We start from the raw sequence: 66,963 nt of genomic DNA, 5'->3' as shown, positions 1-66,963 counted from the left end.
CACCAGTGTCCACCAACAACTGAACAAGGCGACCCTCCACATGGCAGGTGACCAATGGTTCTTTTTCAAAAGCTTTCACACCTGCTGTTGGATACCCTGGGCCCCATCAGTATGAGTCACTATAGACCCCATCCTGTCCTAGCAGGACTGGGGCCTGGTATGCTACGCCAGGTGCTAAACCAGAATTTGGGACATGACCAGGAGCAATAGGCTGTGTTACGGCATATCTTGGGGCACCCTGCAACTGAGCAGGAGGAAACCCCGCAGCTTGCTGACGTCCCATAGGTGGCTGAGGAACTGCCATCATTCCAGGTTGTGGTGGGATATGTTGGTTTGGGCAACTTCTGGAGATATGTCCTGGTTGACCGCAGGCATAACAATAATTCTCCCTTCTTAGCTGTCTGCCATTGAATCTCCCTCGCCCACGGTTGGGTTGGGCCCTATACCCATAGTTTTGATCACTTGGGTAAGTGGGCTGGTACGCACCTGTCAGATATGCTGTTGGATAAGCTGCTGCAGGCGGAGGTAGGGGCTGTACTGGAACGATTGCCTGTAGCTGTGTTTGAGGGGCATACTGATGAAGTGAATTTTGGGATTCCAGGGCCACCAACTGTTTTTTATCTCGTTTATCCTGGGTGGCAAGTTTATCTTTTTCAGCGACTTCAAGTTTAAGCAGACGTCTTGCGAGGACGTCCAGCTCATCCTTCTGTTGCTGTTGGGCTTCCCTATAGCGACGCACATAATGGGCCAGAGTAGCTGTCCATTTTCCATCCTCCATGTCAGCCAAATCAATGACATCCTCTAATTTGGACTGTAATTCTTTAGGTAACCCCCTTAATACTTGTGCCCTGTATAACAACATGGTAGCGTCAGTCCTGTCATGTCTTTCACCTGTGTTCTCTAACCACTGCTCTGCACTCCTTTTCAGGTACACATGTATGTCTTCAGAGTCCTCTAGTTTCAGGGATGATAAATTTGTCAGATTTCGAGTGGTTGGAAACAAGGAACGTATGGAATCCCACAGGGAGTTCCTAATGCCATTAAGGGACTGGTCAGATGTCAGTTTATTGGTATCGGACAAATGTTCAACTTGAGCCAGCTTATGTTTTCCTTCAATACGTACCAAAAGAGCTCTGATGTCACCCAAGCACAGAGCATCGCCAGCTGTAAACTTTTCAAGTTGTGTAATCCAATTTTGCCCACCCTTATGTAATGGGGGCAATTTGTTCACTAGCCCCTCCATATCCCTGTGACTCCAGGGGACATATTCGACCCCGGAGTGAGTGGTAACCAGCGGGAACTGCCCAATTTTTGACTGAGCCTTAGACCGAGTGTTCGCAGCTGGAGGGTCAAATTCCAGCTCAATCAGTGGTCCAGTGGCACGGTCAGAATTAGAAACTGGTCCTTTAACTACAAGGTCCATTCCTGTTATTGTTACACTTTGAGAGTGCTCATGAATACCGGGATGGGAGGCCAGAGCTTCTGGTCTGTTAGATACTTTACTACAACCACTTAGCACACTACTTTCGTCATCAGTGTCACTGGCGCAACTTTTAAGCTGTTCTCTATCCTTATTTTGGTGTTCGGGCACACCTGTAAGGCTGTGACGCATGTCTTGGGGAAAAGGCCTAGTGCCATGGATGGCAGATATTGGGGTAGATTTTGCATTTGGTGATTGGTAATTGCATTCAGGGTAGCCTGGTCTCCCGGACCTGTCTATTTCAGTCAAAACTATGTGTTTTAGACGGTCTATGTTTGCAACTTGTTCTGTAACTAACAAGGTCAGTCCATCAATTTGGCGTTGTTGATCAGTCTCTCCCTGAAATGTTACATCCAATTCGCCCATTTCTATGCCCAATACACCACTATTTACTTGCAAAACTGGGGCTTGTACGCTTAGCTCAGGAGCAGTTACAATAGGAGAGATCGGGGCAGGTAAGCCTGGTACTAGTTGATCAATACAGTGAACTGCTTCGTTATAAGCGGGAGGTCTTGCTTGTTCAGCCAATATTGGATAGATTTTATGAATTATTGGGAGTAAGGAATCAAAAACGTGATTTCCAGGGCAATTTTCTTCCTTTGTTTTTTCAAGAGTAGGAATATCCTCTGCCCTGACAGTGGGTGTGATCGATGGGACTTTTGAAGATTTAATGTCTACGTTTTTCTCTAGAGGGTCATTCATGTTTACAGTGACGGCCTTCATGTGTAGGAGTAAATCAGTGGCATTAGCCAAACGATCATTGGCTTTGTCCAAAGCAATTTTTAATGGACCAAATCTATGTTCTCCTCCCCTTTGCCACTGAGCTAAAGCGAGGCTTTGATTCCCTTTTTCTACAGAAAGTATACGCTTTCTGTCCTCCCCAGTAGGGGCAAGATTTGAATCTGCCGGATACAAATTCTTATCCTGCCACTCGAGGAGCAATTTTTCAGCCTTTTTGATTTTAGATTTTCTCATTTTTGCAATACTAGTAGTTTCAATTCTACTGAGAATACGCGCCTTCAGTTTTCCAGCTGTGTCTACTTCCTCTTTACTTGATTCAGCCATTATTATAATTTTTAATAAATCTGATTATTACAAAACAAAATACAATACAATAGAATACAACCCCGTCCACAAAAAGAGAACCCAAGTTCCTCCTTGTTAGACCTTAATTTGTTTTCCAAACGATCAAGCTTCTACCACTAGGTGGCGGACAGTCATTGGACTCCAAATGGTCAGAACAAGAAGATCCTTCTGTTAGGTTCACAATACTATACCACCCTTATATTCCTAATTTTCTGGCCAGTTATATTAACCCTTCTGTATCATTAGACACAGAGACACCAGAAAATACACATATATTCTAAATACATTCACAACAAATTCCCACTTGAAAAACAATCAATGCAATAATAGTAATTACAATAATCCACATTTTAACTAGTAAATCAATATACCAGAAAAACTAAAACAAACTTTTTTTTTCTTTCCCTGGCAGGAGTCAATACTCTACTGCCACCTGGAGGAGTCAATCCTCAACTCCTTTACATAAAAAATAACAAATACATACAAATGACAAACCAGGAGTCAATCCTCTACCGGCACTTGGGAAGAGTCAATCCTCGATTCCCTTACTTACAAACAACACGAAATAATAAGGCACGAGTCAATCCTCTAGTGCCACTTGGGAAGAGTCAATCCTCAATTCCCTTACACAAATAACAAGGCAAGAGTCAATCCTCTATTGCCACTTGGGAAGAGTCAATCCTCAATTCCCTTATAATACTTTTACCAATTTCTATAGGACAATTTTGTACTTAAAATGATACGCAATAATTTAAAGACACTTACTGAATCAGAAGAATTCACACACTCACAACTACTTTATCCTATATAATCCTATGCAGAAATTCAATTTTAATAGGTTTTCTGCTTACCTTTTGACCGGCCTTGTAAGTGTGCAATTTCCTCCAACTCAAGGTCTGAGAACTCTTCTTGGTTCCTTTCTTCCCAGATCACGTCGAGGGTCACCAAAATTGCTGTGTTCTATTCTTTTATCCAGGAAAGAAGGACAAATACTGATTAGTTAAGAGAAAAGATTTATTAAGCATCAAATATACAGATTGGTAAAAGTAATTCTGGGCCCAGGGCACTTCACACACATGACAGCTGTATGTAGAAGTCCCGTCCTCTGTGGGTTTGTGGTTCCTTCTTAAAGGGCTGACTCCTCCCTCTCTAACACTAGTCAACCAAAGCTTTCCCACGATTTCGCTGAGCAAGGGTATTTTCTTTGCACACGCAGCAGAAGTACAAGACTTGTGGTGTTTTCCTGTTCAGTCAGCTCTCACACTGTCTGTGTAGCTAGGACAGGAAACATCTGTACACATTGTTCCATTGTGAACCTTATTTTGCAGCTTACTTCTCAAAAGATAAGATCACTTTAAGTTTGTCTTTCCTTGGTATAGAACGTACAGAACAATAGACTATTGTATTTCGGTTTCCTCTTTGAAAAACACATACATTCACATTTTAAATGTAAACTCAGCATTTACAAGGCCTCTTACAAAACAGATGAAACATTTGTAATCTGATACAATTAATACAGAACATTAATACTCAATTATACCCAACAGGTGCTACACGAGAACGTGCCATAACAAATGAAACATGGATCATCCCCTGACTTTCCATGCTTAAGTAAGCCACAGAACCATGTGCACATTCTGATGCATCACAAAAGACATGCAGTTCTCTAGTAGCTGTATGAGACATAGCAGGTGGAGAATAACTAGTCTAGACTAGTTCCTAGACTAGTTCCTAGACTAATCTAGGAAACTGAATCAAGGACCGGTTTAGAAGCTAATTTCCCCATGTATTCCATGCTGCTTTGATTGTCAGGAATAGGAGGGCCATCCCAGCCACGATTTTTCATCCAAAGTTGTTGTAGAATGATCTTTGCTCGTGTGGTAAATGGAATTATGAAACCAAGTGGATCGTATTGACTAGCCAGCACTTTGTATATGTTTCTCAAAGTGGGCTCCTCATATTTCACAGCTCTATGTTTATAACCCAAAGTATCAGATGGACAGTGCCAACTTAATCCCAAAGCACCTTCCTTAGAATCAATGCAGTCTTGATGCAGCCAAAGCTTAGTGCTCTCAGATTTTGCCTCCACTAGTAAGTGATCAACAACAGCAGGCACTGTTGCCCATTGACAGATGTTAAAACCTCCTTCTGCCAGTAGGGAACGCATTTTGTCCAAGAGCTGTTTAGCTCCCTCCTTTGTAGGAAAGCTCTCCAAACAATTATCTACATAAAAAGACTTAAGAATGGAAGTCAAGACATCAGCACCCTCCTTATGTTCTTGGACATGTTTCTGTAAGGCATACGTAGCACAACACGGACTACAAGTTGCCCCAAAGGGCAGAACCTGCCACTCATAGATATCTGGGGGTTCAGTCTTTCTCTTGTCACACCAAAGAAAACGCAACAAAGGTTTATCTTCTGGAAGCAACCTAATTTGATGGAACATGGATTTTATATCGCCACTAATAGCAAAAGGATATTGGCGGAATCGAAGAAGGACACCTAGTAAAGATGATCCTAAAGGAGGACCTGGCAAAAGCTGACTATTTAGAGAGACACCCTGATACGGATGGGAACAATTAAAGACAACCCTATATTTTCCATTATGTTCTACTAAATGGTGTGGAATATACCAACATTCTGGAGAGGAGGACACTTGCTGAAAAGTGAGCTTAGATATGTAGCCTGAAGAAACCAATTTCTGTATTTCTCCATTATACACAGCAGCTAACTTTGGATTGTGTTGCAATTTTCGCTCTGTACTGCGAAGGATTGACATCACAGAATTCAAGTTTCAAGTTTATTTGTCATTTGTACAAATGTTAGCAGCAGTTGTACATTGAAATGTGTGTTGGGAGGCTCGGAAACTCTACAAGTGTGCTATAAATAAAGTACAAATAAGTCTTTAAAGTATATAAAAAGTAAACAAGTGTGCTATAATATAAAGTACAAATAAGTCTTTTAAAGTATATAAAAGTAAACAAGAAAGAAAAATATAGAAAAATATAAGTACAAACAATTGCAGTTAAGGTGCAGATTTGCATTGTAAACAAAGTGGAAAATTGAAGTAAATGTAAACATTGAACCATAGTAGACATTGCAGGCGTTATGGATATATTACAGACGAAATAATAATGACTGTTAATAATGCTAATAATCGTAATAATAGAAATACTGATGATAATAAGAAAATAGTAATAATACTGCAGGATAGATTGAAGTCCAGATTGCCACATCATGTTTTGAAGTGATGTGGTATTAATATTAATATTGCACATGCCCAAAATGTGAGTGTTATGAGATGTGAGTGTTGATGAGTAACTGAAAAAGGGGGTGAGTTATTATTATGCATTGTTTAGCATTCTGACGGCCTGTAGGAAAAAGCTGTTCTTTAGCCTGCTGGTCCTGGCTTTTATGCTGCGGTACCGTCTGCCTGATGGCAGTTTTGTGAACAGTCCGTGTGCAGGGTGGGTGTGGTCTGAGGTAATTTTTAAAGCCTTCTTTAGACAACTGGTTCGGTAGATGTCCTGTAAGGCTGGAAGCTTGTGACCAATGATGATCTCGGCTGCTCTCACAACTCTCTGAAGGGCCTTGCGGTCATGGAGAGAGCAGTTTCCATACCAGACAGATATGCAGCCTGTTAATAAACTTTCAATGGTGCATTTGTAAAAGTTTTTCAGAATCTTGGGTGGGAGACCAAACTTCCTGAGCCTGCGGAGAAAGTACAGTCTTTGACGAGCAGACTTAATCACTGACTTAGTGTGTAGGGACCAAGTCAGGTCATCAGCGAGGTGTACTCCAAGGAACTTGGTTGACCTGACTCGTTCCACAGCAGCTCCTCTGATGTACAAGGGTGCGTGTTCATCCTCTTGCCGCTTCCTGTAGTCTACAATCATCTCTTTTGTTTTGCTGATGTTGAGATGAAGGTTGCTGTGGCTGCACCATTCAGCCAGCTCTCTGACCTCTTCTCTGTAGGCCGACTCGTCACCCTTCGTGATGAGGCCCAGGACAGTGGTGTCGTCAGCAAACTTAAGTATGATGTTGGAGCTGTGTTTAGCAACACAGTCATGAGTGAAGAGAGAGTACAGGATTGGGCTGAGAACACATCCCTGTGGAACTCCTGTGTTAAGAGTCAGGGTGGATGAAATGTGGTCACCAATCCTTACCACTTGAGGTCTGTTTGATAAAAAGTCCAAGATCCAATTGCAAAGATTGGTGTTGAGTCCAAGGTCGTTCAGTTTATTGGCAAGTTTCATTGGGATTATGGTATTGAATGCTGAGCTGTAGTCAATGAATAGCATCCGCACGTAGGAGTTTTTGTTGTCAAGGTGAGTTAGTGCATTGTGTATAGCCAAAGCAATGGCATCCTCGGTGGACTTGTTCGGTCGGTACGCGAACTGAAGGGGATCAATTGATGATGGAAGAGATGAACAGATGTGGTTTTTGATAATCCGCTCAAAGCACTTCATGACAGAGGAGGTCAGAGCAACAGGTCTATAGTTGTTCATGGACACAACTGTCGACCTCTTAGGTACTGGGACAATGGTGGTCCTCTTTAAGCAGGTAGGGATGACAGACTGGCTGAGAGAGAGGTTAAGAATGTCTGTAAAAACTTCTGCTAGCTGGTAGGCGCATTCTTTGAGGACACGACCATGGATGCCGTCAGAACCAGGTGCTTTCCTTTAATGGTATAGCTTGTTTAATTTGAAGTAAAGGAGTAGCATATCGTTCAATACCATCAATATTAACTTTGGTTGTCTTGGAATCAAGGAGAGCAATGGCTTCATGATCTTGTTTCGATCTTGTAATAAGCTTCTCATTGCGGAAAGGAAGAACGTACACTTGCCAGAGCTTTTCAACATCTTGACGCAGATCATCCATGGAACTGCAAGTGGCAGTAAAAAGACACTGTTGATCTCTAAAGACTGGAAAAGGAGTGGGTCCCTGCAGTACCCAACCTAATCTAGTATGGATAGCAGCTGGAGCACCAGCTGTACCAAGGCGAACTGGCTCTATGGGATTAATCAAATGTGGGTTATCAGCCCCAATAAGGACTAAGGGCTGAACTTGAAAAAAGGTCTGAAATGGTAGACCCTGAAGATGACAGAAACGTTGCTTTAATCCTTCAACTTGATAGGTCTGATCTGATAACCTTAATTTACTTGCAGTAAAAGCACTATGTATGGTATATCTCTTCTTGGGTTCAGGAACAGAAGAAATCTGAAAGGTAACAGAGCAACCCTCCAGCACCACAGTATCTTGAACTGTTTAAAGAGATAAGGATTCGGCCACCCCATTAAGGCCAAGGTGTTGTGTAGCTTGTGCCAACAACATTGTGCGCTTTGAACCATCAGGTTCTAAGGACAAGGTTTCTAAGGACTTGCCCCATGACTGAGCAGAACTTTCACTACTTTAAGTAAGACTTTCCCAGAATGACTAGGACGGTTAAGATAATAGGCACCGCCATCATGATTTCTGTTGTTAACATCATGCAGCACACCTAAATGTTTACCTTTGCATTGAAGACAAGGCTTCTTCACAATTAATAGCATGGTGCTGTTTTGTCGGATCCATTTCTCCTTGCTGCTTTTATCAAGGCTCATAAAACTGGGACATAGGCCTATAAAGTGGTCATTACTGAAACAATACACACAAGAATGCTTTGACCTTTCTCCTTTATCCTGTCTCAGTAAAACCTGAGACATATTGCCTTTGGACACAGATGGATTGTTCACTTCATGCAGAATTGTAGCAGTACTAGAGTTGCTCTTTAACTGACGGCGGTCTATTGCTTGTTGCCTTGATGGATCACTGACTTGAATAGCTAATGCTTGGCATTCAGCTTCCTCCTGTAACCAGGATGAAAAGTCAATGAGATTGTAACTTTGGTTAGGATGGTTAGCACGGGCATAACGAGCATAACTAGTAACATGTTCTGAAGGAAGTTTGGAAAGCAATTGTTGTACATGTGATGCACAAGAAAGTTCAGCTTTGCCTTGATCTCGGCCTAAGAATTAAAGCATACCTACTAAAGCTCTCACACGTAAAGCAAAATTACTAAAAGCCTGAGAATCACCAGAACGAATTTGAGGTAAAGAAAGAATTGTTTTAATTTCTCTAAGAACAAGCTGACAAGGTTGTCCATATTTCTGCTGCAAGGCCAACAAGGCCCTAGAGTATGGACAAGGATCATTAGCATAAGCTAAGGCTAAAGATCGTGCTGGTGGAAACTGCAAATGATCTAAGAGAGAATATGATATTTATAATGCTCAGATTCAAACTGAGGCATCGGGTTATTCAAAGCCAGTTGCAAAATTGCAAATTCTTGCGGATCACCTTTACTAAAGGAGAAAAAAGAAGGACCTTCCACTCAAGCAGTGGCATGCACAGAACTGAAGGTGGGGACATATGGATTACAATAAAGTCTAGGCTGAGGATTAAAATAAAAACTAGGAGGTTGTACAGAATTAGGTAAAGCTGATGCTGTTGGTTGAAACTGGTTGCCATTCTGTTGGAATTGAGCATGAGCACCACTCTGCCCAAATTAGATTGGACCAAGAGGCTGTTGAACTTGAGGCTGAAAAGAATGCTGGGACTGATACTGAACAGGAGGTATTTGAGGCTGAATAGTAGACTGTTGAAACTGAGATTGAACAGGAGGTAGTTGGAACTGAAACTGATTATTAGACGACTGGAACTGAGGAGGTTGGGCCTGAGAAAAAGGTGGTTGTAACTGAGAATGAGCAGCTGGCTGAGACTGAACTTGGGAAGAAGTTTTTAAAAACTTAGAAGCAGGCAGCAGAGATTTAGACTGAAGCTGTTGGGAATCAGAGTGTCCAAACGGGACAACTGAGCAGCATTTGATACTGAGGAGTTATGGGTAGGAAGCAAAAGAATTGGAATCATTGAAGGTGGAGGTGGAGGTAAGGATTCAACTAGTTGGAGGTGGTAATGGAGATAAAATTCTTTCTCTGCATATCCCAGCTTGTTTGGAAGCAGGGGTCAGAGTGCCAGGTCAGCCATCGTACGTCCCTGGAGCACTGTCCCCACTGTCCCCAACAAAAATGTCAATTCAGATAAAACTCCGAGACATTTCAAAATTGGATAATAATAAGTTATTGTGTGTTTGCCAATTAAAAACAAATGAAAAATGTATTTAAACAAAACGACTTGAGTGAATATAGAGTGTAAATGTCATTGTAACACTTACAGACTGAACTAATTTTTGATGCTGCGTTTCACTGAGCAATGACGCATCGACTTTCGTATTACGTGTTGTCTGTGAATGATCATAATGCTTCTGCACTGGAGAATGCGGGCATCGATCCTGTTACCTCTTGCATTTTAAAGGTGCTGTTGTGAGTTTCAGCTGTTGATCTTTTACAAAGAAGGCACCAGATAAATAACCATCAAAAAAGTCATTTAAGATAAAACTCTGAGACATTTAAAAATTGGAGAATTATAAGTTATTGTGTGTTTGTGTAATCCAATTAAAATTTGGGCGTAACTAATGTTTTGTTTATGTTAATTCATAACTAGTAAATAAGTTGTTCTTATTTGTTTTGTATATAATGTTCTGGTGGTTTTATGCTGTTTAAAGTAAAGTGTATGTATAGCCCACACTTGATTTATGTTTAAGCCAATCAGCATGAAGGGTCACAGGTCAGGAAAAGACCGAGAGAAAGTGGGTGGAAAAAGAAGAAAATAGCGTGATGTGAAACAAGTGTCATGTAAGCGGGTAAAACACCTGTTTAGGATTCATTTCTGTTGATGCGTAAAGACAAACGGACAGTGAGTCTTACATTAACATGTTGCAGTCGATTAGTGACATTGTTTATGCTGTATCAGCCGTGAAACTTCGTCTCTTGAGTTTTCACGCATGGACATTGAGGGCAGTGCGCTTCCTCAGCAACTGTGAAGATTACAGTGGATTTAAAGCATCGGATAAACTCTGGTTGTTTCATCCAAGATCAAAAGGGAGAAGACTGGTGGATTTGTTTCTGTTTCATCTGTGTGAACAAAGAACGTGGACAGCTCCACCACAACCGACCAAATATACACTATATTGCCAAAAGTATTCGCTCGTCTGCCTTCACATGCATATGAACTTGAGTGACTCCCATTCTTAATCCATAGGGTTTAATATGATGTCGGCCCCCCTTTGCAGCTATAACAGCTTCAACTCTTCTGGGAAGGCTTTCCACAAGGTTTAGGAGTGTGTTTATGGGAATTTTTGACCATTCTTCCAGAAGCGCATTTGTGAAGTCAGACACTGATGTTGGACGAGAAGGCCTGGCTCACAGTCTCCACTCTAATTCATCCCAAAGGTGTTCTATCGGATTGAGGTCAGGACTCTGTGCAGGTCAGTCAAGTTCTTCCACACCAAACTGGCTCATCCATGTCTTTATGGAGCTTGTGCTTTGTGCACTGGTGCGCAGTCATGTTGGAACAGGAAGGGGCCATCCCCAAACTGTTCCCACAAAGTTGGGAGCATGAAATTGTCCAAAATCTCTTGGTGTGCTGAAGCATTAAGAGTTCCTTTCACTGGAACTAAGGGGCCGAGCCCAACTCCTGAGAGACAACCCCACACCATAATCCCCCCTCCACCACACTTTACACTCGGCACAATGCAGTCAGACAGGCACCGTTCTCCTGGCAACCGCCAAACCCAGACTCGTCCATCGGATCGCCAGACGGAGAAGCGTGATTCGTCACTCACGTCTGTATTAAGGTTCAGGTGATGGAGCGCTGCAGTCACATCAGCTTATAAAACGTCTTGATTTAAAGTAGAAGAATTTAGATTCATTCTGATCTCAGTTTTTAGGTCCTAGAGAAAAATAGCAACTTAAAACATAATGATTCCTTCACTGCGCTTCACAGTTTTAAAGACATTTTATTGGTTTTGTTCAGCTCTTGTCTCACAAACCAGACGGAGAAGGTCGAAGTGTCTTTAGGACTGGACAGGACAGACAAGGTTGTTGACCTGTAAATAGCAGGAACACAAAATAATAAACTGACAGTTAAATAACAATTCAGCACAAGCAAGGTCCAATAAAAATGTGTTAAACGTGAGCAGAATTCATTTCCAGACACTCACTGTAGATCGTTGTGGCGACTCAGTGACGTTTTAGGGCTGTGTTCCGTTTCCTGCCAGGTATCAAGGTGCCCCAAATCTGGTTACTTCTGCCAGTAGGTTAGACTCGTTTCTATAAGACAATAACCCAAAACATACACCCAAATCCATCATTAGTGGTAAATCCATGTTTAAGGAAGAAGAGTTTAGTCTCCAGATTGGAAGCATGTTTGAAATGAGGTGATGTTTATCACTGTGAGATTAATTCTTTATTAAGCTACTTTCTCCAGCGCTCACCTTTCTCATCTGATGTGGTGGTACACTGATGGTACTGTGATGGTGCACTGATGGTACTCTGATCGTGCACTGATGGTTCTCTGATCATGCACTGATGGTGTTCTGATCGCGCACTGATGGTGTTCTGATGGTGCACTGATGGTACTGTGATGGTACACTGATGGTGCTGAGGAATTGAGGTGATCTGAACCTCAGCTGAAGTTCTCTGGATCATGTGAGATGAATTTCCATCATGTGTTAATGAGATATCAGGATAATAATCGGGATAATAATGATCTAACAGATGAAACGGATGAAACTCAGCATGAAAAACGTCTGGATTATTCAGTCGACTGACTCGTCAAGCCGATCCACAAAATATTGCTGATCTCCATCAGTCCAGAGTTTCTCCAACATTACATGGAAGCAAACATCAGTCACTGATATGCTCACCTATGATCCGTCTGCTAAAACTCTACAGGTGCCTGTAGAATAAAAACACAGATTAACGATTAATCACAACACACGTGATCTGAGCTACATGCTAACACAGTCTCTCAGCTAAATCCATTGAGGTCTGTTCCTATCTGTTTGGACTGACCTGGACTTAGTTCTTGAGGCTCTCTGGAAACCAGTGGTGCTCCAGGATCTTCTCGAGGCTGATTCTTGCTCAGGCAGCTCCTCATCAGATGACGGCAGGCTGTGGGTGCAGTAATCGGTTCAGATCAAAATCCTGATGGAAACTGTGTGTACACGGGTCTAAATGTGAACGTCCTGCATCTTCTTACCCTTAGACACACCAGGTTTGAGCTTCAGGTGTCCAGCAGTGATCTCCCTCTCGTTCCAGAACGGCATCTCTCCACACACTAAAACAAACAGTAAGATCCCCAGACTGTTGCAGGGCAGCCATGATACTTACCTCGCTTGAACCATTCAGGGGGGGGCGTATAACAAGGTGCCTGAGTAAAAGTGAGAGAGATCAGTGAGGGCCATACACGTTTTCATCTGTGTCTCATAACTACTGACCTCTGAGGTACAATTACCTGAAAATCCCCTGTAGGGGCTCGACTTAAGCAAGTCCCCACACCCAAAATCAATGAGCTTCACTTCTAAACTGTCCAAACACACCAGCAGGTTCCCCTCCTTGATGTCTCGGTGAAGAACCCCGTGATCCTGGCAGTGACGTGCAGCGAGAACCACCTGCCGCATGATGATCTGAGCCAGACGTTCAGGAAGGGCGTCGTCTCTGCGGTACTCGAAGAGGTTCATGCAGAGGACGGGTCGCTCCAGGATTAGAACATAACACTCTGGAGTGTCGAACCATTCCAGAAGCTCTAGGACGTGTTCACAGCGAGGTGGCTTGGACGCCATCAGCATTAACGCCACCTCTTTTGGGAGGCTGTTCTTCTCTCCAGGCTAAAATATAAGCAGACATGGTTAAAGTGGGATTGGAACCAATAGTCAACAGGCCTAGTGGCGTGATAGATAGACAGACAGACAGGTAGGTAGACAAACAGACAATGCCATGACCCGGATGCAAACCGATGTTGCTGAGGCCACAACGCAGAGTACTAACCACTATACGAACACTGCTTCCCAGCGGTCGGCTGCTCCCTGATAGACTGCAGGCATAGTTCCAACAGAACAAGCTGCTTGAGCTACAGCAACAAGGTGCCGAGGAACTAATACACATGAAGTGACCGAGCCACCCGGGAGTCGAACCTAGAATCTTCTGATTTGTAGTCAAAAGCGTTATCCATTGCGCCACTGGCCCCTATGAAAGCGCGGTCATGACTTTCCTGTAGCTCCGGCCCCGATTCTGTCTCTTGACCAAGGACAGAATATCAACCTTCGAAGCACGGCATACAAAAAGACAGTGCCGTGACCCGGATTCGAACCGGGGTTGCTGCGGCCACAACGCAGAGTACTAACCACTATATGATCACGGCTTCCCAGCAGTCAGCCACTGCTCCCTGATAGACTGCAGTCATAGTTCAAACAGAAGAAGCTGCTTGAGCTACAGCAACAAGGCACTAAGGAACTATCAGGCAAAGTTTTGCTCGAGTCCAATCATAAAGACCAATTCCCATACCGGGAGTCAAACCAAGGCCACCTGAGTGAAAAGCAGGAATCCTGACCACTAAACCACATGGGAAACCGCAAGGCTCAATACCAGCTGGCGCCAGCATCAGCAACTTTTTTCCGCTCTGACAAGCCTTTGTCACCTTCACAAGACCTGCATTGTTGGAACTGGGGTACAAAGAACCATACACAAGGAGTTAGAGAGACAAAACAAAAGGCATAAGGTAAAAGAACCAGCCAGGAGTCAAACCTAGAAACTTCTGATCCGTAGTCAGACACATTATCCATTGCGCCACTGGCCCCTGTTGGACTATGGTCCTGACTTTCCTGAAGCTCCAGCCTAATTTCGGTCTCTTGCCTGAGAAGAGAATAAAAACCTTCGAAGCACGGCATACAAGAGGACAATGCCGTGACTTGGATTTGAAACGGGGTTGCTGCGGCCACAAGGCCACAAGTACTAACCACTATATGAGCATGGCTTCCCAGCGGTCAGCCACTGCTCCCTGATAGACTGCAGTCATAGTTCCAACAGAACAAGCTGCTTGAGCTACAGCAACAAGGTAACGAGGAACTAATAGGCGAACAACAAGCAGAAACAGGGTTTGAGTTCTTAAAAAATAATAAATAATCTTAATAAATAATCCAGTCAGTTAAAAACCCAACAAGAAGGCTGTACCTAATACACTCATACCAGAGAAAACACACCCTAACATGCTAGTGCCATTACAGTGCTAACAATGGTCCACCCAAAAAACATTATTTGGTCAGTTGGAGTGCTCATATGGGGCTCCCTTTCTATTGATATATGATTTACAGCCTAGTGACAAAGTGTACAGTGCAGCAAATGGGTTACAGTCAGTACATTAACTATACATAATAATGTGAAAAGATCGTACAAATCTTAGACCGTGTGGGGTGAGGGTGGTGTCGATGGTACCCAAGCTAGTCAGGATGCAGTCTAACGCGCTGCGTTCAGGTCACAGTCTCTCATTGAGGCGTGGGTTTGAATCCCACTTCTGACTGCTAGTGCTTTATACAAATTTATGTCTTTAACCCTCTAACATACATAATAATGTGAAAAGATTCAGCAGTTCGTACAAATCTTTGGCCATGTGGGGGTGTTGAGGAAAATTGTCGTTCATAACGTGCATTCAGGTCAGGATGGCCGAGTGGTCTAAGGTGCTCCCCTGGAGGCGTGGGTTCAAATCCCACTTCTGACAGCTCATGCTTTATACAAATCTACGTTTGCATGTTCTCCCCGTGTCTGGGTGGGTTTTCTCCGGCTGCCCTGGTTTCCTCCCACAGTCCAAAGACATGCAAGTGAGGTGAATTGGAGATGCTTAATTGTCCATGACTGTGTTGGGTATAATCTTGTGAACTGATGAACCTTGTATAATGAGTGACTACCGATCCTTTCATGAATGTAACCAAAGTGTGTAAAACATGACATTAAAATCCTAATAAACAAAGAAAACTTAAAACTAAATCATTTGAGTGAAAATAGAGCGTGAATGTCATTGTAATATTGTACATTTTGATGCTGCGTTTCAGTGAGCAATGACTCAAGTAGTTTCATATTACGTGATGCCCTTAAATCAGGGGTGTCAAACTCAAGGCCAAATCCGGCCCGCCACGTCATTTTATGTGGCCCGCAAGAGGTTAAATGACGTACGATTGTTCTGATGGTTCTAATAGTCACTGAGACGTACTTATAATTTAATGCGGCAACTGCTGACATCGTAGTCATGGCAACTAACTTTGACCTTCGCTAGAAGCCTTGTCACTTTTACGGCAAAAAGAAAGCGGGGTAGCGTAGTCAGTAATGTAAACAATAATAATAAATACAAATAACGCTCTTATATAATCTCTCAATATAATACAGAAGCATCGTCTGTAAGTAGTGACATTTATATTCTCAGTTGTTTGTAAATGTTTAGCGAGTTTTGTGTTCTGGAGGGCGTTGTCTGTCTGTCTCTCTGTCTAGCTAAAAGGGGGGGGGACTCAGAGAGGGGAGAACAATCATCTTAAAATACACTGTAAAATCCTACATAAACTGCATCTCCCAAAATGCATGCTGATTTTTTTACCTGCAAAGTGTCCGCATCCCGCCAGTAGATGATGTTGAGAAATATTTACACATTATCCCAAAATGTACAAGAAGAGAAAATTAAGCAGAATGAGGAAATTTAATGAAAGTGAATACGTTTATATAATAAAATAGGTTTGTGCTTCAAGAGGAGAAACCGGTGCGTCTCTTGTGTTACCATAATGCTGATGTGGCCCTTGGTGAAAATGAGTTTGACACCCCTGCCCTAAATGATCATAATGTTTCTGCACTGGAGAATGCAGACATCGATCCCGCTACCTCTCGCATGCTAAGCGAGCTCTCTACCATTTGAGCTAATTCCCCTTACACAGAACTGTCCTTTAAACTTAGTGTTAATCCTGCATTATAAAGTGAGGGTGCAAGGTGTTTAAGCTCACGTACTCTTTTCTATATTATTTATATACTCAGTTTATTTAAAATGTTTATCACAGCCTTTAGGATGAACTGAACCAAATCGTAACTGTCTTTGTACCACTGACAGACTGACTTAAGGGTTGATGCTGCATTATGTAAGGGCCAAAATAGTGCAGGATATACCAACTGTTTAGTGCAGTGCAATAACAAAGTGGCTCTGTGAAGCAACAACTGAAATTATGATGAATGTAATTCAACATAAAATATGTGGGTATTAATATCTAAAACTCAGTGCATTATTAAATACGCAAATATGCATGATTTTGAATGGTCCTCTATTTACTACAGTCTGTTTGAAACAGCTGGGCGTACAACTAGTTGGTGTGGAGAACATGTTACACATACAGTGTGCTATTATTTCAAGCTAAACAAGTACATGCTATTTCTATTAGAAATATCTCACAAAGTACAAATTCTTCATCATTCCAAACAAACCATGTAGTACGGGACATTACCACTTACCCAATGCAGTAAGAAACGACTCGCCCAAACAGGGACTTAAAACCTGGACCCTCAGATTAAAAGTCTGATGCTCTACCGACTGAGCTACCCGGCCTCGGCAACCTACTTTAATCATCACAAGGATGTGACATGAATTACAAACTTTAACATACGTTGTCCTGTAAAACTTATTGCCAAAAGTATTTACCCCATTCTTAACCCATAGGGTTTAATATGATGTCGGCCCACCCTTTGCAGCTATAACAGCTTCAACTCTTCTAAGCAAGCGCTCTACCATTTGAACTAATTCCCCTTACGAAGGACCCTTTATAAATTGTAATGTACTAACAGAGCGTTGATGCTGCATTTATGTAAGGGACAAAATAGTGCAGGATATACCAACTGTTTAATGTAGTGCAATTACTACAGTCTGTTTGAAGCGGCTGGGCTTACAACTAGTTGGTGTGGAGAACATGTTACACATACAGTGTGCTATTATTTCAAGCTGATACACTACCTCTCACATGCTAAGCGAGCGCTCTACCATTTGAGCTAATTCCCCTTATGAAGGACCCTTTTTTACCCTTTGTAAATTGTAATGTACTAAAAGAGCGTTGATGCTGCATTATGTAGGGGCCAAAATAGTGCAGGATATACCAACTGTTTAGTGCAGTGCAATAACAAAGCGGCTCTGTGAAGCAAAAACTAAAATTATGATGCATGTAATTCAGCATAAAATATGTAGGTATTAATATCTAAAACTCAGTGCATTATTAGGCTGCACATAAATATAGATTTAAACGGTCCTCTATTTACTACAGTCTGTTTAAAACAGCTGGACGTACAAACAGTCGGTGTGGAGAACATGTTACACATACAGTGTACAATTATTTCAAGCTGATCAAGTACATGCTATTTCACTTAGAAATATCTCACAAAGTACAAATTCTTCAACTTTCTAAATAAACCATGTTGTACGGGACATTACGGCTTACCTAATGCAGTAAGAAGCAACTCGCCCGAACAGGGACTTGAACCCTGGACCCTCAGATTAAAAGTCTGATGCTCTACCGACTGAGCTATCCGGGCTCTGCAACTTGTTTTAATCCTCACAAGGATGTGACTTAAATTACAAACTTTAACATGAGTTGTCCTGTAAAACTTCAATTAATATAAAATGTTTTTTATTTCTGTTTCGGATCTCTTGAAGGCGATTATATAAAGTTTTAGGTGAAGTATGTTGCTGCTTAAACACACAAAGAAAAACATCTCTGGAGGAGAATTTTGCAGGTAGATTACAAACAGATTCCTTTCTTTCACCTTTATCCTTTTTTCCTGTATCAACTGCACGATTGAGTTAGCAAAGAACCTTGAATTATATTAAAGAGTTCTTTAAGTAGAAACAGTTCTAGCAAGAACACAAAAAACCCTAAAGAAACACTTCTTACAACTTCTTAGTCTTAGTTTTTTATTATTGCAAATGCCATTCATTATTTATAATCACTGATTTGTGAGATATCAGCAGTAGTAGATCATGTTTAACTGGTTTAATATTGTTTAAGCGCTGATTATCGGCTGTTTTTCGTGAGAATGTTGGGCGGTTTTCCATGCATTTTGGCGGACTTTGAAATGCGCAATCTGGCAACCCTGGCTGAAGCGTTCATTTATATTTTGGAGCGATGTATGTTTGTATGCTAGAATATAAATAACATCTTTTACAAACTGCTGTTTATTTACATTGACATTTTCTCTTCTGTCTAAACCTTAAAATTGGGTTTGTAAAAGTAAGCGATACTGTGGATAATATATTTAATGAGCTAAACTAACTGAGAGAAGCGCTAACGGTGGTGGAAGAGTCTAAAAGGGTTTGGAACATAGTCGTATCATCATAGCAGTACAACACAGTTTTGTCCGTAGCATCCGAAAATATCCAGAAGCTAATATACAAAAAACTTTTATTTTAATAAACTTACCTTGTTGAAAAAAGTATGACCACAATTTCTAAACAAACACAGTATCCGCTGCTGCAGTCTCTACACAAACTTTTCTGCACTGAAATCGCAAGGACACATTTTATGGATATTACGGTAATGCACTGAGAACTCGTCCTACAGTCATGCAAGCACATACAGCAGTGTGTGAGTTTACACTAATCAACCATAACATTAAAACCACCTCCTTGTTTCTACACTCACTGTCTATTTTATCAGCTCCACTTACCATATAGAAGCACTTTGTAGTTCTACAATTACTGACTCTAGACTGCTCACTCTGTTCTTCAATGGTCAGGACCCCCACAGAATCACCACAGAGCAGGTATTATTTAGATCAGGGGTCATCAAACTACGGCCTGCGGGCCGTATACGGCCCGATACTTTAATTTGACCGGCCCCTTTAACCACAGCAGCAGTACATGTTGTCTGGCCACTGTTCATCTTTGAACTCACAGTATTATAACGAGGGAAAAAATAACAGGAAACAAAAATTGGCCACCCGGAGTCTCAGTAGATTATACGGCAGCGATCCAACGGGTGGCACTCCAAGCATGAGGGGAGTGATTGGCGCATCAATAGAGAGATGAGTGACCGCAGCCACTGAACTGTGTTGCAAAGCAGTTAAGTGGGATTTCGTTATGAAAATCTTCGTGTTAATTTCATTAAAGCTAATGCTCTTAACTATTGTAAAAAGCGCTATATAAATAAAGTTGACTTGACTTGACTTAACTACAGGCAGTTTCAGGAATTCTTGTCTGAGCTGAAGATGGGCTTTACTGAGTTCTGCTGGCTGAGTCGGGACGAGTTTTGAAATGTTTTAACGACCTGCTCCCGGAGATCAACGCATTTATGCATCCAAAATCAAAACTCAAGCACATTGTTTAATTGTTATGCTTCTCTTTCCATTGCTCCCCGATCTCAATAAAACATGCACTCAAAGTAGCTACCGTTTTCGGGAGCATCTACATCTGTGAGCAGACTTTTTTGAAGTTGAAACACCTTAAATCTCCAACCAGATCCAGACTCACTGATCAACATTTATTAGCTATTATGACTGGCAGTAACAAATATAGAACCTGATGCTTACTCTCGTCAGGCAAAAGCAGGCTCACAGTTCACACTGATTTTTTAAGGAAACACTGTATGAGGCAGGATAATGAAAATTATTAAAATAAATAACATTTCTGCATTATCATTATGAACTACAATTATACAAAGCACAGACAATACATCCAGTATACATAGTAAATAGCTTTTTTGGGTGTGTTTACTATTTCACCTGCGGTCCGGCCCCCCGAAACACTGAAGAACAGTAATCTGGCCCTTTGGTTAAAAAGTTTGAGGACCCCTGATTTAGATAGTGGATGATTCTCAGCACTGAGAATCAAGGCAGTGGTTCATTATTCCTGGTTCCACAAAGTTGAATGAGTTCATCTGGACACAAGTTTGTTGTAGAGATGCATTTCACCACTCAATCCGAGTGACTTCTTCAGTCTGAGCTGGTGGTGAATACCCCAACCTAATATGCAGACGATTTGCATAACAACCGATCACCGCCCATTGCATAACAATGGAACCAGTGATCAGGTCCATATGCAAATCACAATGACCATTAATTACAATGGTCATGTGTGTCTTTCACTATGATTGGGGTATAGCTCCTATTACGGCGTTGTAAGATGGTGAGAGATGTACTCTCAGGCCCCCTTCCCCGGTTCAGAGATGGTTGTTCCCTCTTCACATAGATGGCCTCTTTGACTCCCCGTTCAAACCAGCGTTCCTCCTTGTCAAGGATCTGCACATCGTCATCATTAAATGAGTGGCCGCTGGTTTGCAGGTGGGTGTAAATCGCGGAGTCCTGGCCAGAAGAGGTTGATCTTCTATGTTGGGCCATCCATTTAGCCAGTGGCTGTTTAGTTTCCCCGATGTACAGTTCCCGGCAACAACAGTTCCTACCAGCATACATTACTTTACTCTGTTTGTATCAAGGAACCTGGTCCTTAGGGTGAACTAATTTCTGGCGTACCGTGTTCTGGGGTTTCAAAGCAACTGAAACACAGTGTTTGGAGAATATCCGTCTCAATTGTTCTGATACTCCCACCACATACGGAATCACCACTGGTTTGCGCTTAGACCCCGGTTGTCCTTCTCCTCCCTTCGATCCACTGGAGCTGTGTTTGGGCATTTTTCCCACTTTTACGAATGCCCAGTTGGGATAAACACATTCACCCAGGGCCTTCTTGACATGAGATTTCTCTCTGTCCTTGGCTGTAGTGTCTGTGGGGATGCTGTTCGCCCGGTGGTGCAGCGTCCTGATGACTCCTAGTTTGTGCTCCAATGGATGATGGGAGTCAAACCTTAAGTACTGGTCCGTGTGTTGGTTTGCGATACACATCTACTTTTCAGTCCCCCATCTTGAATAGCAATTTCACAGTCTAAGAAGGCTAAACTGTTGTTGCTTGCATCCTCCCTTGTGAACTTGATGTGTTTGTCCACCGAGTTGATGTGGTCCGTGAAATGTGGTACTTCCTCGGATTTTATTTTAACCCAGGTGTTGTCCACATATCTGAACCAATGACTCGGTGGTGTCCCTTAGTAGGACTTTAGTGCCTTCTTTTCCACTTCCTCCATGTACAGGTTTGCAACAATAGGTGAGACTGGGGTCCCTATAGCACACCCATGTTTCTGTTTGTAGAACTGTCCTCTGTACGAGAAGTAGGTGGACTGAAGACACAGTTCTAAAAGTGTGCACACCTGGTCCATGGTAAGGGTGGTCCTCTTGCTCAGGGTGGGGTCGCCTTGTAGTTTCCTACGGACCACCTCCACTGCCTCAGCAACCGGAATGCACGTGAAAAGGGATGTAACATCATACGAGACCATTGTTTCCTCCGTCTCCATGAAGGAGACAAAATCCATGGTGTTCTGAATGTGATGTTCCATGCTACCTACCAATGGGTTGAGAATCGATGCTAGAAACTTAGAAATGTTATGTCACAGAGTTAATCATACAAACAATGGGTCATAAAGGTACATCCTGTTTGTGTATCTTAGGTAACGCATACAGACTAGGTGTAGCCTCCCCCGGATATAATTTGTAGTACAAAGCCCTGTCAATAGCATTGTTCTGTTCTAAAACTTTCAGACAATCTATCACCTTTTTCTTGTAGCTACTACCTGGATCTCGTTTTAGCAGCTCATAAGTGTTAGTGTCACTAAGTAACAACATCACTTTCTCATGATAGTCTATCTGGTTTAACAGAACAGTACATCTACCCTTGTCAGCAGGAAGTATGATTATGTTATTGTCCTTACTATGTGTAGTAAGTGCATACCTCTCGCCTCTGCTGATGTTGGATGGAGGTGGCTTTGCATTACTAAGGCAAGCTGACACTTTCATCTGCAACTGTTCCGCTTCCAGATCAGAGATGTTGTTGTTGCGGATTGCTGATAATGTGGCTGTGATCAGTTCCACTAGTGGGACTTGCTTCGGTGTAACAGTGAAATTCAACCCCTTAGCCAAGATGTCTTTCTCCGCTTGTGTGAGTTGTCTATCTGACAAGTTCTTCACCCACTTGTCCACATCACCAGTGTGTGTTTGCCCTTCATTCCTCTTTCGGCCATCCATGGTCTGTTGGTGTTTCTGTCCTGCAGCAAGCAAGTCAAACTTTTTTCGCTGCCTGGTTTTTGACTTTTCATGTTGTTCTAGACGAGCCTTCTGCGTGAAGTTAATCACCTGTTGGAGAGTGGACTCATCTAGACCCGATCTGCTCCTCTCTAGTTTTCATGACATCGATTGTGAAGTTAGTTTGTCTCACCCGTTCAATCAGTAGCTGGTTCTGTGCCTTCTGAATGATCTTGCTAGCTCGGTGACCCTTGACAGAAGATCTGAGTTGCAGGCTCTTAGGTGTGATCCTGCTCTGTCTGCATCTGATGTTAAATCACCAGCTCAGACTGAAGAAGTCACTCGGATTGAGTGGCGAAACGTATCTCTACAACAAACTTGTGTCCAGATGAACTGATTAAACTTTGTGGATTTGTGTACCTGGATTACTGAGCATGCATCAACAGATTATTCCTGGTTCAGTCCATTAAGACTCCCATGAAGTCATTCAAATATCAAAGCATCCCCACACAATCACACTGCCACCACCTGGTGGTATGATGTTCTTATTGTTTCTTATTATGAAATACATTCATTCATTCACTGCCTGTTTTATCCTGGTAATGATCACTGTGAGCCTTTAAAAAAAAAAAAAAGTAAATAAAACTTCAAAAAGTAAATGAAAAAGATAACAATAATATAATTTCAGTTATATCAATAGCAGCCATCAAACTAGGAATCCTGACCGCTAGACCATATGGGAAACTGCAAGGCTCAGTACCGGCTGACGCCAGCATCAGCCACTTCATTCCACTCTGCCAAGTCTTTGTCACCTTGACAAGACCTGCATTGTTGGATCTGGGGTACAGAGAACCATACACAAGGAGTTAGAGAGACAAAAAAAGAGAGAGAATAGAAACCTTCGAAGCACGGCATACAAAAAGACAGTGCCGTGACCCGGATTCGAACCGGGGTTGCTGCGGCCACAACGCAGAGTACTAACCACTATACGATCACGGCTTCCCAGTGGTCTGCCACTGGTGGCTCACGTCAATTGCTTCCTGATAGACTGCAGTCATACTTCCAACAGGACAAGCTGCTTGAGCCACAGCAACAAGGCGCCAAGAAACTAACAGGCAAAGTTTTGCTCCAGTCCAATCATAAAGACCAATTCCCATAGCGGGAGTAAAACCCAGGCCGCCCGGGTGAAAACCAGGAATCCTGACCGCTAGACCATATGGGAACTACTGGCCCCTGTGAGTATGCGGTCGTGACTTTCCTGAAGCTCTAGCCCCATTTCTGTCTCTTGACTGAGGAGAGAATAGAAACCTTCGAAGCACGGCATACAAAAGGACAGTGCCATGATCCAGATCCGAACCAGGGTTGCTGCGGCCACAATGCGGAGTGCTAACCACTATACGATCACGGCTTACCAGCAGTCTGCCACTGGTGGCTCACGTCGGCTGCCCCCTGATAGACTGCAGTCATAGTTCCAACAGAACAATGCGCTTGAGCTACAGCAACAAGGCTGTAGTTTATGGAGGCCATAGCTATATCACCAACTCCCAACTCTCTCAAGTCCAATTCCCATACTGGGAGTCGAACCCAGGTCGCCTGGGTAAAAACCAGGAACACTGACCGATAGACCATATGGGAAACTGCAAGGCTCAGTGTCGGCTGGTGCCGGCATCAGCCACTTCTTTCTGCTCTGACAAGTCTTTGTCACCTTGACAAGACCTGCATTGTTGGATCTGGGGTTCAGAGAACCATACACAAGGAGTTAGAGAGACAAAAAAAAAGGCATAAGGTAACCGAACAGCTGAACTGTTTTCTCTAGAGTTTTTTGGTCTATTGTATTAAATTGTGACATAATAGTCATGTTATTTCTAGGTGTCTGTAGGGGCGGCATGGTTTCATCGTTTGACTGAGTGGCGTTGATGGTCAGTCTAATAGTTTTGATTTTTTCACAGAAGAAATGAGCAAATTCATTACATTTCTCTGTGGACAGAAGTTCTGGCGTGATCTGTTTTGGAGGATTTGTAAGCTTGTCGACCACGTTGAATAGAGTGTGGGTGTTGTTGATGTTCCTGTTAATGATCTTAGAGAAGTGCAGCTGTCTAGCCCTGCCTAACTCTAAGTTAAAACTACAAAGGCTTTGCTTATAGAGATCATAGTGGATTTGAAGTTTAGTTTTCCTCCACTTACGTTCAGCTCTCCTGCTTTCTCTTTTCAGAGCTATTACCATCATTGTGTTACGCCATGGTGCTTTCTGTTTGCTCAACGTTTTCATGACTTTTACCGGGGCAATCACATCCATGACAGTCAATATTTTCATGTTAAAGTTATCAAGGAGTCCATCAACTGACTCTGCAATTAAAGTTAAAGGTGATATAGCTATGGCCTCCATAAACTGAGAACTAGTACTTTCATTTATGCACCTTTTCTTAACAGAAACAGAGCTAGTTTGAGCATCTGGGGTGATCAGCATTTCAAAGAAGACACAAAAATTATCAGAGAGGGCTAAGTCCTTGACCATAACAGAAGAAATGTTAAGACCTTTAGTAATAACTAGATCCAGAGTGTGCCCTCGAGTATGTGTAGGCCCTTTCACATGTTGCAATAGACCAAACGTGTCAAAAAGTCCAAAAAGTTATTTGGTGTTATTGTCCTTGTTATTATCTAAGTGGATGTTAAAATCCCCAGTTATGATGAAAAAGCTGTACTCAGTGGAGATAACTGACAGTAGTTCAGTAAATTCATCTATAAAATGTGCAGAGTATCTTGGAGGTTTATAAATGGTTAAAAAAAATTTTTTGGGAGTACCCTTCAAAATAAAACAGAGGTATTCAAAAGACATAAAATTGCCAAGCACAGTCTCTTTGCACTGGAATACATCTTTAAATAAGGCAGCTACTCCTTCACCTTTCCTACCACTTCGACACACATTCATAGAACTGAAGTTTGCTGGTGCTGTTTTGCCTTCTGCTAACCATGTTTCAGTTAGAAACAGAAAATCTAAACTGTAGGATAGAATTATGTCATTCACTAAAAATGATTTGTTGGCTAGATATCTAATATTAAGCAGAGCTAGCTTTAAAGGAACCACAGGAGCCCCTGGGGCAGCCCGAGGTTGTCATGGTACAGGTAAGAGGTTAGACTGGTTGGTGCCCTGGGCTTTTTGGGTGAAACCTGTGGACTGGCTGAGATGGAGTGTGAGAATTTAGTCCCAACACACACCAGTTTCTCCATTTTCTCTGTGAAATCCATATGTGGAGGTGATGTTGTTGAGAGAGACAAGTTGGAGGATGACTGTGATGTCTCTGCTGTTGACTGCTGTGTCACTGCCTGATGATGAAGGTCGTAATAGCTTTCTTCAAGAGTCAGAAACTCAGCCTGAGCTGTGTTCTCCAGTGATGGGGATTGTATGTTTGATGGTCCTTCATGGTTGAAGGCAGGTGAGGGAGGTTGAGGATGCACGTATTGTGTCTAGTCAGTCCAAGAAGCAGATGGGTGGTGAAGAGCAAAATGGAGGTTGTCCTTTAGTGCCTTCACTCCAGTCTTGCTTAGGTGGGTGCCATCTGGGTAAAAAAATTCTCTGCACCCCCAGAATAGATTAAAATTGTCAATATAATCCATACCTTTCAAACTGCAGGTTCTGCTTAGCCACGTGTTGAGGTTGAGTAGCCGTGAAAACATATTAGATCTTCGGGCTGGGAGAGGTCCACTGATGAACTTCTGAGCAGTCAGCTTCTCAAGTGTATTAAACAGTTCAGTGAAGTTGTTCTTTAAGATTTCTGACTCCTCTCTGCGAATGTCACTTCTGCCCACATGCAGAATAATTCGGTCGATCGCTTCATGCTGGGAGAGAATGTTGGGAAGTCTGAGAGAGTCATGTTCGGGAGACAGCATGTTAGCATTGATCTGCTGCCTATATTCTTGATGGCAGAGTCACCGACGATCAGAGTTTTTGGAGCGGTCTCTGAGCCAGGCGAGGGCCTCTGGTTAATCAGCCTCGTGTTTTTGCTAGCCCGCTTTGAGACCCCTTTTATAGTCAGCTTCGCTGGTTTTGTTTTGTTACCATTACCACTGGGGATAACCTCGATCAGATTTCTGAGCGGTTCTAGCTTTTGGAATAGTTTTAGCTTTCCGAGCCCATGATGAACAGTCTGGCGTGGAAACATTAAGACAGCTACATGCTGCTTTTGTGCTTTTGGTTTTGCTCCAAGTTTGTGCCACCGACTTATTCTCTCACATGGCTCGTTTCTGTTCCCCTGTTTTGATTGACTTCTGTCAAGCTTCGGGAAGTCTGTTAAGCTGTCTAGCCTTAGTTTAGCTGGTTGTTCTGTGTTAGATTTTGACTCACCCTCGAGTGATCTGGAACCATTACTCCTATCCGTTCCAGGTAGGATTGTGAGCATTTTTGTCTCCTGCACAGCGATTTTCCGTAGGAGTCTGTAGCAGTTGGAGCAGCACGAAGAACCCGCTGTAGTGATAGGAGCCATGGTAGTCCTGATAACTGTGCCCGAGTTTAGTCTGACGGCTAGTGGAAAACTCCGTTAACTAAATGTCTAGTTTAATGTATTTCTGTAATGTATTTCTGTAATTCTGTGCCTTTCCAGCCGATCTATTGTCGGTGTCTGCTGATTGAGCTCTATATTTTAGAAATAAAAGATAAAAAATTACTAAAATAACTAAAAACTAAAAGCAAGCGGAGAGCAGACAGAAAGCGTGCAGCCAGTGCGAGCATCAAAATGACTTTTTCAGACCCAGCAACACCTTTAGATACAACCTGCTTTATCCCAGGGACTTCACACCAATTGGTCAGCCACCTATAAAGCATGTCCCTCCTAGTCAGTTTAACCCCAATTCACACCTGGCAACGACTCTCAAATGAGTCACACCTTACTTTGCTTGATTTAACTTGAATTATTTTTTTTCATTATTTTCATTATTCATTGATAAAGATTTCAGTTTATAATATTTTATCACTTATGTGACGAGTTGCTTGTTCATTTCTGTTTCTGTTGTTTAGCCTGTACAGAACCATGAGAGATCTTTGGACAGACATAAGTAGTGCCAGTTCTAAACAACAGTGATGTGCTGGGGAGTTGCACAGTCTTCTATTAAAAACATGGAAGTGTTCCTGTTGATGACCACTGGACTACAGTTTATGGGATCAGTGCCTTTATGTTGTGTTTTAAACATTTGTTGTTGAAATGTCAGAACATGTCATATGTAGCATGTTTTAATGAACAAAATCAGTTTTGAAAAAGCTTTTTGTTACATGACATTAGACCCTCTGGTTTAAATAAAGTACTTTAGTGATTTAGTGAGTAAAGTCTGGTTTCCTGGAATGTTGCTGGGCAAAATGTGCCAACTGTAAAGGGTCATTTTGATCATTTTTTATATCCATACGTTCTCAGCTGTACAAAACTACAGCTGCAGGAAAAGGTCATTCCAAACTTGTTTAGGATTCATCTACATTTCTGCATCAATTACTCATAAAATGTGCTCTCCTGTGTTGTGCAGGTCATAAAGTAGGTAAAGAAAATACACACGCCAGTACAAACACAGTTTTATTCAATATTTTATTGGTTTTGTTTCCTCTCTTGTCTCATACACCACCACAGAGAAGGTCAAAGTGCTTTCAGGACGACAGACGTGGTCGTTGATCTGTAGGGACACAAAACAATGTAATGACCGTTAAATTACCATCAACTGCAATCAAGGCACAATACACATGTGTTACAAGTCTGCAGAATCCATTACCAGACACCCACCGTAGATTATTGTGGTGACTCAAAGACGTGTCATCTTCTGCCAGATGCTTATGCCCAAATCTGATCTGGTTGCATCTTCCAGTAGGTTAGACTTGTTCATTGATGGGGCTTTCTATAAGACAATTACCCAGAACACACACACCCATATCAATCATTGATGTTTAAATTCATGTTTTAGGAAGAGCAGCTTCATCTCCAGATTGAAAGCATGTTTAAAATAAGATGACGCTGATCATTTTGAGAAGAACTGCCTAAACCACTTTCTCCCAGCGCTCACCTTTCTGACCTGGCGTGGTTTGTACACGGTGCTGAGGAACGGAGATGATCTGAACCTCAGCTAAAAAGCTCTGGATGTGTTCTTGTAGCAGACCTGTGCTGTGGTGGTGAAAACATAATGTGAGATTGATTTCCATCATGTGTTAAGGGGATGTGAAGGTAATAATTATCGAAGGGGGGAAACGGATGAAAAGCAGCTTGAAAAACTTCAGTATTATTCAGTCGACTGACTCGTCAAGCTGATCCACAAAATGTTTCTGATCTCCAAATCACTCCTGTTGTGTTTTCTGGTGTTCATGCTCTCAGATTACTTTGACATTACATGAAAGCAAACAGTGGACGGTTTTGTTCACACACATTTAGTCATTGCTTAGTCTCCAATATGCTCACCCATGATTTGTCTGCTACAAACCCATACAGGTGCCTGTAGAGTAAAGAAAAAAAAAACAGTTTGACATGAGGAATTGTTGTAGCTATCAAAAATGTATGATTTTATTTGGTTAAAAGTTCTTTACACACCAATTACTAACCTAGTGTCTTTAATGTTATTAGCAAAATGCAACGATGATTCATTGCAACATGTGATCTGGCCTATATGCTAACACAGACTCTTAGCTAAATCCATTTAGGTCTATCCTTATGTGTTCTGACTGACCTGGACTTAGTTCCTAAGGATCTCTGAAAACCAGTTGTGCTCCAGGATCATCTCGAGGCTGGGTCGCTTATTCGGATCCTTGGCCAGGCAGCGTCTTATCAGATGACGGCAGGCTGTGCGTGCAGTGATCGGGTCGTTACAATATTGTAATAGAAACTATTTAACATCACTTGAAAAAAAAAAACTAAAAGAGACATGCTTCTTATGTTTCTGCATTTTCTTACCCATAGACACACCAGCTTTGAAGATCAGGTGTCCAGCAGCGATCTCCCTCTCATTCCAGAATGGCAGCTCTCCACACACTAGAACAAACAAAAGGACGCCCAGGCTCCACACCGTTGCAGCGCAACCATGATACTTACCTTCCTCGATCCATTCAGGTGGGGCGTATAGTATGGTGCCTGAATAAAAGTGAGAGAAACGGTTCACACACACGGCTTTCGTATGCGATCGCTGTCATCTGTTTTTTATAACTGCTGACCTCCGAGGTACAATTACCTGCAAAACGTCTGTAGGGTGTCGACTTGAGCAAGTCCCCACAGCCAAAGTCTATGAGCTTGACCTCTAACGTGTCGAAACTGACCAGAAGGTTCTGCTCCTTGATATCCCGATGGAGAACGCCGCGATCACGGCAATGACGGGCGGCGAGAACCACCTGCCACATGATGACCTGAGCCAGACGTTCGGGAAGTGAGCCGTTCCTGCGGTATTCGAAGAGGTCCATGCAGCGGGCGGGTCGCTCCAGGATCAAGACGTAGCACTCGGGCATGTCGAACCATTCCAGGAGCTCCAGGACGTGTTCGCAGTGAGGTGGCTCGGACACCATCAGCATCAACGCCACCTCTACAGGGAGACCGTTCTTCTCACCAGGCTAACATTTGAGCATATATGGTTAGCATGGGGTTGGAATCGATAGTCAATAGGCAGAGTGGCGGTTACATTCGATGCTATTTTGCATTTTAATGCATCATGTCATTTATAAGATAAGGTTTTTTTTATATATGGCTGTTGCATCTTCACAAGTGAAACAAATGTTACTTACAATGGTGATGAATCTGTCACAGCCACTCTTCAGCACAATCTTAATAGCAACCTATTAAAACATGCAAAACAAAACTATTAAAATCAGGAACGAATATTACGGGAACGTACTTTTGGCCAACAGTAACCAAAAGGGCCGTTTGCTTTTTAACTACAAGTTTTCATTGTGGATCTTAAGATCAAAGCAGCTTTGTAATGATCGGCAATTCTCGTGTCACTCTGAGCAGAGCCGAGTAAATATCTCACCTGTTTTCCATCGGCCTTACGAAGTCCTGCAAACACAGAACCGCAGCCTCCTTTACCCAGAAGCTTTCCGACTCCGTACAGGCTATCGAAGCACTCTGTAAAACAGGACGTGTGTTTAATCTGATAGAAACTCCTCAGTAAAAGTAAAAAACTCAATAAAAAACTCACGAGCAGCATGATTTAAGCTCTAGAAAATATTTGTTCTATGAAAGATGTGAGGCTGGACAGACCTTTGGAAGGAGCGCTGCCTCTCTGGACCGAGTGCTTTCCTGTAGTCGTGCTCTTCTCACCAGCTGTTGTTCACACAAATGTCATTTAATCGCTGTTAGTAAATGATCTCTAACACATCAGATGTACAACAAGTGTATAGAGCTTTACAGAGTCATACGTTACAAATGTTTTATCATGAAATCATACCAGTTCACAATATCATTGAATGGTTCAGTAAAGCTGTGGCTGACCTGTGTGAATGGAGTCGCTGCAGGAAGTGCTGGTGCTCAGTTCCTCCGGGCTCTCTTCGATGTGTGAGGTCCCTCCAACTGTACCTTTAACACTCTCGACTTAACAGACGTGTTTTGTGTTAGTATCAGCGTTTTACATCAACTTTCAAACAATCACAGAGTGAATCTTTCCTAGAAAATTGTTCTAAATCTTACCTGAACTGGATTCTTTTCTAAATCACTGCACTCATTCACTCAGAACCTTTCACCTAGTAAATTAAGCTCTGAATAAAAAAATAGTTTTCTAGTCGACTTGCTGTAGTGTGTACTTACCACTGCTCGCTAGAGAAGCATCAGAGAGGGAGTCCAACACAGCAGCCGATTCCAGCACAATTTCACCAAGACTCAGCTCAGCTGTACAGAGGCAAGGTCAGAAGTGGATGGTCAAGGGTACGAGGTTTGGGACGGAGCAGTTATCAATCAGAAAGAGTAGGAAAGTTGAAATGGAATGTGTCTGCATCCATTCAAATGTTGATTTTGGCCATTTTAAACTGGTTTGCTTTATACTTGATGGAATCGAGTGTTCTTGTTAGACTTGAGTTTCAAACCCACCTGAGGTTCCAGAAGTGGATGGTGGACGTAGCGAGTCTCTCTCTGTGTGTTGGGATCCTCGTGATTCAGAGGAGCTACTGGATCCTTCCTGTTTTGGGCTCAAATCCACCACCTCATTTGATTGGGAAGTGATGGATTCGTCTGTTCTGTCACCATCGGTGTTAGCAACCATGTTCTGAATGGTTCTGATCCAAGCCTCTCTTCTCTCCTCTGAATCGGCCTGCAATACCCAGATCCTACACACACACACACACACGCACACACACACACACACACCCTGAACATGGCACGAATCTACAGCACAACAAAGTGCTTATTCCACTCCGGTTTTCATGTCATTTCTATTAGAAAGAGAGTAAAATGTTCCTTTTTTAATTCTTCATCTTTGTATAGCAGAACTGTTGCACATCCACGCCCTTCAGAGTGTCATAAATAAAGAAATCAAATGAATTTTCATGCCTGATGATACACTGGACTTACTTTGTAGGTGAAACCACCTGGAAGCAGCAACGGCGTCCGATGCTCTTGTAGTGTTTGGCCGTGCACAGGCGTAAATCAGCTATGACCACCATGATATTCTGCTGGGGGCACAAAAGGTTTCTCAAACATTTCTTTACCTCTAATGTTCCAGCAAAAACAACTCAAACTTTAGCAAACAAGTCCTTAAAAGTGATTGTTCAGGAACAGTTGCTCCTTTTTATGTTGATTTTGCAGTAGGCCACTATTGCTACTGATTTTACTTTAGACAAAGGACACGTGACTAACCCCGGATTTCTTCTTGTACATAAGGTGGTTGTTCTGAATCAGGAACCAGCGCCTGAAGGAAAGAAACAGAAACAAAAGGAATCATAGAAATAAAACAACTGCATAGCACTGAAATTCTGCAGGGTTTCACTTGTAAATGAACTTTATATTAAATCATGTTGAATCGTCGTGTATTCTGATTTAACATGCCGTTGATCAGTCAGAGTCAGTAAAATGTACAATATTTAGGAAACGATTGCTATGATGATTAGAGGGGTTTAATTTGCCATTCATTTCTACCTAAATTATTGCTCATCGTGTGTTCTAGCTCTCTACAGACCTGTTCCATATTTTAAAGACATTACTGGCCCTCTTGAACAAGTATCCCTCCATAACTGTCTGGTTCTCTGCGTCCACACTGCCCTCCGGTTCGGTCTCGCCACCACAGACGTCCTGAAAAGACGTCTGAGAACGAACTCGACCGAACGGCCAGCACAGACTACGCCAAAAGCGTCGCATTAGAGAAGGATGGTCGGTAGCACGTCTCTCCTGTTCAGCAGCCATCATGAGAAATGATGTACAAACACTGAAGGTTCAACTAAACTGAGCTCTCATAGAACACTCAGTGTCATCACAATGATGTCACAAAGGCAGAAGGTTTCAGTGCTGCAGCGCTGCAGGTGATGGTGTACATTTAAATTTCACCATTTGTTTATTTTTCATTATTTTACTCAAATGATTTTAACACCCCCCCCCCCCCCCCCCACACCTAATTTATGAAAAATGTCTTTCTTTGATTTTACTGTGTTAATTATTTCTTTTATTTGTGCTTTTAGTGATAATTACTGTAACCTTACACAACATGTGTATCAAATACATTTACATAAATCATTTTTAGTCAAAGAATAAATAATGAATGGTAGAAAACAGCTGCTGAAGAAACACTTTTTAACTTTTTTAAATGCCCCAATCAATGTTATGAAAGCGGTAGAGAGGAGATGGATATACTGCATATAAGGTTAGGGTATTCAACACCAGCTCAGACTGAAGAAGTCATTCGGATTGAGTGACGAAACGTATCTCTACAACAAACTTGTGTCCAGATGAACTGATTCAACTTTGTGGATAATTCAAACAGGGACTTGAACCCTGGACCCTCAGATTAAAAGTCTGATGCTCTACCGACTGAGCTATCTGGGCTCTGCAACCAACTTAAATCCTCACAAGCATGTGACTTAAATTACAAACTTTAACATACGTTGTCGTGTAGAATTAATATAAAACGTTTTATTTCTGTTTTGGCTCTCTTGAAGGTGATTATATAAAGTTTTAGGTGAAGTATGTTGCTGCTTACACACACAAAGAAAAACATCTCTGGAGGAAAATTTAGCAGGTAGATTACAAACAGATTCCTTTCTTTCACCTTTTTCCTGTATCAATTGCACGATTGTTTTCCAGTCCTTAAATGTTATGTGCATTTATTTGTGGCAAAATAAAAAAGTCCATAAAAATCTAATTGAGTTAGCAAAGAACCTTGAATTATACTAAATAGTTCTTCAAGTAGAAACAGTTCTAGCAAGAACACAAAAAACCTAAAGAAACACTTCTTAAGACTTCTTAGTCTTAGTTTTTTATTATTTCAAATGCCATTCATTATTTCAAATGCCATTCATAATTTATAATCAATCACTGATTTGTGAGATATCAGCAGTAGTAGATCATGTTTAACTGGTTTAATATTGTTTAAGCGCTGATTATCGGCTGTTTTTCGTGAGTATGTTGGGCGGTTTTCCATGCATTTTGGCGGAGTTTTAAATGCGCAATCTGGCAACCCTGACTGAAGCGTTCATTCATATTTTGGAGCGATGTATGTTTGTATGCTAGAATATAAATAACATCTTTTACAAACTGCTGTCTATTTACATTGACATTTTCCCTTCTGTCTAAACCTTAAAATTGGATTTGTAAAAGTAAGCGATACTGTGGATAATATATTTAATGAGCTGAACTAACCGAGAGAAGCGCTAACGGTGGTGGAAGAGTCTAAAAGGGTTTGGAACAAAGTCGTATCATCATAGCAGTACAACACAGTTTTGTCCGTAGTATCCGAAAATATTGTTAGGATAAATCTTTTGTTCAAAAGGTCCTGAAGAAAGCAGTCGAAGGAAGTCCAGAAAGTACTCTTTAAAACACTTTATTAAGTGTAAAAATAATCTGTGAATATATATCAGAGCTAAGCCGGCCGGCGCTCCTTTTCTCCTGCAGTCTAGACACACCACGTAAGAAAGAGGCCGATCTGAGCCCGCCATCCCTTTTTTAAAACTAGTCTAGGCTCCTCCTACGCCGCTGCTGTTGGAGCCAATGAAATGTGCTAAAAAGCCCCGGGCTCCGCCTCCCCCCTTCGGTATGAGTCAGGGGGGGGGGATCCGGGTCACGGCGTCATTTTGAACAATAGACCATGTGGTCTGGATGTAATTTATGTTTAATAATGATATGTTAAAAACCTAACAATATCCAGAAGCTAATATACAAAAAAACGTTTATTTTAATAAACTTACCTTGTTGAAAAAAGTATGACCACAATTTCTAAACAAACACAGTATCCGCTGCTGCAGTCTCTACACAAACTTTTCTGCACTGAAATCGCAAGGACACATTTTATGGATATTACGGTAATGCACTGAAAACTCGTCCTACAGTCATGCAAGCACATACAACAGTGTGAGTTTACACTAATCAACCATAACATTAAAACCACCTCCTTGTTTCTACACTCACTGTCCATTTTATCAGCTCCACTTACCATATAGAAGCACTTTGTAGTTCTACAATTACTGACTCTAGACTGCTCACTCTGTTCTTCAATGGTCAGGACCCCCACAGGACCACCACAGAGCAGGTATTATTTAGTAAGTGGATGATTCTCAGCACTGAGAATCAGGGCAGTGGTTCATTATTCCTGGTTCAATCGATTAAGACTCCCATGAAGTCACCCAAATGTCAAAGCATCCCCACACAATCACACTTGATAGATGGCGGCGCCCATGTCGGCAGCGGCTGCATCGGCTCACGATAAAAACACCGGTAAAAACACCGTTAGGGAATCTGGCATTGTCCGAAATCGCGCAGAAAGACTGATCTATGATCGTAACAGCTTGTTGTTACTGCATAAAACGATACAAACGAGTCCTGTTGATTCAAATACTTTGGATACGTTAAAAGAGCTCGGCTTGCTACGCTCACCTGGAGAGGCCTGTACAACACCGACAACTCCTACCAACGCTGCCCGTTTTCGGAGGAGACGCAGACGGTGTACGCGGAGGCGCAAGCGGGGTACCCGCGGAGGAGCTAGCGCTAGGCTAAGAGCTAACCCATGGAGAACACCGATGCCGTCTATATTGCTGGCCAACGTCCGCTCCTTGGAGAATAAACTGGACTACCTCAGACTGGATTTAACAAGAAAACGGGAGGTGAGGGACTGTTGTGCTTTAATCTTTACCGAGACCTGGCTTAACGACGCGGTTACGGATGACGCGATTAGCATGGAGGGGCTAACCATCTTCCGAGCAGACAGATCTGGAGCTCTGAGTGGTAAAACCCGTGGCGGTGGAGTGTGCATTTATATAAATAAAAGATGGTGCAGAAACGCTGACAGGATCTATTCTTATTGCTCTCCGGACATTGAACTTTTGTCAGTTAAATGCCGTCCCTTTTATCTCCCAAGGGAATTTTCCACCATAGTCATCAGCGCTGTTTACATACCCCCCGACGCAGACGTAAAGGCAGCCCTAAACACCCTCTATGTTTTAATGAATGACTGGCAAACCACCTATCCTGAGGCAGTATTTATTGTTGCTGGAGATTTTAACCAAGCAAACATGCGGAAAGTTCTCCCTCACTTTTACCAACATGTGGACTTTGGGACAAGAGGTGACAATCTATTGGACCATGTGTACACTAACATCAAGGGAGCATTCAAAGCATCCCCCCGCCCCCACCTTGGCTCTTCTGATCATAACTGTGATGTTAACACCCGCATACAGACCCATGCTCACCAGAACTAAACCTTCCACAAGACAGGTGAGGATCTGGCCTGAGGGAGCCACAACAGCTTTGCAGGACTGCTTTGACTGCACTGACTGGTCTGTTTTTAAAGATGCTGCCACCAAGGACCAAATCACAGATGTCAGTGAGTATGCTGAAGTAGTCTCAGATTACATACAAAAATGCATGGACGACGTCAGTGTCACAAAAAACATCACTGTCCGGGCAAACGAAAAACCATGGATGACTACTGAGGTTCGGGCTTTGCTGAAAGAAAGAAACTCAGCTTTTAAATCTGGCAACACTACTGCCCTCAGGTCTACCAGGGCCAATCTGAACAAGGCTATCAGAACGGCAAAAAGAGCCCATGGGCAAAGAATTCAAGGACACTTTCAGGACCACAGAGACACAAAGAGCTTGTGGCGGGGAATCCAGTCTGTCACAGACTACAAGTCTACTCCTCAAACCTGGGATGACAGCACTGACTTTCTAAACAACCTCAATAACTTTTTCAGTAGGTTCGAAGCTCTTAACAATACACCTGCAGTAAAAGTCACACCGCATCCTGACGACCCAGTGTTAATTCTGGACCCATCGGACGTCCGTCGAACACTAAGGAATATAAATCCTCGAAAAGCTGCAGGTCCTGACAAGATACCTGGTGGTATGCTCAAGAGATGTGCGGATCAACTGACTCTTGTCCTAACAGACATATTTAACATCTCCCTGAGTCAAGCTGTTGTTCCATCATGTTTCAAAACCTCAGCTATTATCCCAGTTCCAAAAAAATCCACAGTAACTAGTCTAAATGACTTTCGACCAGTAGCACTCACCCCCATAATAATGAAGTGTTTTGAAAGACTAGTCAAGAACCATATAACATCTGTCCTACCTCCATCACTTGATCCTTTTCAGTTTGCCTACCGCCCTTGCCGGTCTACTGATGACGCAATTTCAACTGCTCTTCATCTAAGCCTGGAGCACCTGGAGAAAAGGAACTCACATGTACGGATGCTGTTTGTCGACTTCAGTTCGGCTTTTAACACAATAATCCCCCAGCATCTGGCCAGCAAACTGGTCACACTGGGACTAAACACCACACTGTGCAATTGGATTCTGGATTTTCTCACAGACAGACATCAGTTTGTGCATGTAGGCAACAACACATCAACCACGGTCTCACTGTCTACTGGATCTCCACAAGGATGTGTGCTGAGCCCTCTACTGTTTACTCTGATGACCCATGACTGTCGTGCTAAGTCCAACACAAATCACATAATAAAGTATGCAGATGACACAACAGTTGTGGGACTCATTCTGGACAACAACGAGACTGCATACAGAAAGGAGGTGAGACTCTTTGTGGAATGGTGCAGCAATAACAACCTGGTCCTGAATGTTGATAAAACCAAAGAGATGGTGATTGACTTCAGGAAAAAACAGCCCATTCACACCCCGACCTACATCAATGGCACGCCGGTTGAAATTGTCCAGAACACGAAGTTCTTAGGGGTTCACGTTACGGACAACCTGACCTGGTCCTTGCACACCTCCTCTCTGGTCAAAAAGGCTCACCAGCGATTGCATTTCTTACGCCGATTGAGGAGGGCCCATCTCAGTCCACCCATCCTCACTACTTTCTACAGAGGCACAATAGAGAGTGTTTTAACCAGCAGCATCTCTCTCTGGTATGAGAGTTGTAACATCTCAGAAAAAAAGGCCCTCAGGAGAGTGGTTAGGACAGCAGAAAAGACCATAGGGGCCAGACTTCCACCTATTGAGGATCTGGCTCAAAAGCACCTCTTGTCAAAAGCCAGGAGCATCATTAGTGACTCCACTCACCCCTGTCACAGACTGTTCACCCTTCTGCCCTCGGGTAAAAGGTACAGTAGTCTACGCTGCAACACGGACCGGTTCAGAAGAAGTTTCTACCCAACTGCCATCAGACTTCTGAACAGAACAAATTAACCCAAATCTGATAAATATTTTCATCTATGGGTATAACATGTGCAATATCCTTAAATCTTAACAAGCAGTAACAAAATGTGCAATAACAAAATGTGCAATAATTATCATTATGTATAACCACTGTGAATTTTTATGCATGTGCAATACTTTAACTACAATGTGCAATTTTCATAATGTCAGTATTATTATTAGTAGTATTATTTAACTTTACTATTCTATTACTATTCTATATATATTTCTTATTTTTTAAACCTGTGGTGTTTTTAACGTGAACCAATGCACGTAATCTCGTTTTTTCTGTACACTTCGGTGTACAGTAAAATGACAATAAAGTAAATCTTGAATCTTGAATCTCTTGAACAATCACACTTCCACCACCTGGTGGTATGATGGATGTTCTTATTGTTTCTTATTATGGAATACATTAATTCATTCACTGCCTGTTTTATCCTGGTAATGATCACTGTGAGTCTTTTTTTTATAAAAAAAAAACTTCAAAAAGTAAATAAAAAAGATAACAATAATATCATTTCAGTTATATAAATAGCAGCGATCAAACTAAGAAATAAAACTCTGGTGCATTTTAATATTGTAGCATTATAAGTTCATGCGTTTCTGTCAAAACAAAACAAAAAAGTTATGTAAATAAAACTGTTTAAGAGTAAACAGGGCGTTAATGACATTGTAACACTGACAGACTGGCCTAAAGATTAATGCTGCAACGAATTTCACCATAATTTTATCATTTCAGATTCCGAGTTGCTGCCAAATGATCATAATGTTTCTGCACTGGAGAATGCGGGCATCGATCCCACTACCTCTCGCATGCTAAGCGAGCGCTCTACAATTTGAGTTAATTCCCCTTACGAAGACCCCACCTTTACTAATGTACTAACAGAGCGTTGATGCTGCATTATAAAGTCAGGGTGCAAGTGTTTAAGCTCAGACTCAGCTTTATAGTCATTCTATTACATAATACAATATTAACTGTATTTATATTATTCAATCTTGTGGACGATTGAATAGCCTACAACAAGCACAAACCGGGTTTGAGTTCGTAACAAATAATCCAGTCAGTTAAAAAGCCAACAAGAAGGCTGTACCTAATACACTCATATACCAGAGAAAACACACCCTAACATGCTAGTGCCGTTACAGTGCTAAGAATGGTCCACCCAAAAAACATTATTTGGTCAGTTGGAGATCTCATATGGGGCTCCCTTTCTATTGATATATGGTTTACAGCCTAGTGACAAAGTGTACAGTGCAGCAAATGGGTTACAGATTAAGGAGTTTGTACAAATCTTAGTCCGTGTGGGGTGAGAGTGGTATTAATCATATCCTGGCTAGACAGGATGGCCGAGCGGTCTAAGGCGCTGCGTTCAGGTCGCAGTCTCCCCTGGAGCCGTAGGTTTGAATCCCACTTCTGACAGCACATACTTGATATAAATTTATGTCATTAACCCACTACCATACATAATAATGTGAAAAGATATAACAGTTCGTACAAATCTTAGTCCTAGTTAGTCTTAGTTTTCTATTACAAAAACTATCCTTTACTCTTTGTAAATTTTAATGGATTAACAGAGCGTTGATGCTGCATTAAGTAGGAGTGCAACGTGTTTAATCTCACATACTCTTTTCTATATTATGTGGTGCTTTTATATCATCACAGACTCAGTTTATTTAAAATGTTCATCCCAGCTTTTAGGACGAACTGAAAAAAATAATAACTGTCTTTGTACCACTGACAGACTGACTTAAGGGTTGATGCTGCATTTAAAGGGGATGTCGTGAGTTTCAGCTGTTTATCTTTTACAAAGCAGTTCACCAGATGAAAAACCAACAAAATGTCACGTACCGCTGCTTTAACCAAAAACATTTCAAAATTGAAAAATTACAAGTTATTGCGTTTGTCAATTTAAAAATCAAAAATTATTTTTAAAAAATCTTTTAAAAAATTAAAAAATGATTTGAGTGAAAATAGAGCATAAATGTTATTGTTACATTGTAAATTTTGATGCTGCGTTTCAGTGAGCATTGACGCAACAAGTTTCATATTACGTGATGCCTTAAATGATCATAATGTTTCTGCACAGGAGAATGTGGGCATCGATACCGCTACCTCTCACATTCTAAGCGAGCGCTCAGCCATTTGAGCTCATTCCCCCTACTATGAACCTCCTTTACCCTTTGCAAATTGTAATGTACTGACAGAGCAGAGTGTTAATGCTGCATAACTGTCTTTGTACCACTGACAGACGGACTTAAGGGTTGATGCCAAAATAGTGCAGTTCAAAAAGTCTCAGTCAGCCGACAGTGCCAACATGCAGCCATATTCGGGGATGAGATCTTTTATGAAGTGCATTCTCTTTGATTTTGTTGGACTTGTAGGAGATAGTTCTGTTCTTGTTGCAGTGCTGCTGGAGGGTTTTCTTTTTAATGGTGGTGGTGGGGTGTTTGTGATTATATGTAACTGTAATACCTTATGTGCATTTGCATCTTTGTTCCCATTTTGAAGGTATAAAGCATGAGCTGTCAGAAGAGGAATTCGAACCCACGGCTCCAGGGGAGACTGCGAGCTGAACGACTGCTTGGCCATCCTGACTTGCTTGCACATTACCAATGCCAATTTTGCTCAACACCCCCACATGTCCTGAGATTTGAACTGCAAGCTGCTTGAGCTACAGCAACAAGGCGCCGAGGAACTAATACACAGAGTTTTGCTCGAGTCCAATCATAAAGGCCAATTCCCATAGCAGAAGTCGAAAACCTGGGTAAAAATCAGGAATCCTGACCGCTAGACCATATGGGAAACTGCAAGGCTCAGCACCGGCTGACGCCAGAATCAGCCACTTCATTCTGCTCTGCCAAGTCTTTGTCACCTTGACAAGACCTGCATTGTTGGATCTGGGGTACAGAGAACCATACACAAGGAGTTAGAGAGACAAAAAAAGAGTGAGAATAGGAACCTTCGAAGCACGGCATACAAAAAGACAGTGCCGTGACCCAGATTCGAACCGGGGTTGCTGCAGCCACAACGCAGAGGACTAACCACTATACGATCACGGCTTCCCAGCAGTCTGCCACTGGTGGCTCATGTCGGCTGCTCCCTGATAGACTGCAGTCATAGTTCCAACAGCATCAGCCACTTCTTTCCGCTCTGACAAGTATTTTTCACTTAAGACCTCCATTGTTGGATGCATTGTTTGTGCTCCATACACAAAGAGTTAGAGAGACAAAAAAAAGGCATAAGGTAACCGAGCCAGCCAGGAGTCGAACCTTTAGGTCTTTAACCCTCTAACATACATAATAATGTGAAAAGATTTAGCAGTTCGTACAAATCTTTGGCCATGTGGGGGTGTTGAGGAGAATTGGCTTTGCTAAAGGACATTCAAGTCAGGGTGGCCGAGCGGTCTGAGGCGCTGCGTTCAGGTCGCAGTCTCCCCTGGAGGCGTGGGTTCGAATCCCACTTCTGACAGCTCATGCTTTATACAAATTTACATCTTTAGAGGACACAGCCATCAGGGAATACAGTTTTCATCAAAGGGTGTACATGGTCTGCAACAATGCTGAGGTAGGTGGTACGTGTCAAAGTAACATCCACATGGATGCCAGGACCCAGGCTTTTGATCACTGAAAATGTGAGAAATTTAATCATGTATTTATACTGATCCAGGGCTGGACGATATGGCTAAAATTTATATCACAATATAACTCCTAATTTCGGTCGATACGATATAATTCCGATATCGATATGAATAATACAAATGTCAGAAAAACTGCTAAAAACACCAAAATTGGATGGCTGTACCTGCAAACCTCTTTTCTGGTTTCTGGCAAGAAATACAAGCTGAATACACCACTGAATTAGTCCTTCATCTCTTATCAGCTATTTCGTCTCTGCTTCTTTTTCAACTGTAGACAGTGGCAAAGCCAGACAGTTTTCATAGGGGTGGCCAAACTGAGACCATTAATCACACAGGGGCGGCACAGAAACTGTCTGATACCTTATTTTTTGTATGTGGCTAGTGGCTGTTGATCTAGTAGCGTTTTGGTCACTCACTCGTTTACCTATGGCAGTGAGTACCATGTAGAATTACATCAAGCCTAGCATAATACGCTTTTTTTATTTTTTTCTCATTTTCCCTGACAAGTGAAAAACTAAAATACAGCCTATAACCTTAACAGAATTTCAAAGATATTCCTGTGCAATACTTGATCATTTGACTGCAAACTTGTGTGTACTGATGAGACTCATTTGAACCCCAGAACATGCTAGTGTGAATGCATGGAAAACAAACTTTAATTTTCTTTCAGGAATATGATACATTCTGACCAACACTATTAAGCCAAATCAGCATTGAAAATTGACTTTACTTTTAATAGCCTTGTACAATGTTGGGGCTTCTTAAAACTGAACATTATATTTTCAATAGAAGTGTTATTTAAATGCTATTAAATTGTCTTTGAAAAAAAAAAACCCCGCCCAATTAGGAGGAAAACCGCCCAATCTGGCAACAGCGGAACGCTAATATTCCGTTGGTGCCTTTACTCGTAGCGCGCCACAACTAATAAGAAGTAGTAGTAATAACTGGTATTGGTACTCAGTAGTATTAGTACTCAGTAGTACTACTTCTTCTGTAATTGTCTTGGTGGGTGACATTCATGTTAAATGTGTTACTGCACTGTTTTGGTGAAGAACTACTTGCTTGAGGTGCGCTGTTGAATTGCGTCCCTGTGGGAACACCTGCGTGCAGAAATGCTTCCGCAAAAAAAGTAACACTTGTGTTGATGCTGCATTATGTAAGGTCCAGAATAGTGCAGGATATACCAACTGTTTAATGTAGTGCAATTACTACAGTTTGTTTGAAACGGCTGAGCGTACAACTAGTTGGTGTGGAGAACATGTTACACATACAGTGTGCTATTATTTCAAGCTGATCAAGTACATGCTATTTCACTTAGAAATATCTCACAAAGTACAAATTCTTCATCATTCTAAATAAACCATGTAGTACGGGACATTACTGCTCTACCGACTGAGCTATTCGGGCTCTGCAACCTGCTTTAATCCCACAAGGATGTGACATAAATTACAAACTTTAACATACGTTGTCATGTAAAACTTTCAAGAATTTTAACAATTAATATAAAAAGGTTTTATTGCCAAAAGTATTTACTCGTCTGCCTTCACACGCATATGAGTTCACCCTAACACGCTAGTGCCGTTACAGTGCTAAGAATGGTCCACCCAAAAAACATCATTTGGTCAGTTGGAGATCTCATATGGGGCTCCCTTTCTATTGATATATGATTTACAGCCTAGTGACAAAGTGTACAGTGCAGCAAATGGGTTACAGTCAGTAAATTTACCATACATAATAATGTGAAAAGATTCAGGAGTTTGTACAAATCTCAGTCTGTGTGGGGCGAGGGTGATGTGTGTGGTGCTCCAGCTAGTCAGGATGGCCGAGCGGTCTAAGGCGCTGCGTTCAGGTCGCAGTCTCCCCTGGAGGCGTGGGTTCGAATCCCACTTCTGACAGCTCATACTTTATACAAATTTACATCTTTACCTTTCTACCATACATAATAATGTGAAAAGAAATAACAGTTAGTACAAATCTTAGTACTAGTTAGTCTTAGTTTTTTATTATTTCAAATGCCATTATTAATTTGTAATCACTGATTTGTGAGATATCAGCAGTAGTAGGTCATGTTTAACTGGTTTAATTTTGTTTAAGCGCTGATTATCGGCTGTTTTTCTGTTTTCCATGCATTTTGGCGGGCTTTTAAATGCGCAATCTGGCAACCCTGACTGAAGCGTTCATTCATATTTTGGAGCGATGTATGTTTGTATGCTAGAATATAAATAACATCTTTTACAAACTGCTGTCTATTTACATTGACATTTTCTCTTCTGTCTAAACATTTTTGGAATTGGGTTTGCTGAATATCAATACAGGCAAATGAAGCGCATTTAAAAAAGCTTTAAAGCATTCTTGAAAAATGATCAGGCCAACCTTTTTAAAAAGTAGATCCCGATGACCTGTTGACTGAAATAGTAGATCCCAAGCCACAGAAGTGTGGGCACCAGTTTTACATTGGCTACGTTTTAACAAGACGTACCAAGAATGGCCTGTAGATGGCGCACTGTAGTCGTTTTTTAAAAGCAAGCTATGGCCAATTATGCCACCGAACTTAAATATGTACAATACTTTATAATGTATCAATTGTAACAGTATCAAATAATAAAACATTATAAAAAATTATAAGTTTATGCGTTTCTGTCAAAACAAAACAAAAAAGGTATGTAAACAAAACTGTTTGAGCGTAAATAGGGCGTTACTGACATTGTAACACGGACAGACTAGCCTTATGGTTAATGCTGCAACGAATTTGACCGTAATTTCATCTTTTCAGATTGCAAAATGATCATAATGTTTCTATACTGGAGAATGTGGGCATCGATCCCACTACCTCTCGCATGCTAAGCAAGCGCTCTACCATTTGAGCCACTAGGTTTACAGCCTAGTGACAAAGTGTACAGTGCAGCAGATGGGTTACAGTCAGTACATTTACAATACATAATAATGTGAAAAGATTAAGCAGTTTATGTGTTCAAATCCCACTTCTGACAGCTCATGATTTAAACAAATCTACTTACAGCCATTAGGGAATACAGTTTTCATCAAAGGGTGAACATGGTCTGCAACAATGCTGAGGTAGGTGGTACGTGTCAAAGTAACATCCACATGGATGCCAGGACCCAGGCTTCTGATCACTGAAAATCTGAGAAACTGAATCATGTATTCATCCTGATCTTGTTCTGTTTATTGTTGCAGCTCTGCTGGAGGGTTATTTTTTTGGTGTTTGTGGTGGTGGTGGTGGTGGGGTCTTTGTTCCCATTTTGGTTTATTTAGTATATGATGTACTTTACATCCATTTAAATATGTACTTAAATACTTAAATATCCATTTAAGTATGTTTATTCAGCGTCCATTTACATTGTTACAGCAGTATTTTACGACAAAAATGGAAATGTTCACATTATTTAAATGGATGTAAAGTACATCATATACTAAATAAACCAAAATGGGAACAAAGACCCCCCCACCACCACCACAAACACCAAGAAAATAACCCTCCAGCAGAGCTGCAACAAGAACAGGACAATCTCCTACAGGTCCAACAAAATCAAAGAAAAAATGCACTTCATAAAAGACCTCACATTGTTCGTCCTAAAGGCTAAGATCAACGTTTTAAATAAACTGAGTCTGTGATGGTTTAAAAACATAGCGTAATACAGAAAACAGTACGTGAGCTTAAACACGTTGCACCCTCACTTTATAATGCAGCATCAACGCTCTGTTAGTACATTACAATTTACAAATTCTAAAGGAAGGTTCTGTGTAAGGGGAATTAGCTCAAATGGTAGAGCGCTCGCTTAGCATGCGAGAGGTAGAGGGATCGATGCCCACATTCTCCAATGCTGAAACATTATGATCACTTAAGGCAACACATAATATAAAAGTCGTTGCTCACTGAAACGCTGCATCAAACATTAGGTCAGTCTGTAAGTTCTACAGTGACAGTTATGCTCTATTTTTACTCAAATCGTTTGGTTTAAAGACCTTTTTTGACATGTTTAAATTGACAAATGTAGCGCCCCCTAGCACCCCTGGCTGTATTTGGAAAGCGCTCCCTGACTTCTTTTATTTGTTTAAGAAATCTCTTTCTTTGTGGTAATGTAAGGATTTAAAAGGGCCACTACTTATCAGTACTTACGATTATTTTATATTTAAGCTATACTCTTATTTAAACCGAAAAAACTACTTCAATTTCCCTATATATATGTGGTACTAACCTTGCACAAAAAAACCTGCGACTAACACCATTTACAGTAGCTGTATTAACATTATCCCTGACTCACATACCAAACTTGTATACGTTAATAATACTTAAACAAATTAACTATTTACTCATTTACACAATCATTAATATGCATTTCAAACCCCAATATATTTTACAAAAATGTTATAATACAGATTCACTCAAATTACCATCAGTAATATTCAAAATATTATCAATCTCTCCTAAGTTAGGTAAATAACTAACTAAAAAAAAGGGTACCCAAAATTTCCGTTGCAGGCCTGATCCAACCTAATAGTCCCAATCAGCACAGATCATGAAGTATATTTGGTCGGTTGTGGTGGAGCTGTCCACGTTCTTTGTTTACATGGATGAAACAGAAAAAATCCACCAGTCTTTTTCCTTTTGATCTTGGATGAAACAATCAGAGTTTATCCGATGCTTTTAATCCACTGTAATCATCACAGCTGCTGAGGAAGCGTACTGCCTTCAATGTCCATGCGCGAAACTCAAGAGACGAAGTTCACGGCTGATGCAGCATAAACAATGTCACTAATCGACTGCAAGATGTTAATATAAGACTCACTGTCCGTTTGTCTTTACGCATCAAGAGAGATAAATCCTAAACAGGTGTTTTACCTGCTTACATGACACTTGTTTCACATCACGCTATTTTCTCCACTTTTTTCTTCTTTTTCCACCCACTTTCTCCCGCTCTTTTCCCGACCTGTGACAGTTCATGCTGATTGGCTTAAAAATAAATCAAGGGAGGGCTATACATACACTTTACTTTAAACAGCATAAAACAACCAGAACATTATTTACAGAACAAATAAGAACAACTTATTTACTAGTTATAAATTAACATAAACAAAATATTAGTAATCTCCAAATTTTAATTGGGCTACACAAACACACAATAACTTATAATTCTCCAATTTTGAAATGTCTCGGAGTTTTATCTGAAACGACTTTTTGTTAAAGTAGCGGTACGTGACTTTTTAATGGTTTTTCTTCTGGTGAAACTGCTTCATAGAAGATGAACAGCTGAAACTCACGACATCCCCTTTAAAATGCAGCATCAACCCTTAAGTCAGTCTATCAGTGGTACAAAGACAGTTTTGATTGGGTTTAGTTCGTCCTAAAGTCTGCGATAAAAGTCTGTGATGGTTTAAAAGCAAGGTATAATACAGAAAAGAGTATGTGAGCTTAAACACGTTGCACCCTCACTTTATAATGCAGCATCAACGCTCTGATAGTACATTACAATTTACAAAAGGCTAAAGGGGATTAATCGTAAGGGGAATTAGCTCAAACGGTATCGCGCTCGCTTAGCATGCGAGAAGTAGCTGGATCGATGATCGCATTCTCCAATGCAGAAGCAGTGCAAACTTTTAAGCACATTTCCCTGTGAGATTAGTAGTAAATAACATTTAGACTTTCTAAACAAACCATGTACTACGGGACAATGCCGCTTACACAACACAGTCAGAAACAACTCGCCCGAACAAGGACTTGAACCCTGGACCCTCAGATTAAAAGTCTGATGATCTACCGACTGAGCTATCCGGGATGTGAAAACCTGGGCTGTCTCTCTTGAGGGTGATTATATAAAGTTTTAGGTGAAGGCTGTTGCTGTTTACACACAAAGAAAAACACCTCTTGAGGAGAATTTTGCAGGTGGATTACAAACAGATTCCTTTCTTTCACCTTTTTCCTTTTTTTTCTGTATCAACTGCACGACTGTTTTCCAGTCATTAAAATGTTTTGTGCATTTATATGTGGCAAGAGAAAAAAAAATTCATAAAAATCAAATTGAGTTAGCAAAGAACCTTGAATTATACTAAAGGGTTCTTCAAGTAGAAACAGTTCTACCAAGAACACAAAAAGAACCCTTTCAAAAAAACATTATTTGGTCAGTTGGAGATCTCATATGGGGCTCCCTTTCGATTGATATATGATTTACAGCCTAGTGACAAAGTGTACAGTGCAGCAAATGGGTTACATTCAGTACATTTACCATACATAATAATGTGAAAAGATTAAGCAGTTCGTACAAATATTAGTCCGTGTGGGGCGAGGGTGGTGGTGATGGTACCCAAGCTAGTCAGGATGCGGTCTAAAATGCTGAGTTCAGGTCACAGTGTCCCATGGAGGTCTGGGTTTGAATCCCACTTCTGACTGCTAGTGCTTCATACAAACTTATGTCTTTAACCCTCTAACATACAGTGCCTTGCAAAAGTATTCAGCCCCCTTGAACTTTTCAACCTTTTGCCACATTTCAGGCTTCAAACATAACGATATGAAATTGTAATTTTTTGTGAAGAATTAACAACAAGTGGGACACAATCGTGAAGTGGAACAAAATTTATTGGATATTTTAAACTTTTTTTTAGAAATAAAAAACTGAAAAGTGGGGCGTGCAATATTATTCAGCCCCCTTGCGTTAATACTTTGTAGCGCCACCTTTTGCTGCGATTACAGCTGCAAGTCGCTTGGGGTATGTCTCTATCAGTTTTGCACATCGAGAGACAGAAATTTTTGCCCATTCTTCCTTGCAAAACAGCTCGAGCTCAGTGAGGTTGGATGGAGAGCGTTTGTGAACAGCAGTTTTCAGCTCTTTCCACAGATTCTCGATGGGATTCAGGTCTGGACTTTGACTTGGCCATTCTAACACCTGGATACGTTTATTTGTGAACCATTCCATTGTAGATTTTGCTTTATGTTTTGGATCATTGTCTTGTTGGAAGATAAATCTCCGTCCCAGTCTCAGGTCTTTTGCAGACTGCAACAGGTTTTCTTCCAGAATGGTCCTGTATTTGGCTCCATCCATCTTCCCATCAATTTTAACCATCTTCCCTGTCCCTGCTGAAGAAAAGCAGGCCCAAACCATGATGCTGCCACCACCATGTTTGACAGTGGGGATGGTGTGTTCAGGGTGATGAGCTGTGTTGCTTTTACGCCAAACATAACGTTTTGCATTGTGGCCAAAAAGTTAGATTTTGGTTTCATCTGACCAGAGCACCTTCTTCCACATGTTTGGTGTGTCTCCCAGGTGACTTTTTATAGATATCTTTGAGAAATGGCTTTCTTCTTGCCACTCTTCCATAAAGGCCAGATTTGTGCAGTGTACGACTGATTGTGTCCTATGGACAGATTCTCCCACCTCAGCTGTAGATCTCTGCAGTTCATTCAGAGTGATCATGGGCCTCTTGGCTGCATCTCTGATCAGTCTTCTCCTTGTTTGAGCTGAAAGTTTAGAGGGACGGCCGGGTCTTGGTAGATTTGCAGTGGTCTGATACTCCTTCCATTTCAATATGATCGCTTGCACAGTGCTCCTTGAGATGTTTAAAGCTTGGGAAATCTTTTTGTATCCAAATCCGGCTTTAAACTTCTCCACAACAGTATCTCGGACCTGCCTGGTGTGTTCCTTGGTCTTCATGATGCTCTCTGCGCTTTAAACAGAACTCTGAGACTGTCACAGAGCAGGTGCATTTATACGGAGACTTGATTACACACAGGTGGATTCTATTTATCACCATCAGTCATTTAGGTCAACATTGGATCATTCAGAGATCCTCACTGAACTTCTGGAGTGAGTTTGCTGCACTGAAAGTAAAGGGGCTGAATAATATTGCACACCCCACTTTTTAGTTTTTTATTTCTAAAAAAAGTTTAAAATATCCAATAAATTTCGTTCCACTTCACGATTGTGTCCCACTTGTTGTTGATTCTTCACAAAAAATTACAATTTCATATCGTTATGTTTGAAGCCTGAAATGTGGCAAAAGGTTGAAAAGTTCAAGGGGGCTGAATACTTTTGCAAGGCACTGTATGCTGCCATTAGGCCAAATGCTACAGGCTAACAACATTGATTACCATAGTTATGCAGATGACACACAGATATATCTGGCTCTCTCATCAGATGATTACAGCCCAATAGATTCACTGTGTCAGTGTCTGGAGGACATCAATAACTGGATGAGCCAGAATTTTTTACAATTAAATAAGGACAAAACAGAGATTGTGGTGTTTGGCAGCAAAGAAAAGAGGTCTAGTGTCAGTGAGCACCTCAGTTCCCGGGCTCTAAAAACCAAAGACCAAGTCCGAAATCTTGGCGTGCTAATAGACTCAGATCTTACATTCACCAGCCATATTAAAACCATCACCAAAACAGCCTTCTACCATCTTAGAAATATAGCCAAAATCAAGGGTCTAGTGTGCCAACAAGACCTAGAGAAGCTGATCCATGCTTTTATCTCCAGTAGGGTGGACTATTGTAATGGTCTCTTAACTGGACTTCCCAAAAAGACAATTAAACAGTTACAGCTCATTCAGAACGCTGCTGCTAGAGTTTTAACTAAGACGAAGAGAACTGAGCACATCACTCCAGTTCTAAAATCTCTACACTGGCTTCCGGTTAGTTACAGAATAGAATTTAAAGTGCTGCTACTGGTCTATAAATCACTGAATGGGTTCGGCCCAGAATACATCTCAGATATGTTTAGAGAATATAAACCTAGTAGATCTCTTAGATCCATGGACTCAGGTCAGCTAGTTGAGCTCAGAGTCCAAACTAAACATGGTGAAGCAGCATTTAGCTGTTGGGCTGCATATAACTGGAACAGACTGCCAGGAGATATTAGATGTTCCGCAAATGTAGAAATGTTTAAATCCAGGTTAAAAACTTTTCTTTTTTCTTGTGCCTATGATTGAGCTCGAAATTTTTGCTATTACCCTATTTCTTTTAGTTTTTCATGCTCTTAATAATTCTTTTTATAGAGTAGTGTACATTCTAAATTGTAGTGTATATTTTACTATATTTTCTTTTAGTTTTCATGTTTTAATTGCTTATCTCTCTTGTTTTAATTTCGTATTTCCCAAATTGTAGGGTATATTTTACAATATTTTCTTTTAATTTTTCATGTTCTTAATTTTTATCTCTCTTGTTTGAATTTCATGTTGTCTTAATTGTAACTAAATGTTTGCAAGAAGTCTTTCTGAGGTTCTAGATCTCAGGAATGTTTTAATGCTTTTAATTTTTCCTTATGTAAAGCACTTTGAATTGCCACTGTGTATGAAAGGTGCTATACAAATAAACTTGCCTTGCCTTGCCTTGCCTTGCCTTACGCCCAGTTTAAATCTATATTTATGTGCAGCCTAATAATGCACTGAGTTTTACATATTAATACCCACGTATTTTATGTTGCCTTAAAGACTCACTTAGATCCTGACCAAATTTTTGATGCTGTGTTTCATTAAGCAATGCCGCAACAAGTTTCATATTACATGTTACCCTTAAATAATCATAATGTTTCTGGAGAATGCGGGCATCGATCCCGCTACCTCTCACGTGCTAAGCAAGCATTCTACCATTTGAGCTAATTCCCCTTTCAAAGAACACACCAAACTGTATAATGTACTAACAGAGCGTTGATGTTGCATTATAAAGTGAGGGTGCAACGTGTTTAAACTCACGTACTCTTGTTTATATTATGCGTTGCTTTTAAACGATCTAAGACTCACTTTATTTAAATGTTGATCTTAGCATTTAGGATGAACAATGTGAGGTCTTTTATGAAGTGCATTTTCTCTTTGATTTTGTTGGACTTGTGGTGGTGGTGGTTAGGGGAAGGGGGTTGTGATTATATGTAACTTTACTACCTCATGTGCATTTGTGTCTTTGTTCCCATTTTGAAGGTTGTGATATTACTTTAAGCTTAACTTTTCTTTTTCATGTAATTACTGATATTTTACTGGATCTCTGCTGATATCTTGTGGGCCATATTGACTAATCAGTGAAAATTAATGTTTCCTTGTATAATAAAACCATTATGCTTATTTAGCTTTAATTAGCTTTAATTATTAAAGAGTTAATAAAATAGTGATGGTGAAACTAAAAACCTGTTATTACCATCACTAAGTGTCTTTACCCTCACAAGAAGTTATGTGTTGGTAATGACATGTTGAGGTAATGACAGTTTTTACTTAGGAAAAAAGTAAACAGCTAGTATACAATGTACTTTACATACATTTAAATAATGTGAACATTTCAATTGTAAAATACTGCTGTAACAATGTAAATAGACGCTGAATAAACATACTTTATGATCAGAATGAATACGTTTAAATTTCTCACATTTTTAGAAATCAGAAACCAGGGTCCTGGCATCCATGCGGATGTTACTTTGACACATACCACCTACCTCAGCATTGTTGCAGACCATGTACACCAAGTTCATGCAAACTGTATTCCCTGATGGCTGTGTCCTCTAAAGAAGTAAACTTGCATAAAGCATGAGATGTCAGAAGTGGGATTTGAACCCACGCCTCCAGGGGAGACTGCAACCTAAACGCAGCGTCTTAGACCGCTCAGCCATCCTGACATGCTCGCAAGTTCGTTATGCCAATTACCAACAACACCCCCACATGGCCAAAGATTTGTACAAAGCGCTGAATCTTTTCACATTATTATGTATCTTAGAGGGTTAAAGACATAATGTGTATAAAGCACTAGCAGTCAGAAGTGGGATTCAAACCCACACCTCCATGGGACACTGTGACCTGAACTCAGCGTTTTAGACCTCATCCTGACTAGCTTGGGTACCATCGACACCACCCTCGCCCCACACGGACTAATATTTGTACGAACTGCTTAATCTTTTCACATTATTATGTATAGTAATTGTACTGACTGTAACCCATTTGCTGCACTGTACACTTTGTCACTAGGTTGTAAATCATATATCAATCGAAAGGGAGCCCCATATAAGATCTCCAACTGACCAAATAATGTTTTTGGGTGGACCATTGTTAGCACTGTAACGGCACTAGCATGTTAGGGTGTGTTTTCTCTGGTATGAGTGTATTAGGTACAGCCTTCTTGTTGGGTTTTTAACTGACTGGATTATTTGTTAAGAACTCAAACCCTGTTTGTGCTTGTTGTAGGCTATTAAATCGATCACTAGATGGCATAATATGAATACAGTTAATATTGCGTTAGACTCAAGCAATAGAACACGAGAGGGAGTGTGTTATCGCGAATAACATCACGGCTGTGATTCGGTCGCAGGCACGCGTGTTATTCGCGATAACACACGACCTCAAGTGTTCTATTGCTTTTATACAACAGTTTTTACAAAATAAAGAAAGAAAATAAATCAAAGAAGCCCTGAATTTCATAATAAATATGCTTTAATATTGACAATACCTTCCGCCAAAAAGTAGTTCCACAACGAATATAAAGTTTAACACTACAAAGCAGACATCCCAAGTTGCAAAAACTCATTTCAGGGAGGTAAGAACAACAAGAAGAAAAAGGCAAGAACCTCCGAAGGAAAAAATAAAAATAAAAAACCTCTTGCACACACCAAAGGATATTGGTGATAACAGAACTTTTAGGAGCTGCTAACTGGGCTATTAAACTAACTGTTCGCGTTACAAACACATTAATGTACATACATAGTGCACTAGATTGTGTATCAGATCACGGATTTATGTTCCCTACATAGTGCACTAGACAGTAAATTAGACAACTGATTTATGTTCCCTACACAGTGCGCTAGATTGTATATCAGATAACGGATTTAAAACGCGATCGGGAAAAAGGTCTGTGTCGCCTGCGTGCGCGTTTGTGTGCATGAAGCTTGTCGTTACTGGCAACGCGTCAGCGGAGTAATACAGTTGTGGTGTGAAAAGGCTGTGCTGTTATCACGAATATCAGCACGGTTAAAACGCTTCTCAACCAATCAGATTGTAAGGTCGGAACTAACTGTTGTATAAAGTAAAACGATGTCTGTTTCTATCACAGTTTCATCGCATGCTGACCTCTAGAATACAACTAATGTATGTAGCACTAAGAAGTGTTTCTTAAGGGTTCTTTTTGTGTTCTTGGTAGAACTGTTTCTACTTGAAGAACCCTTTAGTATAATTTAAGGTTCTTTGCTAACTCAGTTTGAGTTTTATGGATTTTTTTTTCTCTTGCCACATATAAATGCACATAACATTTTAATGACTGGAAAACAATCGTGCAATTGATACAGGAAAAAAGGAAAAAGGTGAAAGAAAGGAATCTGTTTGTAATCTACCTGCAAAATTCTCCTCCCGAGATGTTTTTCTTTGTGTGTGTAAGCAGCAACATACTTCACTTAAAACTTTATATAATCGCCTTCAAGAGAGACAGCATGGATTTTTAAAGCCTGGGTAGCTCAGTCGGTAGAGCATCAGACTTTTAATCTGAGGGTCCAGGGTTCAAGTCCCTGTTCGGGCGAGTTGTTTCTTACTGCATTAGGTAAGAGGTAATGTCCCATACTACATGGTTTATTCAGAAAGTTGAAGAATTTGTACTTTGTGAGATGTTATTAAGTGAAATATCATGTACTTGATAAGCTTGAAATAATAGCACACTGTATGTGCAACATGTTCTCCACCCCAACTAGTTGTTTCTAACAGACTGTAGTAAATAGAGGACAGTTTAAATCTATATTTATGTGTAGCCTAATAATGCGCTGAGTTTTAGATATTAATTTCCACATATTTTTTGTTGCCTTAAAGACTCACTTAAATCCTGATCTAATTTTTGATGCCGCGTTTCATTAAGCGATGCCGCAACAAGTTTCATATTACATGATACCCTTAAATAATCATAAGGTATCTGCACTGGAGAATGCGGGCATCGATCCCGCTACCTCTCACATGCTAAGCGAGCGCTCTGCCATTTGAGCAAATTCCCTTTATGATGCACCTTTGTTCCCATTTTGAAGGTTGTGATATTGCTTTAAGCTTAATTTTTCTTTTTCATGTAATTACTGATATTTTACTGGATCTCTGCTGATATCTTGTGGGCCATATTGACTAATCAGTGAAAATTAATGCGCTGCCTTGTATAATAAAACCATTATGCTTATTTAGCTTTAATTAGCTTTAATTATTAAACAGTTAATAAGATAGTGATGGTGAAACTAATAACCTGTTATTACCATCACTAAGTGTCTTTACCATCACAACAAGTTATGTGTTGGTAATGACATGTTGAGGTAATGACAGTTTTTACTTAGGGATGCACTGTGCGATTGACTATAAGATCGTGATCGACGTATTGGGCACCCCTGATGTAAAACAACTGTACTTTTGGTAACCCCTTTTGGAGTCTTTCCAAGAAATTGCTCCTGATAACTTTTATTGTTTATTGAAACACAACATTTCCATCACAGATCTGCTTCAAACTTAGGAAAATCCGCTGTCAGAACTCGGACACAGTCTCTATGTTCAAGTCTAGATTGAAAACATGTTTATTTACTCAGGCTGTTGATTGGTCTTTTCAAACTAAACAAGCAAACCTAGTTATGCTGTAATAGTTAGGGGTGGTGGAGTCTAAACCTGTAAAACTCTCTGATATTTTACTCCTAACGATTTCACATTGTAACAACATCTTCTGTTGTTTTAACCCGAGGTGGTTCTGACGGAAACCTGTTCACCCTCTCGAGGTTAAAGACTGCAGTGCCAACAATGCTGCTCCTACTAGATGTGACGGACACCTGGCGTGTTTGCACCAAAAATGTCCAGAATGTACAACAGACTTTATCACAGACTGGACTGAACAATGAAGAACTTACATTATTTTTTTGCTAGTTACAACTTTCAGTTCAATTTAATTTTGTGTTTGTATGATTTGTGTAAATCCTTTTTATTTAAAGTATCCTCCAGGCCACCCAAGAAGGATGGGTCCCTGCTGAGTCTGGTTCCTCTCAAGGTTTCTTCCTGAGTTTTTCCTTGCCACAGTCGCCCTTCGGCCTGGATTCTGTAAAGTTGCTTTGAGACAATGTTCATTGGAAAAAGCGCTATATAAATAAATTTGACTTGACATGTGTCCGAGATCTCTAACTCAAGCACCGTTTATGCAATCCATTTGAGTACTACTGTATTTTATAGAGTACATACTGAGCTTTTTATTAATGTCACATTTGTGGGTGTGTGGCAAGCAGCTCATGAACTTTCTTTTAAAAATGGCTGCCATGTCATATTTCACATTTCATGGAAATAAGCAAAGTAAGAGATCAGTTTCGTTCAATATGAGTCGTAACTTCAGTTTATAAAGATTACAGAAATGTACAGCAATTTTAACCCTTTCTCAACAAAACATTTATCCAATGTCCTTTGTTGTGGACAGCAGGACTTACTACACCCGGTTTTTAGCCTATTTCTATACAAGGAAGCAGAGGGCTGAGTAAGGCAGAAAATATTTTATGGAACAGATTTATGCAGGAAATTCAGGTGGTGGTGTGTTAGTGTGTGTTGTGCTGGTATGACTGGATAAGACACAGCAGTGCTGCTAGACTGAGAATAGTCCACCAACCAAAAACATCCAGCCATCAGCACCCAGTGGGAAGCGTCCTATGTCCACTGATGAAGGTCTAGAAAGTTTTGTGTAAGGGGAATTAGCTCAAATGGTAGAGCGCTCGCTTAGCATGCGAGAGGTAGTGGGATCGATGCCCACATTCTCCAGTACACAAACATTATGATCATTTTGCAATCTGAAAAGATGAAATTACGGTAAAATTCGTTGCAGCATTAACCATAAGGCTAGTCTGTCCGTGTTACAATGTCAGTAACGCCCTATTTACGCTCAAACAGTTTTGTTTACATACCTTTTTTGTTTTGTTTTGACAGAAACGCATAAACTTATAATTTTGTATAATGTTTTATTATTTGATACTGTTACAATTGATACATTATAAAGTATTGTACATTAAGTTCGGTGGCATAATTGGCTTGCTTTTAAAAACGACTACAGTGCGCCATCTACAGGCCATTCTTGGTACGTCTTGTTAAAACGTAGCCAATGTAAAACTGGTGCCCACACTTCTGTGGCTTGGGATCTACTATTTTAGTCAACAGGTCATCTGGATCTACTTTTTAAAAAGGTTGGCCTGATCATTTTTCAAGAATGCTTTAAAGCTTTTTTAAATGCGCTTCATTTGCCTGTATTGATATTCAGCATTACAGGGCAAGCGTGGGTCCAGTGTCACGAACACGGGGCTCAAGACAAAAATACACCCTGGACAGGGCGCGTCAAACCATCGCAAAGCATCACACACTAATTTATCCACTCACTCACACATACAGGTGCAATTTAGAGCAGCAATTACACCTACTGGCACGTTTTCATATCCGGAGGAAAGCCACGCATACATGGTGAGTATACACCGATCAGCCATAACATTAAAACCACCTCCTTGTTTCCACACTCACTGTCCATTTTATCAGCTCCACCATATAGAAGCACTTTGTAGTTCTACAATTACTGACTGTAATCCATCTGTTTCTCAACATGCTTTTTTATCCCCCTTTTATGCTGTTCTTCAATGGTCAGGACTCTCCTGTGTTGTGCTGGTATGAGTGGATAAGACATAGCAGCGCTGCAGGTTTTTAAACACCTCACTGTCACTGCTGGACTGAGAATAGTCCACCAACCAAAAACATCCAGCCAACAGCGCCCTGTGGGAAGTGTCCTATGACCACTGATGAAGGTCTAGAAGATGACCAACTCAAACAGCAGCAATAGATGAGCGATCGTTTCTGACTGTCTCTACAAGGTGGACCAACTAGGTAAGAGTGTCTAATAGAGTGGACAGTGAGTGGACACGGTATTTAAAAACTCCAGCAGCGCTGCTGTGTCTGATCCACTCATACCAGCACAACACACACTAACACACCAACACCATGTCAGTGTCACTGCAGTGCTGAGAATGATCCACCACCTAGATAATACCTGCTCTGTAGTGGTCATGTCAATAATTGTAGAACTACAAAGTGCTCCTATATGGTAAGTGGAGCTGATAAAATAGACAGTGAGTGTAGAAACAAGGAGGTGGTTTTAATGTTATGGTTGATTAGTGTAAACTCACACACTGCTGTATGTGCTTGCATGACTGTAGGACGCGTTTTCAGTGCATTACCGTAATATCCATAAAATGTGTCCTTGAGATTTCAGTGCAGAAAAGTTTGTGTAGAGACTGCAGCAGCGGATACTGTGTTTGTTTAGATTTTGAGGTCATACTTTATTAACAAGGTAAGTTTATTTTTTAAAGAAAAGTTTGTGTATATTAGCTTCTGGATATTTTCGGATGCTACGGACAAAACTGTGTTGTACTGCTATGATGATACGACTATGTTCCAAACACTTTTAGACTCTTCCACCACCGTTAGCGCTTCTCTCAGTTAGTTCAGCTCATTAAATATATTATCCACAGTATCGCTTACTTTTACAAACCCAATTCCAAAAATGTTTAGACAGAAGGGAAAATGTCAATGTAAATTGACAGCAATTTGTAAAAGATGTTATTTATATTCTAGCATACAAACATACATCGCTCCAAAATAATGAATGAACGCTTCAGCCAGGGTTGCCAGATTGCGCATTTCAAAGCCCGCCAAAATGCATGGAAAACCGCCCAAACATACTCACGAAAAACAGCCGATGATCAGCGCTTAAAGAATATTAAACCAGTTAAACATGACCTACTACTGCTGATATCTCACAAATCAGTGATTATAAATTATTAATGGCATATCTTTTCACATTATTATGTATGGTAGAGGGTTAAATATGTAAATTTGTTTAAAGCATGAGCTGTCAGAAGTGGGATTCGAACCCACGCCTTCAGGGAAGACTGCGACCTGAACGCAGCGCCTTAGACCGCTCGACCATCCTGACTAGCTGGGGTACCATTGATACCACCCTCACCCCACATGGTCTAAGATTTGCACAAACTGCTTAATCTTTTCACATTATTATGTATGGTAGAGGGTTAAAGACGTAAATTTGTGTAAAGCATGAGCTGTCACAGTGCCTTAGACTGCTAAAACCATTCTGTCTAGCTTGGACACTGTTGACGCCACTCCCACCCCACACAGACTAATATTTGTACAAACTGCTTAATCTTTTCACAAATTATTATGTCTGGTAAATTTACTGACTGTAACCCATTTGCTGCACTGTACACTTTGTCACTACGCTGTAAACCATGTATCAATAGAAAGGGAGCCCCATATGAGCACTCCAACTGACCAAATAATGTTTTTTGGGTGGACCATTGTTAGCACTGTAACGGCACTAGCGTGTTAGGGTGTGTTTTCTCTGGTATGAGTGTATTAGGTCCAGTTTTCTTGTTGGGTTTTTAACTGACTGGATTATTTATTATTTTTTAAGAACTCAAACCCTGTTGTGCACCACCCTTAGGCCAGACTTGGTACTCTGGTCCCCTTCATTGAAGTATGTATACATCACAGAGCTCACAGTTCCATGGGAGAATTCAACAGAAGAGGCCTATGAGCGCAAGAAACTGCGCTACACAGAACTGGCAGCAGATGCTCAGCAACGAGGATGGAACGCGAAAGTCTATCCAGTTGAAGTGGGATGCAGAGGTTTTGTGGCTTCTTCCACCATCAGGCTGCTGAAAGAACTTGGCATCCATGGACAGGCTCTACGACAAACAATTAGATCAGTCTCTGAAGCGGCCGAAAGAAGCAGCCAGTGGATATGGATCAAGCGGAAGGACCATTGCTGGGCTCAAAGAGCATCGACAGGACCCGCTCACTAATTCCCCCCACACCCCATCCCATTAGAGAACCCAGGTCACAACCCTCCAGGAGGAGGATGAACAAGGTATACGATTAGCCTTGCATAGTCCCGTGGGCTGCGCCACTTAAATAACCAGGCAATTCTCATGATTGGGCATGGGACACAAGCTCAGGTTTGATCATCCTGTAGCTGTATCGAACCCACGCCTCCAGGGCAGACTGCGACCTGAATGCAGCGCCTTAGACTGCTCGGCCATCCTGACTAGCTGAGTCATCCTCAACACCATCCTCAACACCATCCCCACCCCACACGGACTAATATTTTTATATACTCAGAATGTGGCTCCGCCCATCCCGCCACTCACCAACCCAACTACTGGAGGACCAACACTGGTTCTAAACCACCACCAGGTGAGAACCACCCTGAGGAAAGTCAATGCAAGCAAAGCAGCAGATCCAGATGGAGTTCCCGGCCGGGTGCTGAAAGCATGTGCCGACCAGCTTACAGAGGTGTTTACCAGCATATTCAACCTCTCACTCCAACAAGCTGCTGTCCCAACGTGTCTCAAATCCTCCACCATCGTTCCAGTACCCAAGAAATCAGCTTCATCATGCCTGAATGACCCCTCATGTACTGTCTATTCACCAGTTACCTTAAACACCTGTGACCTGGTTCTGCCTTTTATCTGCTGCTATACTGAATCGTGCACTTTAGATCTGCATAAAGCTGCTGTAGTTCCTGTGCAATACTTGAATGTAAATGTAAATATTTAAAATTCATATCTTAGTTATCTCTTCTAGTTTTTAAGTCTTAAGTTTTATTTTTACTAAACATAGTTTCTCTTGCCATTTATATTTTATATTTTATTATGTTTACACACACCGAGACCTGAGTAACTGCATTTCGTTCTAATCATGTACATGGTTTTGAATGACAATAAAGCTGAGTCTGAGTCTGATAGAAAGTATTCTGACCAGCAATTTCACAGAGTGGTATTCAAGCTGCACTGCCGCCGAGTGTAAGGATCTGCATCGCGTAGTGAAAACAGCTCAACGGATTATTGGCACAGTTAGTATTTAATATTTAAAGCAAAAATGTAAATTCACTTAAAAGTGCACATATTTTTATTGTTCTTTCTTTTTTTTTTTTGTGATTACTACTACTGTCTTTCTTCTACTGCTGCTACTCTATTGGAGAGATGCCACTCGAAATTGCATTGTACTTGTGTATAGTGACAATAAAGATTCTATTCTATTCTTCTATTCTATGCTGCATTATAAAACGAGGGTGCAACGTCTTTGATCTCACGTACTCTTTTCTATATAATGCGTTGTTTTTGAACCATCACAGACTCATATACTAAACATTACATCATATACTAAATAAACCAAAATGGGAACAAAGACCCCACCACCACCACCACAAACACAAACAAAATAACCCTCCAGCAGAGCTGCAACAATAAACAGTGCAAGATCAGGATGAATACATGATTCAGTTTCTCACATTTTCAGTGATCAAAAGCCTGGGTCCTGGCATCCATATGGATGTTACTTTGACACGTAGCACCTACCTCAGCATTGTTGCAGACCATGTTCACCCTTTGATGAAAACTGTATTCCCTGATGACTGTGTCCTCTAAAGAAGTAGATGTGTATAAATCATGAGCTGTCAGAAGTGGGATTCGAACCCACGCCTCCAGGGGAGACTGCGACCTGAACACAGCACCTTAGACCACTCGGCCATCCTGACCTGAACGCACATTATGAAAGACAATTTTCCTCAACACCCCCACATGGCCACAGATTTGTACGAACTGCTGAATCTTTTTACATTATTATGTATGTTAGAGGGTTAAAGACATAAGTTTGTATAAAGCACTAGCAGTCAGAAGTTCAAACCCACGCCTCAATGAGAGACTGTGACCTGAACGCAGCTCGTTAGACCGCATCCTGACTAGCTTGGGTACCATCGACACCACCCTCGCCCCACACGGACTAATATTTGTACGAACTTTTCACATTATTATGTACAGTAAATGTACTGAGTGTAACCCATTTGCTGCACTGTACACTTTGTCACTAGGCTGTAAACCATATATCAATAGAAAGGGAGCCCCATATGAGCACTCCAACTGACCAAATAATGTTTTTGGATGGACCATTGTTAGCACTGTAACGGCACTTGCATGTTAGGGTGTGTTTTCTCTGGTATGAGTGTATTGGGTACAGCCTTCTTGTTGGGTTTTTAACTGACTGGATTATTTATTAAGATTATTTATTATTTTTTAAGAACTCAAACCCTGTTGTGCTCGTTGTTTGCCTATTAGTTCCTCGTTGCCTTGTTGCTGTAGCTCAAGCAGCTTGTTCTGTTGAAACTGTGACTATAGTCTATCAGGGAGCAGTGGCTGAGCATTGGGGAGCAGTGGCTGAGCATTGGGAAGCCATGCTCATATACAGGTCCTTCTAAAAAAATTAGCATATTGTGATAAAGTTCATTATTTTCCATAATGTAATGATAAAAATTAAACTTTCATATATTTTACATTCATTGCACACCAACTGAAATATTTCAGGTCTTTTATTGTTTTAATACTGATGATTTTGGCATACAGCTCATGAAAACCCAAAATTCCTATCTCAAAAAATTAGCATATCATGAAAAGGTTCTCTAAACGAGCTATTAACCTAATCATCTGAATCAACGAATTAACTCTAAACACCTGCAAAAGATTCCTGAGGCTTTTAAAAACTCCCAGCCTGGTTCATTACTCAAAACTGCAATCATGGGTAAGACTGCCGACCTGACTGCTGTCCAGAAGGCCATCATTGACACCCTCAAGCAGAGGGTAAGACACAGAAAGAAATTTCTGAACGAATAGGCTGTTCCCAGAGTGCTGTATCAAGGCACCTCAGTGGGAAGTCTGTGGGAAGGAAAAAGTGTGGCAGAAAACGCTGCACAACGAGAAGAGGTGACCGGACCCTGAGGAAGATTGTGGAGAAGGGCCGATTCCAGACCTTGGGGGACCTGCGGAAGCAGTGGACTGAGTCTGGAGTAGAAACATCCAGAGCCACCGTGCACAGGCGTGTGCAGGAAATGGGCTACAGGTGCCGCATTCCCCAGGTCAAGCCACTTTTGAACCAGAAACAGCGGCAGAAGCGCCTGACCTGGGCTACAGAGAAGCAGCACTGGACTGTTGCTCAGTGGTCCAAAGTACTGTTTTCGGAAATCAAGGTGCCAGAGTCTGGAGGAAGACTGGGGAGAAGGAAATGCCAAAATGCCTGAAGTCCAGTGTCAAGTACCCACAGTCAGTGATGGTCTGGGGTGCCATGTCAGCTGCTGGTGTTGGTCCACTGTGTTTTATCAAGGGCAGGGTCAATGCAGCTAGCTATCAGGAGATTTTGGAGCACTTCATGCTTCCATCTGCTGAAAAGCTTTATGGAGATGAAGATTTCATTTTTCAGCACGACCTGGCACCTGCTCACAGTGCCAAAACCACTGGTGAATGGTTTACTGACCATGGTATTACTGTGCTCAATTGGCCTGCCAACTCTCCTGACCTGAACCCCATAGAGAATCTGTGGGATATTGTGAAGAGAAAGTTGAGAGACACAAGACCCAACACTCTGGATGAGCTTAAGGCCGCTATCGAAGCATCCTGGGCCTCCATAACACCTCAGCAGTGCCACAGGCTGATTGCCTCCATGCCACGCCGCATTGAAGCAGTCATTTCTGCAAAAGGATTCCCGACCAAGTATTGAGTGCATAACTGAACATAATTATTTGAAGGTTGACTTTTTTTGTATTAAAAACACTTTTCTTTTATTGGTCGGATGAAATATGCTAATTTTTTGAGATAGGAATTTTGGGTTTTCATGAGCTGTATGCCAAAATCATCAGTATTAAAACAATAAAAGACCTGAAATATTTCAGTTGGTGTGCAATGAATCTAAAATATATGAAAGTTTAATTTTTATCATTACATTATGGAAAATAATGAACTTTATCACAATATGCTAATTTTTTGAGAAAGACCTGTAGTGGTTAGTACTCTGCGTTGTGGCCAAAGCAACCCCGGTTCGAATCCAAGTCACGGCACTGTCTTTTTGTATGCCGTGCTTCAAAGGTTTCTATTCTCTCCTCGGGCAAGAGACCGAAATGAGGCTGGAGCTTCAGGAAAGTCAGAACCATAGTCAAACAGGGGCCAGTGGCGCAATGGATAACGCGTCTGACTACGGATCAGAAGATTCTAGGTTCGACTCCTGGCTGGCTCGGTTTCCTTATGCCTTTTTTTTGTCTCTCTAACTCCTTGTGTATGGAGCACCAACAATGCATCCAACAATGGAGGTCTTGTCAAAGTGAAAAAGACTTGTCAGAGCGGAAAGAAGTGGCTGATGCTGTTGGAACTATGACTGCAGTCTATCAGGGAGCAACCGACATGAGCCACCAGTGGCAGACTGCTGGGAAGCCGTGATCGTATAGTGGTTAGTACTCTGCGTTGTGGCCGCAGCAATCCAGGTTCGAATCCGGGTCACGGCACTGTCTTTTCGTATGCCGTGCTTTGAAGGTTTCTATTCTCACCTTGTTCTAACTCCTTGTGTATGGTTCTCTGTACCCCAGATCCAACAATGCAGGTCTTGTCAAGGTGACAAAGACTTGGTAGAGCGGAAAGAAGTGGCTGATGCTGGCACCAGCCGATACTGAGCTTTGCAGTTTCCCATATGGTCTAGTGGTCAGGTTTCCTGGTTTTCACCCAGGTGGCCTGGGTTTGACTCCCAGTATGGGAATTGCCTTCTATGATTGGACTTGAGCAAAACTTTGCCCATTACTTCCTCTGCGCCTTGTTGCTGTAGCTCAAGCAGCTTTTTCTGTTGGAACTATGACTGCAGTCTATCAGGGGGCAGCCGACATGAGCCACCAGTGGCAGACTGCTGGGAAGCCATGATCGTATAGTGGTTAATACTCTGTGTTGTGGCTGCAGCAACCCCGGTTCGAATCTGTGTCACGGCACTGTCTTTTCGTATGCCGTGCTTCGAAGGTTTCTATTCTCTCTCTTTTTTTGTCTCTTTAACTCCTTGTGTATGGTTCTCTGTACCCCAGATCCAACAATGCAGGTCTTGTCAAGGTGACAAAGACTTGGCAGAGCGGAATGAAGTGGCTGATTCTGGCGTCAGCCGGTGCTGAGCCTTGCAGTTTCCCATATGGTCTAGCGGTCAGGATTCCTGATTTTTACCCAGGTTTTTGACTTCCGTTTGGGAATTGGCCTTAATGATTGGACTCGAGCAAAACTCTATATTCGTTCCTCGGCGCCTTGTTGCTGTAGCTCAAGCAGCTTGCAGTTCAAATCTTAGGCCATGTGGGGGTGTTGAGGAAAATTGGCATTGTTAACGTGCAAGCAAGTCAGGATGGCCAAGCAGTCATTCATAAAAGATCTCATCCCCGAATATGGCTGCATGTTGGCACTGTCGGCTGACTGAGACTTTTTGAACTGCACTATTTTGGCCCTTACATAAAGCAGCATCAACCCTTAAGTCTGTCTGTCAGTGGTACAAAGACAGTTATGCAGCATTAACGCTCTGCTCTGTCAGTACATTACAATTTGCAAAGGGTAAAGGAGGTTCATAGTAGGGGGAATTAGCTCAAATGGTAGAGCGCTCGCTTAGCATGTGAGAGGTAGCGGTATCGATGCCTGTATTCTCCAGTGCAGGATCATTATGATCATTTAAGGCATCACGTAATATGAAACTTGTTGCGTCAATGCTCACTGAAACGCAGCATCAAAATTTACAATCTTACAATGATGCTCTATTTTCACTCAAATCATTTTTAAATTTTTTTAAAGATTTTTTTAAAATAATTTTTGATTTTTAAATTGCCAAACGCAATAACTTGTAATTTTTAAATTTTGAAATGTTTTTGGTTAAAGCAGCGGTACGTGACATTTTGTTGTTTTTTCATCTGGTGAACTGCTTTGTAAAAGATGAACAGCTGAAACTCACGACATCCCCTTTAAATGCAGCATCAACCCTTAAGTCAGTCTGTCAGTGGTACAAAGACAGTTATTATTTTTTTCAGTTCGTCCTAAAAGCTGGGATGAACATTTTAAATAAACTGAGTCTGTGATGATATAAAAGCACCACATAATATAGAAAGGAGTACGTGAGATTAAACACGTTGCACTCCTACTTAATGCAGCATCAATGCTCTGTTTATCCATTAAAATTTACAAAGGGTAAAGGATAGTTTTTGTAATAGAAAACTAAGACTAACTAGGACTAAGATTTGTACGAACTGTTATATCTTTTCACATTATTATGTATGGTAGTGGGTTAATGACATAAATTTGTATCAAGTATGTGCTGTCAGAAGTGGGATTCAAACCCACATCTCCAGGGGAGACTGCGATCTGAGCACAGTGCCTTAGACCGCTCAGCCATGAAATGATTAATACCACTCTCACCCCACACGGATTGAGATTTGTACTAACTCCTTAATCTGTAACCCATTTGCTGCACTGTACACTTTGTCACTAGGCTGTAAACCATATATCAATAGAAAGGGAGCCCCATATGAGATCTCCAACTGACCAAATAATGTTTTTGGGTGGACCATTGTTAGCACTGTAACGGCACTAGCGTGTTAGGGTGTGTTTTCTCTGGTATGAGTGTATTAGGTACAGCCTTCTTGTTGGCTTTTTAACTGACTGGATTATTTGTTACGAACTCAAACCCAGTTTGTGATTGTTGTAGGCTATTCAATCCTCCACAAGATTGAATAATATGAATACAGTTAATATTATATTATATAATAGAATGATTATAAAGCTGAGTCTGAGCTTAAACACTTGCACCCTGACTTTATAATGCAGCATCAACGCTCTGTTAGTACATTAGTAAAGGTGGGGTTTTCATAAGGGGAATTAACTCAAATTGTAGAGCACTCGCTTAGCATGCGAGAGGTAGTGGGATCGATGCCTGCATTCTCCAGTGCAGAAACTTTATGATCATTTGGCAGCAACTCGGAATCTGGAATGATAAAATTAAGGCGAAATTCGTTGCAGCATTAATCTTTAGGCCAGTCTGTCAGTGTTACCATGTCATTAACGCCCTATTTACTCTTAAACAGTTTTATTTACATACCTTTTTTGTT

General features: G+C 41.3%; 1 protein-coding gene, 2 long non-coding RNA genes, 9 other non-coding genes and 1 pseudogene across 12 annotated transcripts; 5 read left to right on the top strand and 8 right to left on the bottom strand.

Annotated features, from left to right (window-relative positions):
- Positions 1-11,463: 11,463 nt before the first annotated feature.
- On the bottom strand, positions 11,464-12,160 carry LOC134321153 (uncharacterized). Its single transcript, XR_010013791.1, has 3 exons — positions 11,937-12,160; positions 11,664-11,772; positions 11,464-11,549 (listed from the first exon to the last, which is right to left on the bottom strand). It is a non-coding gene; the product is annotated as an uncharacterized LOC134321153 (long non-coding RNA).
- Positions 12,161-12,368: 208 nt separating this feature from the next.
- Positions 12,369-24,042, bottom strand: LOC134321640 (uncharacterized; annotated as a pseudogene).
- Positions 17,976-18,048, bottom strand: trnak-uuu (transfer RNA lysine (anticodon UUU)). Its single transcript has one exon. It is a non-coding gene; the product is annotated as a tRNA-Lys (tRNA).
- trnah-gug (transfer RNA histidin (anticodon GUG)) lies at positions 23,503-23,574 on the bottom strand. Its single transcript has one exon. It is a non-coding gene; the product is annotated as a tRNA-His (tRNA).
- Positions 24,043-28,128: 4,086 nt separating the features above from the next.
- Positions 28,129-29,611, bottom strand: LOC134321758 (uncharacterized). The gene is made up of 5 exons (XR_010013907.1): positions 29,490-29,611; positions 29,266-29,378; positions 28,612-29,034; positions 28,335-28,446; positions 28,129-28,227 (listed from the first exon to the last, which is right to left on the bottom strand). It is a non-coding gene; the product is annotated as an uncharacterized LOC134321758 (long non-coding RNA).
- Positions 29,612-29,641: 30 nt separating this feature from the next.
- On the bottom strand, positions 29,642-32,912 carry LOC134321639 (uncharacterized). The gene is made up of 10 exons (XM_063003439.1): positions 32,689-32,912; positions 32,370-32,421; positions 32,085-32,182; positions 31,605-31,840; positions 31,326-31,406; positions 31,014-31,112; positions 30,783-30,845; positions 30,553-30,647; positions 30,308-30,358; positions 29,642-30,136 (listed from the first exon to the last, which is right to left on the bottom strand). The coding sequence occupies exons 1-10, from the start codon at positions 32,910-32,912 to the stop codon at positions 29,642-29,644; spliced, it is 1,494 nt and encodes a 497-aa protein (XP_062859509.1).
- A 10,910-nt stretch (positions 32,913-43,822) lies between these two features.
- trnal-cag (transfer RNA leucine (anticodon CAG)) lies at positions 43,823-43,905 on the top strand. The gene has a single exon. It is a non-coding gene; the product is annotated as a tRNA-Leu (tRNA).
- An 8,630-nt stretch (positions 43,906-52,535) lies between these two features.
- Positions 52,536-52,618, bottom strand: trnal-uag (transfer RNA leucine (anticodon UAG)). The gene has a single exon. It is a non-coding gene; the product is annotated as a tRNA-Leu (tRNA).
- Positions 52,619-54,428: 1,810 nt separating this feature from the next.
- Positions 54,429-54,501, top strand: trnak-uuu (transfer RNA lysine (anticodon UUU)). Its single transcript has one exon. It is a non-coding gene; the product is annotated as a tRNA-Lys (tRNA).
- Positions 54,502-56,662: 2,161 nt separating this feature from the next.
- On the top strand, positions 56,663-56,735 carry trnaa-agc (transfer RNA alanine (anticodon AGC)). The gene has a single exon. It is a non-coding gene; the product is annotated as a tRNA-Ala (tRNA).
- A 4,748-nt stretch (positions 56,736-61,483) lies between these two features.
- Positions 61,484-61,566, bottom strand: trnal-cag (transfer RNA leucine (anticodon CAG)). The gene has a single exon. It is a non-coding gene; the product is annotated as a tRNA-Leu (tRNA).
- Positions 61,567-64,015: 2,449 nt separating this feature from the next.
- On the top strand, positions 64,016-64,088 carry trnar-acg (transfer RNA arginine (anticodon ACG)). The gene has a single exon. It is a non-coding gene; the product is annotated as a tRNA-Arg (tRNA).
- A 441-nt stretch (positions 64,089-64,529) lies between these two features.
- trnae-uuc (transfer RNA glutamic acid (anticodon UUC)) lies at positions 64,530-64,601 on the top strand. Its single transcript has one exon. It is a non-coding gene; the product is annotated as a tRNA-Glu (tRNA).
- The last annotated feature ends 2,362 nt before the right edge of the window (positions 64,602-66,963 follow it).

The sequence above is a fragment of the Trichomycterus rosablanca genome, chromosome 10 (assembly GCF_030014385.1).
Source record: "Trichomycterus rosablanca isolate fTriRos1 chromosome 10, fTriRos1.hap1, whole genome shotgun sequence".
NCBI classification, from domain to species: Eukaryota; Metazoa; Chordata; class Actinopteri; order Siluriformes; family Trichomycteridae; genus Trichomycterus; species Trichomycterus rosablanca.
Note: the sequence above shows the minus strand (reverse complement) of the source record. Positions and strands in the feature narration are given on the sequence as shown.

Bases quoted from the DNA above. Each gene is read 5' to 3' on its own strand.
- LOC134321639 (XM_063003439.1), bottom strand. From the start codon at position 32,912: ATGGCTGCTGAACAGGAGAGACGTGCTACCGACCATCCTTCTCTAATG. The intron at 31,407-31,604 runs GTGGGTTTGAAA...GCCTCTGTACAG, and splicing joins ATCCACTTCTGGAACCTCAG to CTGAGCTGAGTCTTGGTGAA. The intron at 30,137-30,307 runs GTAAGTAACATT...CTCAAATGTTAG, and splicing joins GTGACAGATTCATCACCATT to CCTGGTGAGAAGAACGGTCT.